The sequence below is a fragment of the Triticum aestivum genome, chromosome 7D, assembly GCF_018294505.1.
Source record: "Triticum aestivum cultivar Chinese Spring chromosome 7D, IWGSC CS RefSeq v2.1, whole genome shotgun sequence".
Taxonomy (NCBI): domain Eukaryota; kingdom Viridiplantae; phylum Streptophyta; class Magnoliopsida; order Poales; family Poaceae; genus Triticum; species Triticum aestivum.
In genome coordinates this window covers 615,838,050-615,892,675 of record NC_057814.1, presented here as the reverse complement: position 1 = coordinate 615,892,675, position 54,626 = coordinate 615,838,050, and the positions used below count along the sequence as shown (strand labels likewise).

The window sequence follows — 54,626 nt, the reverse complement described above, 5'->3', positions numbered from 1 at the left end:
CCTCTCGCTCGGGTGGGGCTGGCGCGGGCCGGCGCCCCCGGGCCGGAGCGTGGTGGCGGGCCGGACGCGACGTCGGGTGGCGGTGGCGCCTCGGCGACTTTGCTCCCCCGCGGCAAATGGCCTCGCGATCTGGTGCGTCGCGGTCGCCAGGGACGGCGGCGGCGTGACCGGATCGGTTCGCGGCGGCGCGGCCAGGGCCTTGATCGCTGGATTGCCGTCGGCACGGTAGCGGGTGCGACTCGTCGGCAGCTGGGCAGATCCGCCGGAATTCTACCCTTGTCTGGTCCTTGACAGCGCGGGCAACTCCGGGGAAAACCCTAGATCTTCTTGGGATCGAGCGATGGCGGCGCTTTTGCGTCGTATTCCCTCTTTAGGGCATCGTTTTGGAGTTTACTCCGGTTGAAGGGACCAGCGACGTCGGCGGCGCACGTCTGGTGGAGCAACTGCCGATGAAAATCGCGCCGACTACGGTCATGGCGGACGATGGCGGCGTCTTAGATGTCGTTCCCTTGTCGAGGCATCGTCGTTGCAGTCTGCGTCATCAGGCTCCGGATGCTCCGGGGGAAACCCTAGATCTGGGTATTCCGGATCAGATGATGATGGCGTTTTATCGCCAATCCTCCTGGGGGCATCATTTTGGAGCAAGTGATGGCTGGGGGGATGGTGGAGCGGTGCTTCATCTCACACATTGATGGCGGCGGTTATCGGCGGCATGGCGCTGTGGAGGCTCGGCGTCCGATGCGCGGGATGGACTCGCGCAGGAGGAGGTAGCTGTCTGGCGTCATGGTGACGTCGATGGCTGAGTGGTCTGGGTAGCAGGCCCAGCTAGCACCCCTTCATCGTATGGATAGGAGTAGCGGCAGATGTTGTCAAGATGGTGGATTCAGGCATATTGTTGTAATACTTTGTAAGCTCCTTGAGAATAATCTGGCCGTATGCATCTCCCAGATGGAGAGGCCGGGGGTCATCCTCCTTTTCTAAAAAAAAAACTAAATGGATTGCACCAACCTTCGTTTCTTGTTGGGGATGGCAGGGTTAACTGTGGTGGTCGTCCAAAGTTGCCGGCAGCCTACAATATGGTTTATCATGAGCCCTCAAAGACACCTAGCCAGCAAGTGTGAAGCATCTTCAGAAGCCCAAGGACAATAGGGGCGTGTTGGAGGACCAGATCAGATGCTGAGAAGCAGGTCGACCGCATCCCTCCGACTGTAAGCCGTAGGCAGACGCCGAGGAGAGTTCCCCCTCTGCGATCCATTTCCAGGAAAACAGAACCCGGGACGCATCATTCTAAGCCTTGGTAAACTGAACAATGGCAGTAGTCCAGGTAGGTGTCTGGTCCATCGTCCATCCAGCAATGCCTCAGCCAAGAGCTTCTTTCCGGTGCGGAATTGGAACAGTTCCGGTGCGCTGACACGCAAGCATAACCCATTTAACCACCGGTCAAGCCAGAACCTTAGCCTCGTGCATGCATCTGTATTATCCAGATAAGAAACTGTCACCAAAATACTACTCCCTCTGTCCCAAAATATAAGAACGTTTTTAACACTACACTAGTGTAAAAAACGTTCTTATATTATGGGACGGAGGGAGTAAGTTGCAGACAAGAAATGCATCAATACTATCCTAGATAGGAGGCCACGCAACATTTTCCAACAGCAGCATCACTAAATCATGCACTGAACTACAAATTAGCCTCCATACACAAAACTGAAAGATGCATCCACTGGCGTATATACCTGTTGCTATAAAGGGGAACAAGACTGGTACCGAACAATACCATAGCATTAATACCATAACAAGTGGTGTCTATCTTATCTGTGCGGCTGATTTCATTTCATTTTATTATTCATCTGCGAGGCAGCTTACTCGTGGAACATGTGATGGACGCACTGCTAAACCGGTTGTGTTTATGTAAAATCGCCTTAGGTTACTCTGAGTTTTAGTTCTTCTTTATTCGAGTTTGTGTGCCGCTGACTGAACATTTTCTGATGGTCATGCACCGATTGACTCATAAAGCCTTCAGGTATGTGAGAGTGTGAGGGATCTGGCTAGGAAACATGAGAGCAGTGCAACCCACAGTCCTGTTAATTATGGAATGTGTCTGGGATGGGTTCTGCATTCTTGCCCATTTTCTTCGATTCAAATTGCCTCTTGTTTGAACTAAAAATCCAGGAGGAAAATAATTATCAAATCAAAATTTCAAAAAGTAGAAAATAATAATCAAGTCACGTAGTAAAGCAAAATCACTAAATTTTAAATTTTTGAATTGGCAGGGGCCGCGCGAACGCGTACCCCCTCTACCATAAATTATGACATCCATTCTTCCACTTGGGAAGATGGTAGATCAACGCACTCACCAAGTGCATTGTGAGCCATTGATCTAGGCCACGGCCCTTCTTGATCAGCCGTCAACCCCGTCCAGGTAAGTATGTTGCAACGTCGCACCTAGCAGTCCTAATGTAGCCAGCCCTCCTCCTCTAATCTTCTTGTGGCGTCGATGTGGTACTAATAAACAAGACAAGAGGGATGCTGCTGCTGCAGCTTACGGGCTGCTGGGACGTGGGCCTGTTTCGTGTTGGACTTGTGGCTACTGATGGGCTCCTGAGGGCTAGGCCCAGTTCCCCGAATAGGAACTTGAAAAGAAAGAAAAACTTGCTCGTTGACTGGTGGTTGCTCTGCTGCCAATGATACTCAATAATTCGATCGTGTTCTTTTTTGTTTTCCTTTTTGTGAGGCAGAATTTGATCGGTGTTCGCATGGTGTATTGGCTAGTTGAGCTGGTTAACTTTTGTTAGATGCGTGTGCGTATGCATGCATGGCGTGGTCATGGGTTTGTGATTTGTTGTATAACTAGTTGAGCATGTGCACGTGCGTGCCAGACCATGTACAGACAAAAAAAAATGTACTGGTCGCTTTTTTAGGGTAACAATGATCGCTTTGTGCCATTGCGTGTGATTGTTTCCCATGAAGATGCACTGCCACTGATTGACTGATGAAACCTTCAATTATGTGAGAGTGTGAGTGATCTGGCTTAGATATTCGAGAACAGTGCAGCCCATTGTTATGGCCCGCCGAAGAAGATATGTTTTTCCTCGCCAAAAGAAGAAGATATGTTTTTCAGCCGAATCTCCTAGTTCGACATATATTCCCTTATTAATTGACCAGTGGAAAGATACTTCTCAAGTTACAACTCCATGATCGGCAGTGATATAAGCTGGTAACTTATTAATTTCTAATACCTCATTATTTGATCGACTAGATAATTATGTTGATCTCATTTGTATTGAGACACGTTCACATATGTGTGAAGGCGATATTTGAAGTTTGAATCATGCTATTAGCTTGGACATAGCACCTATGACCGCTAGTTAACTAGTCATAGTCCCCAAGGATTTGTTGGGAGAGGGGTATTTCAAGCCCTAGGGGTGCTGGATTACATGAGCCAATTTCCTTGAATTATCTTCCAGTCATAGTCCTCTTTCTACTGAAGTACTTTTTTAGTGGGCACGGATCGTAATATTGTAAATTAATAGTCGTTTACAATCAACTAATAATCCAGTTGTTTAGAACACATGGTATTTAAAAATTAACGATTACAATTAATCTATCATCCTCGGTCTTTGGATGATAGATGGCTGGAATTAGTTGAGGCAAGGCAACATCTTAGTTTCTTGGAACATCATAATTGCTGGAACATCATATTGTGGATACAGAAAACTTAAATTTCAGTTACCTAGACAACACCTTGATCCAGTGTTTCATTCCAAACATCAAACTATTCACGCCTTTTTACAAACATCTTGACAGTCTTTTGTTCCAAATGGTCCATAGAGGAATTTCGGGGATTGTCGTGGAATTAACACGTCAGATGTCCTAGGTGTAAGGACTTAGTCGTGAGGCCAGCGCATCTATGTAGTAGCTTGAGAGGGGTTGATTGGGATGAGAGACGCAGGGCGGATCAACGCACAAGACAAGGGTTTAGACAGCTTCGGGCCCCGGGAAATATCATCCGGTAACAACCCTACGTGCTGTTTGAGGCTAGGTCTCATTATGATCACGGGAGAGTTGCCGGCTCCGGCTCTCGGTGTTTAGCCCTAGAGATTGTTTCTTGTTGCCCGTCCCTCTTTGGGGTGCCCTGCCCCTCCTTATATAAGTTAGAGGGGCGGGTTACATGTGGAGTCCTAGTAGGACTAGGACTAGTCTATCTTCTCTTACAAGTTAATTACAAGTCCGGGTCTTGCTTCCTCGTAAAGGAAATATTCGTCATCCCTTTTTTCTTAAGCCGGCCCATCATCACATGAGCCGGCCTTCTGGGCCTTGGGCCTAGTCTTCTATCTGACCCGTCGTCGGGGCCATCCGTGAGTCATCTGACAGTGAGCCGCCAGACCCGTGAGTCGCCAGTCCTCCGGCGGGTCACGGTGAAGCGCCAAGTCCGGCCGGGTCATACTTCCGGCCGGGTCATACCGCGGGGTATATCCCCGACATTAGCCCCCAATTTAATTTGGATTTATCCATGTTAAACTAATCTGCAATATAAACATAAGAACAAATTTGACAGGTTGTGTTCCGGGTTAAATATTCTTTGTAAGCCGGCACATGATCATCCTTAAGTCCTTGTCATCTTCCTTCTTGATATGTATCCATAATCTCATAGCAAATCTCTTTAGCAGATATGTTCAAATTTTGCCAATGCAAAAAATCCAGATACTTCCTTTGAAAAATCCGGGTCAACAGGCCAGCTTCAGAGTCAATTTGCTGACATTGGTCTCTTGTTGAGAAATATTGTAAGAGATAATCCACTTGAGTCGGCTTTCAATGCTCTGTCTTGAAAAAAATATTGGTCTTCAAATATTCAACTTATATTCAGCCGGCTTAAAGATATAAAACTTGCCAGCTTATGAGTACCAAAATTGTCGGGTTATAAATAGATGACGCCAAGTCATAATTATCGCCGACGCCGGTTTATGATTTTTGCAGACACCAGGTCAATTTGATTTACTCAAAACTGAGAATTTGAAGATATTTCTCCCTTATATCCATATTACCTGTAGCCCCCAAGGGCCGGTTTAATCAGCATGAATAAGCCGGGACTTATCACCATGGCTTTAAATAAAATCCAGTTGTGTAGCCCCCATGAGTCGGCTATAGTCATAATAGTGTAGCCGGGTCATCCTAGAATTGTCTTGAATTGTTGCCAGGAGCAATTGGTAGCCCCCAAGGGCCGGCTCATTACGATGTGATGATTCGGGTCTTCAATGAAGTGAGCAAAAAATGACTTTGCATTAGCCCCCAAGTGCCATGGTGCATGCTGGCAGTGACATGGGACTTGCATATTTGATGTAATCTCAACTTGAATAATGTAGCCCCCAAGTGCCGGGTTGTAAGCCTGCAGCGACTCGGGACTATTCCTTTCATTGTAGAATAAATCATATCCATTGATAAAATAATAGCCATTGCGCCAAAGCGACTTTGAAAACCTCAATCATAATATTAGTTACTGATAACCATAATAAAAATCCAGCCATGCTGGCTATTAAACATTTGAATAACCCGGTTTGAAACCTCAATCATTCAATATCATAGTGAAAATCCAGCCAAGTTTGGCTATTTAAAGATTCAAATACCTTATCTGTTGACAAGTAAATCCGGAGTTTAAATACCCGGCGACTCTTGGCCGATGGCGATTTATTACGCCTCCATTGTAAGCCGGAAATTTTATAACCCGGCGGCTTATAGCCTTTGAGAAAACCAAGAATTGACAACCCTTTTGAGACACCAATTTCAATCTTTGATGATGGGCTTGAACTTAATCATTTATGTAAGTCATAGCCCTGTAAATCCTGCACAGAGTTTAAACAACATATGCCCTGGCGACTTAACGTTAAAAGCCAGGGCGGGTAACCACCCAAATGTAGTCTTATCCTACACAAGTAGATCACAAGATCCCTTGGCGGTTTACCGCAGGGCGGGTCATAATATCTCACATATAACCACTGTGATATTGATTTTGTACTGCCGGTTTACATGACCTGTGCAGTAAGGGTGATAACCCAATCCTTAGAAGCCAATGCTTCCACATAGATGATGATTGTCATAAGCTGGCGATTTACCATTGAAAATCAAGCCGGGTTAAATAACAACCACTCATATACACTTTAGATATGAAAAAGAGCTTCAAATAAAATCCAAAAATTGTTTGCAAAAAGAGACTTCAAAATTTTTGAGGCTTCTGATTCGAATACGATCAGAAAACCATCCCAAAGGGGTTAAGCTAAGATTCGAATACGATCATATAGCCCCCAGTGGCTTTGGCGTTGCCGATCAAGAGGGTACCGACAGCTATGTTCTCTTTGGTTCGAATACGACCTATGTTTGAACAGGAAGCCCCCAAATGACCTTGAGAGTTGTTTAACGACGCTGATTCGAATACGATCCACGTCGGTTCCCAAAGGGGGTTGAGCTATGGTTCAAATATGACCAAGAAACTCCCCAATGAGCTCGGCAGTGTGCCGATCAAAAGGGTATCGACAGCTATGTTCTCTTTGGTTCGAATACGACCTATGTTTGAACAGGAAGCCCCCTAGTGATCATGAGAATATTTAACGACTCTGATTCGAATACGATCAGGGTCACACCAAAAGGGTTAAGCTAAATTCAAATACGATCAGCTCCCAATGGTCATTAAAGCAGGGTACCTATATTTGAGTTGTGCTTTGTAACAGACTCTCTTTGGTCCCTTTAATTTTTCCTGAGAACTCGAACTTTGCGAGAGATAACCTCTTTTTGAACCGGAAATTTGTAAACCGGATATTAAGAGCTTCAAAGCTTTATAAGATATAAATTTACCTTGAGCCGGACGTTTGAACCGGATTTGAGAGCTTCAAAACTTTGCGGCAGAAAAATATCTCTTGAACCGGATTTTATACCGGCATCTTTATTTGAACCGGCAATTTTCTGACGACCTTTAAAGTTTCATCAATATGGTAGCAGCCTCCGGAACCGGGTTATCATTCCCTCCAACGACCCGGGGTTCCCGAGTCATGTCACTGTAGCCCCCGAGTCTCAAGATGACTCGAGGAGTTGGCTTGAGATTCTCCATATTTAACCGTGATATAAACCGGCATAACTTGTATATCATTGGTGTTGATAACACGATGTGAACCCACAGAAGGTTGAAGCGACTGCGGCGGGTTATAAATGATCCCATATGAGCCGTGTCAACAACTCGGCCAATGGCTCCTTCCAACTGGTTGTTCGAAGTTAACCAAACTGTAGTGGCGGCGACTCGTGCGCCTGCTCATTGAACCATCCAGTGCAGACGACGGCTGATAATATATGATAATTTGCCTCCAGTTTGTTGGAAGAAAACCGGGCTTCCCAAGTAGTGACTTGCTCATAATCAATAAACAACTCATCCAGACAAGTGCGGCCTGGTGTGTTGATGTAGATCAGGCCGCGAGAGATGGACGGTAAGGACGACCGTAACATCAGAGGCGGCACAGACAGATGAGTCGGCCGTGGCATTGTAAACCGGTGTGGACGGGTGAGTTGTCCTCCTTGTTGTAAGCCGGCGTGGTCGCGAGAGACGGCCACGGCGTGGTAAGCCGGCGCGGTCGCGAGAGACGGCCACGGCGTTGTAAGCCGGTGCGAGGGTCCGTTGAATAACGAAGACCACCTGTGCCAAAAGATGTTGGCGTGCCTCCATCTCCGCAGTATAATATCACTTTTTGTCATAAATAATTGCCCTGTATAAGCAATGTTGCAGACCAAGGCAAAGATAAACTATTCTTTGACAAAAATAATATGTGCTAAAAAATATATTTTAGATGGATATCACCTGATGTGTTTAGGCCGAAAATAATCCGCCATGAAGTTGATGATCACTAGGTGAAACTGGAATCCTTCACGGGTGAATCGGCCGCGGGAGCAGACAGATAAACCGGCCACGGTGTTTGTGAGCCGGTGCGGACGAGCAAGCTGTCCTCCGCGTTGTAAGCCGGCGTGGACGCGTGACCCGGCCGCGAGGGCGGACGGGCAAGTCGTCCGTGGCGTTGTAAGGCGGTGCGGACGGGCGAGTCGGCCGGCACGTTGATGTAAACCGGACCACGACACGCCTGTCCGTGAAGCCGCGCGACATAGCCGAACGTGTATCCGTGGTATAACACCACCCCTTTTTCTTTTAATAGTCGCCCTGCGTAAAAATATTACAAGCCAGAGTAATTGTTGTCGGATGAATTAATATGTACTGATAAAATACATAGGAAAAATAACACCTGGTATTTTTTGGACGGACGAGTTGGCCGCGGCGTTGTAAACCGGTGCAGACGGGGAGAGTCAGCATCAGTATTGTAAACCAGCTCGGACGGCCAAGTCAGCAGTATGTTGATGTAGACCGGACTGATGATTTGTTGGATGGATCGTGGATGCTGATTTTGGATAATGCTAGACACAGGCACGACGTGAAAACAGCATACGTACACGCCAATTTGATGGGACGTGAGAAGCACATTGGCTTGACGTCACATGGCTAGCCTGGCCGCTTCTTCTCTGTATTTCTTCTGATCAGTTTTCTGTTTTCATGGAGCTCTCGTATCGCCATCTTCTCTGTTTTCCATGCATGCGCCTGACCGGAACGTCCCATCCACGGATACACACCCGGGAGCTGAATTAGAGTGGCCGCGGCCAGAGGCGCACGAGTCATGTCGAGCGCGACGAGCAGCAAACATCAGGCGGCGGCAGCGGCTCAGATACAGAAGCATTGGAGGCTGACTCGTATACTGAGGAGGGCAGAGACTGAGGCCGGAGCACAGCCGTAGCGGCATGTTGCAGGAGCGACTTGGCACAGGGACTCGCGCCAAGGCAGAGGTGACGCAGCAGCAGGCGATCTGGCAGCTCGAGGCGCCGCAGCGGCCGAGGAAGGTTGGGAGCCGAGGGCGGCTCGGAGTGAGGCGGCAAAATCAAGGACGACTCTGAACCGGACCGCGACGACGGCGGCGTTTTGTCGTGCAAGGAAGTGGCAGGTCAAACGTAGGAGTCCGTGTCCATGGATAACTTGCTCTCGGGTCGTGACTGTTTCCAGGTCGACCCCAATTGAACAAATCGGGGTGTGGTCTTTCTTTTGATGATCGAAAAACTGAATCAATATTACCTGTAGTTTCACGTACTAGTACTAGTTGCTGACCTTGACCAAAGCAAAGATTAAAAACGAATCCGAACCTTTCAAGCCCCTTATACGAACAGCCGCCGAGGAGTCTTATTGCAGTAGTGTCGCCTTCATGAGAACAGTAGCATAATCAAAGTAATACTACTCTGAACCGTAACAACAGATCTCTTTATGAAACCACCTCGGGGTTGGATCCTTGCTTGCACACACGTTTGTTGATTGAACTGACATAGCGCACAGCGGATGCAGCATAATTCCTGCCAACCTCGGCGACAAGTGATTGTAGAAAAATTGATCTTAACTTTGGACTTCGACGGATCACGTTGTATCGGTGGCACACAACAGAAAACTCCAAACCATGGGATTCGCCGGCTTATGCCGAAGATTATCTCCTGTCAAATTTTCTTCATTCGGCCAATTGCGACCTTCTCGATCCATGTGAGAGATCCCTCCAAGAACTCATCACCACCGTGTGCGGGCCCCACGGTGGGCGCCAACTGTCGTGGAATTAACACGTCAGATGTCCTAGGTGTAAGGACGTCGTGAGGCTAGCGCATCTATGTAGTAGCTTGAGAGGGGTTGATTGGGGTGAGAGACGCAGGGCGGATCAACGCACAAGACAAGGGTTTAGACAGCTTCGGGCCCCGAGAAACATCATCCGGTAACAACCCTACATGCTGTTTGAGGCTAGGTCTCATTATGATCACGGGAGAGTCGCCGGCTCCGGCTCTCGGTGTTTAGCCCTAGAGATTGTTTCTTGTTGCCCGTCCCTCTTTGGGGTGCCCTGCCCCTCCTTATATAAGTTAGAGGGGCGGGTTACATGTGGAGTCCTAGTAGGACTAGGACTAGTCTATCTTCTCTTACAAGTTAATTACAAGTCCGGGTCTTGCTTCCTCATAAAGGAAATATTCGTCATCCCTTTTTTCTTAAGCCGGCCCATCATCACATGAGCCGGCCTTCTGAGCCTTGGGCCTAGTCTTCTATCTGACCCGTCGTCGGGGCCATCCGTGAGTCATCTGACAGTGAGCCGCCAGACCCGTGAGTCGCCAGTCCTCCGGCGGGTCACGGTGAAGCGCCAAGTCCGGCCGGGTCATACCGCGGGGTATATCCCCGACAGGGATGTTCAGCATGGCCCCACAAAAAGTCTACAAACCATGTCAACACCGGCCCGAACGAGGCCTAAGGAGAAGTATGAAATATTTAACCATGATAAAACAAGCAATGTGGATTTGACGGCGCGAGAATAATTCAAGGACAACATTTAAACCTCATACGCTTTTGAATTGTTCTCTTAGGTACACCTAACCTATATAAACCTACTCTGCAAACCTATTTTATGATATTTGTTTTGGACTTGTACGTTGTCAAAAAATCTTGATCACGATATTTAAAGATACTAAAAACAGATACAAAACATATAAACACACTATAGTGCATCTAAGTGGCACAAATTACAGCTTAGGTGAATGTGATTTGGCCAAGATTTAGATTATTCAATGAATATTTTTTGAAACAAATTTACAAAAACATGAAGAAAAAATGGAGTTCCACCATTCTACTTTTGTATGTGTACCGATAAGAGTTTGACATGTATATATAATGATCAATTTTGAGTTACAATATAAATATATGTGTGAAATGTTGTCACATATATGTAATAACTTGCCAAGATTGTAAGGTGTATCAACGGAAACATAAGGCTAGTGATAGTATAAAATAAGTAAAAATATTTAGTATAATACGCTCCTCCGCTTCCCACTTCCTCTCTTCGGCCACAACCTTTGACCTGCATTTCTTCTCCTCCAACTCATCTTGTCGCCTTCTCTTCTTTCGTTCTGCCTCCAAGGCTTTCTTGGTCTCAATCATCACAAACTCTTCTTTGTATGTGTCGCCGAATGCTCCTCTTTTATGTCTCTCTTTTGCATACTTGTTATCATCCGGTCTTTTGTTGGGATTTTCATCCTCCTTGTCAACATCTTTAATGGGTGTAATTAACCTTAATCTCTTTAGTGTAGTTTTTGAATTTCTCCTAATGCACTTCTTATTGTTGGAGTTTGTTTGTAGCAATGAAATAATATGAAAGGCTTATGACCAAACTTCTTGTTTTGTTGCTTGAAAAGATCTTGGATGATAGGCCCATACTCCGTTTCACACCGCTCGGTGGCGCATGGTTGACTTAGATCACAACCAGACCATCGGTTGCATTGACGTTGGATGGTACCCCAACGGTGTCGAAGAGAGCCTTGGGTGTGACTTGAAGTGACGTCCACGGTGTTGTTTGACGACTTCTTTTTTGGGTCAGAAGTTGCCATGGTGTTTGCACTGAAGTTGCCATGATATGTTTTGACTATTTTTCATTCTATGTTTAAAGTAAAATTTAACATGTTACAAAAGAAATGAATTTTGCCATGTACGAAAAGGTAAAATTGTCGTGATGTGTAGACTGCACTTGCCCTAATCTCATAAAAGCTACAAATTGACATGGTTTATAATTAAAAAAATCATCATCAATTACTAAAACAATGTCATGGTCAATAACTAAAAGTTGCCACGAACCGTAAACTATAATTGCCATGGTGAATTACTCAAATTTGCCGTGGTCCATGCACTAAATTTGCCATGGTTCATAGAAAAAAAATTACGATGGCCAAAGTACTAAAATTGTCATGGTCAAAATACTAAAATTGCCATGGTGGATTACGCAAATTTGCCATGACCCATGCACCAAATTTACCATCGTTCATACCAAAAAAAATAATTGTCATGGCCAAAAAACCAAAATTGCAATGGTCAAAATAATAAAATTGTCGTGATGAACTAGTAAACATTTTAGTGATCCATGAAGTACACATGTTTATTTGCCATCGCAAGAAAACATTTTAAATTGCCATGAAAAAATATATTTGCATTGGATAAAAAAGGGAAAAGAGTTTGACATGGGTGATAGGTGTGTATAGTAGATTTGCCATGGACAGAAAAAAGAGTCGCCGCGGGTGCAGCACCACACCGCCGACCTCTCCACCCGACCCACAACCCCTCTCCCCCTGCCACCACACGTCGAGACGCACCTGAGAATCTCCTCGACGAATTTGTGTCCCAGGAGCCCACCGTGGCGCGCATCACCCCCCCATATCTGCTCGGGATCCACGGGTCGTCGCCGTAGCTCACTAGGACCCTCGCCCGATGAGTGAAAAGTAGTTGAAATGCAATGGTAGCTTTAAAACTAGGAGAAAAGGTAGTTGAAACAACACATGGTAACTATAGTGTAAACACCATGGCAAATTTAGTGCTATAGACATGGTAACTTTTGCCCTGAAAAAAGTTTGTGAAGCATACCAATATGTGATCTAGTTTTGAAGATCTCATCGCGGTGAATTAAATGGTGAAAATAGAATTTTAATCAGTTTTTTTATTTAGGGAATACAATATTTTAAAGCTTGAAAGAACAAAAAGATTCCTGCTGACATCATCTCTTTCTTCTTTATATGCATGCATATGTGAACGGAAAGGGGAAACGTGTGGCATGAACCCTTAGAGCATCTACAACCGGGCATCCCAAACCCTCCTCAAACGTCCGGGCATGCCGCCCGATCACTGACCGGTCACGAAATTTCGACTCAGTTGGGCGTCTCAGATGGGCCTTAAACGCCCGGACTGACCGACACCCCTCATATCCAGCCCAAATATGGGGCGGATATGGGGGCGCATGGGCACGTCCGGACGCTCTCGCAACGTCGTATACGGCCCACCTGACCCCACATATATTCCTCCCCATCCGCTGGTCAGACCAAATCCTAGCCACTTGACTCCACTCCCCTCCGCCACCCAAGCTCGTCTCCGGCGGCGCCCGGCCGTCTCTGGCATGGCGGGCAGCGGATCCGAGTCATTCACCTCCAGATCCGTCGACCCCGAGCTCATCCCGGGAGGAGGCCCGTGCATGGCGGCGCCCAGACTCCTTCCATCGGGAATCCATTGTGTCCGCCCAAATGGCGCATGGATCCGACGCTAGGGCAGCTGTCGTAGCCTCACTAGAGGCGGTGCGGTCCGTGTGGCATTCGAACGTGGTGGTAGACACGCAACCACTCTGTTGGCGTCGAGGCCATGGACGCATCATGGGTGTTGTCCAACGCAAACATGCATGGCGCGGCGTGCCCACCGTGCGCGGCAGCGGGCACGGAAGGTGGTGGCAGCGCTCGCGCCGGTGGACGTTGGCCAGGTGGAGTCGCATTCTTCGGCGCCTCGTATGGTGCACCACTCCGGGCGCCGCAAACCACGTCATGATGGATGTCGCCGGCTCGTCCCAAGACAGATCCATCATCACTAGTAGAAAAAGGGTCGTTACTAAAGCCCCCCCTTTAGTCCCGGTTCTTACACGAACCGGGACTAAAGGCCCTCAACGTGGCCGCTGCCTGGAGGTCCACCTTTAGTCCCGGTTGGTAACACCAACCGGTACTAAAGGAAATTTTATGATTTTTTATGATTTTTTATGATTTTTTTATTTTCAAATTTCTGAATTATTTTAACCTTTAATCTCTAATCACCCCTCATCACTGCTCAATTAATCTCTAATCACCTCTCATCATTCCAAATCATCTAACTTCCCGAACGGTCACCCATCCTCTCACTACTCCAGCCTGAGCACGCTTAACTTCCGGGTTCTATTCTCCCTCGTTTCCAAGTTTGCACTTGTTGTTTTCCTGACAATAGTAAGATGTCAATCCTATTAACCCTCGGAAATTTAGCTTCAGCATGAAGTCACACATTTCACTGTTTGAGTTTGAAACTATTGTTCTAAAAAACAATAATTATTTAGTAACACTAATATTTCTTGAATAAGTAGTTTGACCATAGTTTGACCACAGTTTGACCAGATTTGACCAAAATTCAAAAAACTAAAATAATTATTTAGTAACACTAGTATTTCTTGAATAATTAGTATGACCATTGTTTGACCATAGTTTGACCACAGTTTGACCAGATTTGACCAAAATTCAAAAAAACTGAAATAATTATTTAGTAACACTAATATTCTTGAATAATTATTTAGTAACACTAATACTTCTTGAATAAGTAGTTTGACCAGATTTAACAAAAATTCAAAAAAAAAACAGAAATTTGAGCATAACTTTTTTTCCTTTTAGAATTTGAGGATTCTAAAAATTTGCAAACAGGCCGTAGGCCATCAAAATCGGATGCGGATTTTTGTGCTGAACATTTTGATATATTATACCTTTTTTCTGACATCGTATGCAAAAGTTATAGCCGTTTTACATTTTCCCTACACTTTTTGCAAAACATGTCCAAATTTAAGTTTTTTAAATTTTCCTAACTAGTACATGTAGTAACATAACTACATCTGGAAGGATTTTAATTTTTGAAGTTTTTATCATTTTCGTTTGCTTTTTCCAAAACTGAAAAGGCGATCGGGGGGGGGGGGGTAGAGTTTGAAAATGGGACCTTTACACTACTAGGAAAAGGGCTATAGATAATATGGACACTAATGGCGCACCACATGTATGGTGCGCCACTACTATATACTAATGGCGCAGCATGTGTTGGTACGTCATTAGTGTCCAAATACTAATGGCGCACCACATCCACGGTGCGTCACTACTAACAATTTTTTTAATTTTTTTTCAAAACAAGTAATGGCGCACCACACCCTCGGTGCGCCACTACTAACAAATTACTATTTTTTTTTCAAAAATTTGGTTTAAAAAAACTTTTTTCGGATTTTTTTTTCAAAATATGATACGTAATATGATCGGGAAGTTTGAAATATTTTTTCAAAATTTCATCACACTCATGAACATGAACAAAGTCCTAGACATCAACAAGGTTTAATAGGATTGATATGGTAGATATATCAACAAGTGCCTGTGAAGTGAGTGTTGGGGATCGTAGCAGAAATTTAAAATTTTCTACGTATCACCAAGATCAATCTATGGAGTCATCTAGCAACGAGAGAGAGGGGAGTGCATCTACATACCCTTGTAGATCGCGCGCGGAAGCGTTCAAGAGAACGGGGTTGATGGAGTCGTACTCGTCGTGATCCAAATCACCGATGATCCTAGCGCCGAACGGACGGCACCTCCGCGTTCAACACACGTACGGAGCGGGGACGTCTCCTCCTTCTTGATCCAGCAAGGGGGGAGGAGAAGTTGATGGAGATCCAGCAGCACGACGGCGTGGTGGTGGAAGTAGCGGGATCCCGGCAGGGCTTCGCCAAGCGCAAGCGGGGAGGAAGAGGTGTCACGGGAGGAAGGGAGGCGCCAGGGCTTGGAGTGCTGCTCCCATGCGCCTCCCCACTATATATAGGGGTGGAGGGGGCTGGTTTCTTGCCCTCCAAGTCCATTGGGGCGTTGGCAAAGGTGGGGGAAAGAAATCCCATCATTTTCCTTCCCCATCGATTGTTATCCCCCTTTTTTAGGGATCTTGATCTTATCCCTTCGGGATATGATCTTATTCCTTCTAAGGTGGGATTTTGGTGCGCCTTGACCAGGGGTGTGGGGCCTTGCCCCCACTACCCACGTTCATGTGGGTCCCCCCATGCAGGTGGGCCCCACTTCGGAACCTTCTAGAACCTTCCTGGTACAATACCGAAAAATCCCGAACATTTTCCGGTGGCCAAAATAGGACTTCCCATATATAAATCTTTACCTCCGGACCATTCCGGAACTCCTCGTGATGTCCGGGATCTCATCCGGGACTCCGAAAAACTTCCGGTTAACCGCATACTAATATCTCTACAACTCTAGCGTCACCGAACCTTAAGTGTGTAGACCCTACGGGCTCGGGAGACATGTAGGCATGACCGAGACATTTCTCCGGTCAATAACCAACAGCGGGATCTGGATACCCATGTTGGCTCCCACATGCTCCACAATGATCTCATCGGATGAATCACGATGTCGAGGATTCAATCAATCCCGTATACAATTCTCTTTGTCTATCGGTACGATACTTGCCCGAGATTCGATCGTCGGTATCCCGATACCTTGTTCAATCTCGTTACCGGCAAGTCTCTTTACTCGTTCCCGTAACACATCATCCCGTGTTCAACTACTTGAACACATTGAGCTCATTATGATGATGTCCTACCGAGTGGGCCCAGAGATACCTCTCCGTCACACGGAGTGACAAATCCCAGTCTCGATTCGTGCCAACACAACAGACACTTTCGGAGATACCCGTAGTGCACCTTTATAGCCACCTAGTTACGTTGTGACGTTTGGTACAGCCAAAGCATTCCTACGGTATCCGGGAGTTACACAATCTCATGGTCTAAGAAACTGATACTTGACATTAGAAAAGCTCTAGCAGACGAACTACACGATCTTGTGCTATGCTTAGGATTGGGTCTTGTCCATCACATCATTCTCCTAATGATGTGATCCCGTTATCAACGACATCCAATGTCCATGGTCAGGAAACCGTAACCATCTATTGATCAACGAGCTAGTCAACTAGAGGCTCACTAGGGACATGTTGTGGTCTATGTATTCACACATGTATTACGGTTTTTGGATAACACAATTATAGCATGAACAATAGACAATTATCATGAACAAGGAAATATAATAATAACCATTTTATTATTGCCTCTAGGGCAGATTTCCAACAGTCTCCCACTTGCACTAGAGTCAATAATCTAGTTCACATCGCCATGTGATTAACACTCATAGTCCACATCGCCATGTGACTACACCCAAAGAGTTTACTAGAGTCAATAATCTAGTTCACATCATCATGTGATTAAGACTCAATGAGTTCTAGGGTTTGATCATGTTCTGCTTGTGAGAGAGGTTTTAGTCAACGGGTCTGCAACATTCAGATCCGTGTGTACTTCGCAAATCTCTATTTCATATTGTAGATGTTGCTACTATGCTCCACTTGGAGCTATTCCAAATGGTTGCTCCATTATACGTATCCGGTTTGCTACTCAGAGTCATCCGGCTTGGTGTTAAAGCTTGCATCGACGTAACCCTTTACGCCGAATTCTTCATCACCTCCACAATCGAGAAAACATTTCCTTATTCCCAAGGACAATTTTGACCGCTGTCCAATGATCCACTCCTGGCTCATTCTTATACCTCCTTGCTAGACACGTGGCAAGGCACATCGCGGTACACACCATGGCATATCGTATAGAGCATATGGCTAAGGCATAGGGGACGACCTTCGTCCTTTCTCTTTCTTCTGCCGTGGTCGAGCTTTAAGTCTTAACTTCACACCTTACAACTCAGGCAAGAACTCCTTCTTTGACTGATCCATCTTGAACTCCTTCAAGATCATGTCAAGGTATGTGTTCTGTGAAAGTCTTATCACGCGTCTTGATCTATCTCTATAGATCTTGATACCCAATATGTAAGCAGTTTTACCAAGGTCTTCCTTTGAAAAACTCCATTCAAACAACCCTTTTTGTTTTCCAGAATTTCTACATCATTTCCGATCAACAATATGTCATCCACATATACTTATCAGAAATGTTGCAGTGCTCCCACTCACTTTCTTGTAAATACAAGTTTCTTGCAAACTTTGTATAAACCCAAAAACTTTGATCACCTCATCAAAGCGTATGTTCCAACTCCGAGATGCTTGCTCCAGTCCATAGAGGGATAGCTGGAGCTTGCATACCTTTTAGCATCCTTAGGATCGACAAAAACTTTCTGGTTGTATCACATACAGCCTGGTTGTATCACATACAGTCTTTCCTCACGGAAACCGTCAAGGAAACTTTTGTTTTGACATCCATCTGCCAGATTTCGTAAATGAAAATTCAGCAACCGCTAACATAATTCTAATAGACTTTAGCATCGCTATGATTGAGAGAGTCTCATCACAGTCAACTCCTTGAACTTGTCGGAAACTTCTTTGAGACGACAAGTCGAGCTTCATAAATGGTGACATTACCATCAGCGTCTGTCTTCTTCTTAAAGATCCATTTATTCTTAATGGCTTGCCGATCATTGGGCAAGTCCACCAAAGTCCATACTTTGTTCTCATACATGGATCCTATCTCGGATTTCATGGCTCCTAGCCATTTGTTGGAATCTGGGCCCACCATCGCTTCTCCATAGCTCATAGGTTCATCATTGTCCAACAACATGACCTTAAAGACAGGGTGACCACTCAGAAGTTGTATACACCCTTGTCGACCTACGAGGTTTGATAGTAACTTGATCTGAAGCTCCATGATCATCATCATTAGCTTTCTCTTAAACTGAGGCAAGTGCCACAGAAACATCTTTCTGTGCTGCGCTACTCTCTGATTGAAGTGAAGGTTCAACAACCTCATCAAGTTATATCTTCCTCCCACTCAATTCTTTCGAGAGAAACTCTTTCTCAACAAAGGACCTGTTCATAGCGACAAACAATTTGCCCTCAGATTTGAGATAGAAGGTATACCCAATCGTCTTGTTTGGGTATTCTATGAAGACACAATTTTCCGCTTTGGGTTCGAGCTTTTCTGGCCGAAGCCTATCGACATAAGCATCGTAGCCCCAAACCTTAAGAAACAACAACTTAGGTTTCTTGCCAAACCATAGTTCATACGGTGTCGTCTCCACGGACTTAGATGGTGCCCTATTTAAAGTGAATGTAGTTGTCTCTAATGCATAACCCCAAAACGATAGCGGTAGATCGGTAAGAGATATCATAGATCGCACCATAACCAATAGGGTGCGACTACGACGCTCGGACACACCATTACGCTATGGTGTTCCAGGTGGCGTCAACTGTGAAACGATTCCACCTTGTCTTTAGTGATTGCCAAACTCACAACTCAGATACTTTTCCCTTGATCAGATCGCAGGAACTTGATCTTCTTGTTATGATGATTCTCAACTTCACTCTGAAATTGCTTGAACTTTTCAAACGTTTCAGACTTATGCTTCATTAAGTAAATATACCCATATCTACTCAATTCATTGGTGAAGGTGAGAAAATAACGATATCCACCGCACGCGTCAACACTCATCGGATCGCACACATCAGCATGTATGATTTCCAACAAGTCACTTGCCCGTTCCATTGTTCCAGAAAACGGGGTTTTAGTCATCTTGCCAATGAGGCATGGCTCGCATGTGTCAAGTGATTCAAAATCAAGTGACTCCAAAACTCCATCGGCATGGAGGTTCTTCATGCGCTTTACACCAATATGACCTTAAGCGGCAGTGCCACAAAAGTGGTACTATCATTATCAACTCTACATCTTTTGGCATCAATGTTATGAACATGTGTATCACCACGATCGAGATTCAATAAACCATTCACATGGGGTGCATGACCATAGAAGGTGTTATTCATGTAAACAGAATAACCATTATTCTCTGACTTAAATGGATAACCGCATTGCAATAAACATGATCTAATCATGTTCATGCTCAACGCAGACACCAATGCAAACAACATTTATCTAGGTTCAACACTAATCTCGAAGGTAGAGGGAGCGTGCGATGGTGATCACATCAACCTTGGAAACACTTCCAACACGCATCGTCACCTCGCCCCTAGCTAGTCTCCGTTTATTCCGTAGCTTTTGTTTCGAGTTACCAATCTTAGCAACTGAACCGGTATCTAATACCCATGTGCTACTAGGAGTACTAGTAAGGTACACATCAATAACACATATATCAAATATACTTTTGTTGAAGTTGCCAGCCTTCTTATCTACCAAGTATTTGAGGCAGTTCGCTACCAGTGACAGTTCCCCTAATAGAAGCACTTCGTCTCGGGTTTGGGTTCTTGGGTTTCTTCATTGGAGCGGCAACTGGCTTGCCATTCATGAAGTTTCCCTACTTGCCCTTTCCCTTCTTTGAAACTAGTGGTCTTGTTAACCATCAACACTTGATGCTCCTTCTTCATTTCTACTTCCGCGGCCTACCGCGAACTGCTCCGGGATCATCTCCATCCCCTGCATGTTATAGTTCATCACGAAGTTCTAGTAGCTTGGTGATAGCGACTGGAGAACTTTGTCAATCAATCTCTTATCTGGAAGATTAACTCCCACTTGATTCAAGCGATTGAAGTACCCAGACATTCTGAGCACATGCTCACTGGCTGAGCTATTCTCCTCCATCTTGTAGGCAAAGATCTTGTCAGAGGTCTCAAACCTCTCAACATGGGCATGAGCCTGAAATACCAATTTCAGCTCTTGGAATATCTCATATGTTCCATGGCGTTCAAAACGCTTTTGGAGCCCCGACTCTAAGCCGTAAAGGATGGCGCACTAAACTATCAAGTAGTCATCAGAACGTGTCTGCCAGATGTTCACAACATCCACAGACGACGCTAGAGGGGTTGGCACACCGAGCGGTGCATCAAGGACAGAAGCCTTCTGTGTAGCAGTGAGGACAATCCTCAGACTACGGCCCTAGTCCACACAATTGCTCACAATAACTTTCAACTTAGTCTTTCTCTAGGAACGTATTAAAACAGGGAGCTTAAGCACGAGCTATTGATCTGCAACTTAATTTGCAAAGACAATTTAGATTATGTTCGTGACAATGAGTTCAATTAATCAAATTATTTAAAGAACTCCCACTTAGATAGACATCCCTCTAGTCATCTAAGTGATACATGATCCGAATCGACTAGGCCATCTCCGATCATCACGTGAGACGGACTAGTCATCAACGGTGAACATCTCCATGTTGATCGCATCTACTATACGACTCATGTTCGACCTTTCGATCTCTTGTGTTCCGAGGCCATGTCTGTACATGCTAGGCTCGTCAAGTCAACCTAAGTGTTTCGCATGTGTTCCGAGGCCATGTCTGTACATGCTAGGCTCGTCAACACCCGTTGTATGCGAACGTTAGAATCTATCACACCCGATCATCACGTGGTGCTTCGAAACAACGAACCTTCGCAACGGTGCACAGTTAGGGGGAACACATTTCTTGAAATTTTAGTGAGGGATCATCTTATTTATGCTACCGTCGTTCTAAGCAAATAAGATGTAAACATGACAGACATCACATGCAAATCATAAAGTGACATGATATGGCCAATATCATCTTGCGCCTTTTGATCTCCATCTTCGAGGCACGGCATGATCACCTTCGTCACCGGCATGACACCATGATCTCCATCATCGTGTCTTCATGAAGTTGTCTCGCCAACTATTACTTCTACTACTATGGCTAACGGTTAGCAATAAAGTAAAGTAATTACATGGCGTTTTCATTGACACGCAGGTCACACAATAAATTAAGACAACTCCTATGGCTCCTGCCGGTTGTCATACTCATCGACATGCAAGTCGTGATTCCTATTACAAGAACATGATCAATCTCATACATCACATATATCATTCATCACATCCTTTTGGCCATATCACATCACATAGCATACCATGCAAAAACAAGTTAGACGTCCTCTAATTGTTGTTGCATGTTTTACGTGGCTGCTATGGGTTTCTAGCAAGAACGTTTCTTACCTACGCAAAAGCCACAACGGTGATATGCCAATTGCTATTTACCCTTCATAAGGACCCTTATCATCGAATCCGATCCGACTAAAGTGGGAGAGACAGACACCCGCTAACCACCTTATACATCAAGTGCATGTCAGTCGGTGGAACCTGTCTCACGTAAGAGTACGTGTAAGGTCGGTCCGGGAAGCTTCATCCCACAATGCCGCCGAATCAAGATAAGACTAGTAACGGTAAGCAAATTGAACAAATCGTCGCCCACAACTACTTTGTGTTCTACTCGTGCATAGAATCTACGCATGAACCTAGCTCTGATACCACTGTTGGGGATCATAGCAGAAATTTAAAATTTTCTACGTATCACCAAGATCAATCTATGGAGTCATCTAGCAACGAGAAAGAGGGGAGTGCATCTACATACCCTTGTAGATCGCGCGCGGAAGCGTTCAAGAGAACGGGGTTGATGGAGTCGTACTCGTCGTGATCCAAATCACCGATGATCCTAGCGCCGAACGGACGGCACCTCCGCGTTCAACACACGTACGGAGCGGGGACGTCTCCTCCTTCTTGATCCAGCAAGGGGGAGGAGAAGTTGATGGAGATCCAGCAGCACGACGGCGTGGTGGTGGAAGTAGCGGGATCCCGGCAGGGCTTCCCCAAGCGCAAGCGGGGAGGAAGAGGTGTCACGGGAGGGAGGGAGGCGCCAGGGCTTCGGGTGCTGCTCCCATGCGCCTCCCCACTATATATAGGGGTGGAGGGGGCTGGTTTCTTGCCCTCCAAGTCCATTGGGGCGTTGGCAAAGGTGGGGGAAAGAAATCCCATCATTTCCCTTCCCCACCGATTGTTATCCCCCTTTTTAGGGATCTTGATCTTATCCCTTCGGGATATGATCTTATTCCTTCTAAGGTGGGATCTTGGTGCGCCTTGACCAGGGGTGTGGGGCCTTGCCCCCACTACCCACGTTCATGTGGGTCCCCCCATGCAGGTGGGCCCCACTTCGGATCCGTCTAGAACCTTCCCGGTACAATACCGAAAAATCCCGAACATTTTCCGGTGGCCAAAATAGGACTTCCCATATATAAATCTTTACCTCCGGACCATTCCGGAACTCCTCGTGACGTCCGGGATCTCATCCGGGACTCCGAACAACTTTCGGTTAACCGCATACTAATATCTCTACAACTCTAGCGTCACCGAACCTTAAGTGTGTAGACCCTACGGGTTCGGGAGACATGTAGACATGACCGAGACATTTCTCCGGTCAATAACCAACAGCGGGATCTGGATACCCATGTTGGCTCCCACATGCTCCACGATGATCTCATCGGATGAACCACGATGTCGAGGATTCAATCAATCCCGTATACAATTCTCTTTGTCTATCGGTACGATACTTGCCCGAGATTCGATCGTCGGTATCCCGATACCTTGTTCAATCTCGTTACCGGCAAGTCTCTTTACTCATTCCCATAACACATCATCCCGTGTTCAACTACTTGAACACATTGAGCTCATTATGATGATGTCCTACCGAGTGGGCCCAGAGATACCTCTCCGTCACACGGAGTGACAAATCCCAGTCTCGATTCGTGCCAACACAACAGACACTTTCGGAGATACCCGTAGTGCACCTTTATAGCCACCCAGTTACGTTGTGACGTTTGGTACAGCCAAAGCATTCCTACGGTATCCGGGAGTTACACAATCTCATGGTCTAAGAAACTGATACTTGACATTAGAAAAGCTCTAGCAGACGAACTACACGATCTTGTGCTATGCTTAGGATTGGGTCTTGTCCATCACATCATTCTCCTAATGATGTGATCCCGTTATCAACGACATCCAATGTCCATGGTCAGGAAACCGTAACCATCTATTGATCAACGAGCTAGTCAACTAGAGGCTCACTAGGGACATGTTGTGGTCTATGTATTCACACATGTATTACGGTTTCCGGATAACACAATTATAGCATGAACAATAGACAATTATCATGAACAAGGAAATATAATAATAACCATTTTATTATTGCCTCTAGGGCATATTTCCAACAGTGAGCTGGTGCTGGGGTTGGATAGAACTGCGAAGTTAAGCGTGCTTAGGCTGGAGTAGTGTGAGGATGGGTGACCTTCCGGAAAGTTTGACCACGGAGTGCGATTTGACTTGAGATTAAGCACTGTGGTGCGCCATTACTAAGTCAGATAGTAATGGCGCACCGTGGGATATACTAATGGCGCACCTGTGGTGCGCCATTAGTAAAAAATTCTAATGGCGTGATGCTAGTGGCGCACCTGTAGTGCGCCATTAGTAGCCAAAACAGGTGCGCCACTAGCAGGCCTTTTCCTAGTAGTGTTAGTACCGGTTCGTGCCATGAACCGGTACTAATGCCTCGAACCCCATTAGTACCGGTTGGTGCCACGAACCGGTACTAATGGGCATCGCACCCTTTAGTCCCGGTTCGTGGCACCAACCGGGACTAAAGGTCCCATTACTAAGTCAGATAGTAATGGCGCACCGTGGGATATACTAATGGCGCATCTGTGGTGCGCCATTCGTAAAAAATTCTAATGGCGTGATGCTAGTGGCGCACCTGTAGTGCGCAATTAGTAGCCAAAACAGGTGCGCCACTAGCAGGCCTTTTCCTAGTAGTGTTAGTACCGGTTCGTGCCATGAACCGGTACTAATGCCTCGAACCCCATTAGTACCGGTTGGTGGCTCGAACCGGGACTAAAGGTCTAACCTTTAGTACCGGTTGGTGCCACGAACCGGTACTAATGGGCATCGCACCCTTTAGTCCCGGTTCGTGGCACCAACCGGGACTAAAGGTCCCATTTGAACCGGGACTAATGGATGTATGGTGCCCTAGCCGCTCGAACCGGGACTAATGCTCACATTAGCCCCGGTTCATAATGCAACCGGGATTAATGCTCTTTTCTGGCCGAACCAAAGCCCTGTTTTCTACTAGTGCATCGATCTGATGTCCACCGGCACCCAACAGGTTTCGGGCTCCGGCGAGGAAGAGTAGGGCATGGGAGTCGACGACGCCTTGAGTCCCCTCAGCCGGCTCGTGTCCCATGCCCTACTCTACTTTGCCGGCGACCGGACCAATACTCCGGGGAGCGCAGCCGGCCGTCGGACATGGCCACGGCGAGTCGCCGACCGGACGAGCTCCGCTTAAAGATCGCTATGTTGCATGTTATGGATTTGAGGTTTCTAATTTGAGGTATTCAGATATGAATTGCATTACTTGAGGCTGGATCGGCCAGTGTCCGCAGATGCGCCCGGGCGCGGAGTGGACGTCCACGGGCGCGGAGTGGTTGTAGATTCTCTTAGGTGCCACACGTGTGGGTGCTGGTTTTGTTTCAATATTCATATGCTAATTGATCCAATGGTGATTAAGGCGTTTGGACCGAATGCCTTCGTGCGACACATGTGGCACTTATCATATTTATTTTTTTCCTAGATACAACACATTTATTAATCTATTATAATCTATTAAATTTCAAAACGAAATTGAAAGTCGGAGGAAATAGTTTGTTCTACGTCTCCATGATAGCGGCTGAAGTGGTCCTACATTTTTGTAAGCGAAATATGCTGATTTTTGGTAATATTCTTCTTCATCTATTCAAAGGATAGCGCTTGCCTGTTTGGAAATTTTTCACATTGGATGTGTCTTGAAGATTTCCTTTTGTGGTATGGCCTTTTTTGTTATGCTTTTATAACATATTGTAATTGAGAATTGTAACCAAAAATTTGCATTGGACAACGCGAAAAAAACCCTGACAAAAACATAATCGATCAAACTACTCATAGGCCACGTATCAAAGTTTGGCATGTCCCCTGTCTTTCAGACTGTGTTTAGTTGATGACTAACTTTGGCACGACTGTTCTTAGGCAAAGTGTGGCGAACAAAATGTTCACCACAAGATTTGGCAAGAATTCTAGTATTAATTAGCATGTGAACTATATAGTTCAGGAATTGTGGCAAAGCCACAACTATAACAATGAACCAAACACATGTCTGAGGTGTTATGGCATGAAAACCTTAGGCTACAAACCAAGAATTGCCCTCCAAACAACTCAAGAAACCATGAATGAAGTACAAATATTTTCCATTTTATTCCACTGTCAAATTTTCAACAGACTAATAAATAAGTTTGGAAAATACATATATCGGAATGTCAATATGATCTATCCGGCAGTTCCCAAAAGGGTACATAAGCATTACAGTGAGTCCGTTATTTTTTCCCACCAGTGTCAACAACATGAGCTACAAATCAGCACAGGAGGAAAAACACTGCATCCCAGAGACAAGTTTACCACCTTTCATGGACAATGCCTCCATATCAAACTGAGCAACCTACCATAACAGGATTCATATGGCATGAACATGTATTTTGAATGTTTGGGTGGGCATCTGCCCTGTGGCAAAAACCCTTGTGGGTGGGCTGGTGCTGGAGTTTTTGGTTGAATGATCACGAGCTTCTGCAAATGGGGCTGATGTAGAAACTGTAATAGGGAACGAAATATCAATTATGTTTCCAAAGGACCACCAGGAACTAGAACACACACTCCAAGCTCTAATCAAGCATAGAACTGTTTGTTCAAGAAAATACATTATCATCTCATGTACTTCTTGTTTCATAGAAACAAAAATTGCAAATATACATCAATAACGGAAAAAAATACATCTAAAAAAACTGGATCGATTTCCGTTCAAACAAAAACACGCAGGAAAAACCTAACTGATTGTCTGCAAAATCATAACGAAAAGAAAAAAAGTGACAGAAAGACTCAAATTTTAGGTTACTTCTCTATATACTTTGTGCGGAAACAACTCTGCAACTAATCCATGCCAATATCCAGCTCACATTTCTGGCGTATATTAGATCCTTCAAGCTAATCAACTTGGTGGTGTCTTCTTTGCTTCAAGATCCTTCACAATATTAGTAAGAGATCTTGCATCCCGAGCTTTAGCCAGTTTACCACGATCTTCAGACTGCAGAAAGTACAGATCATTTTAGTAATAACACATGTTCAGTCTATTCATTTGTTTCAAGGATATGTATTTATTTATGACAATATTTAAATGCAAATAAGAGGGCAGTGAAGAAAGATATGTTACACTTTGCAAATTGCAAGATCAAAAGCCTAACCTTCTCCAGCTCTAGAGCACGGTCGTTCAGCTGATCGGCCGTAAAACCTTTTTTGTGAATCACCTGAAGGACCTTAAGCAGGTGCTGCTGGAGACTCTCTGAACAGTGCTCCTCGAGGTTATGTTCAGGGAACGAAGAATCACAGCCGAAAGGGCACTTCATGGGCCTCATGGGGCAGACAGTAACGCAATGTCTATCCATATCACGCCTCAGAAGCCGTTTCTCGCAGTTCTGCTCACACTGAAGGATCTTGAAGAGACAAGCTGCATCATGATCCTGCATGCACCGGACAGAAACTTTCGCTCGGCATCCATCGTTCGGGCAAGTGACAGGCCTGAAGCTACACTGTGCCTTGTGATCAGCAAGACGTTCCTCGTTTTCATATTTCTCAGGGCAGTGGAACTTAGTTTTAATGTCCACATTCTTGAGGAGGACCTCGGCGATCCCTTCTCTCCTTTCTAGTGGCCAGAAGCGGGTCATATCCATTTCCTGGACAAAATCATCGATCTTATCTTCGCGGCTGTCGCTCAACAACCACCCAGAGACATGGCCAATGATGTTCCTTTTCGTGCGACTGAAATCATCCATGAAGATTGATATGACCTCATAAGGGTCATCTGGCATTTGATTGTCAGCGTTTTGTTCCACCTCCGATTCAATGAGAGTATCAGCTATGAACGTTTCACTTCTTTGTGTAATGTAGTCCACCATTTCTTGCCTGAGGTCAACAGCAACAACAGACGGGCTCCTGAACAGATCACCCGTCGTACCGTCGACACAGACCGCAGCCAAACCAGGGAGCAAGAATTGCGCTAGTTTGTGCATTGCTTCGGAATCACAATACGGGCACTGGAGAAGCTGACCTTCATCCCTCACTGGTCCAGGATTGGCAACTGGAAGATCCATTTCACCCTTAGATCCAACACCTGCAAACACATAACTTGGAATCACCATCAGTGACTTAAAGTTGATAAACAATGTTCGTCATTCTGATATGTGTTGCTGACCTTCATCCTTGGTTGGTCCAGGATCGGCAACTGGAGGGTCCATCTCAACCTGTGATCAAACACCTATAGATGCATGACAAGCAACATGGTCAGGACCAGGATCAACTAATCATGCATAATGGAACAGGGGCCTTGATCTCCCTGTTACTCTAAAAAGAAAAGAAAAGGGCGATGATCAACAAGAGGAGAAGCTTAAAATTCTAAGATGCATTTGACATTCTGATCTGGAGGCCCTGGCACCGCCCCTGGATGGTACTATGTCTACCCAGGAATTGCGAATAAACATCTAAAAAAAGAAGAGAAAAAAATGTGAACAAAACCCGGTCAGCTAGTATTGAAGTTGCAAAACGGGGGTATGGGATGGGATGGCGTCGACTGGGATTGATTGATCTTCGAAGGAAAACAGATTTAATTGTTCACAGCAGAGAAAACAAGAGAGCGAATCGAACGAACAGCGATCCAAGCAAGACAGGTTTCCTTACCAGCAAAGAGGGATTGGGTCCAGATGGATCGAGAGACTGCTTTGCTCTGGGTAAAACTGACAGCGATGAGGGGAATGACAGTGTTTAGAATGTTCCTATAATTAGCCAGCAAGGGACTGACCCCTCTATCTATTATTAAACTGACTGAGAGGGCGAAAAGAGGCAACGTTCAGAATGTTCTATAATTAGGAAACCAGTTATTAGCGCAGATAAATGCTACACCACTCACTCAGTTAATCAGTCAGCACAATAGCAAGAATAGAATGCACAAGCCCATCCCTGCTGAAGCCATGGACTCACATCTTCATGACAAGTTCATGCACGAGCCACTCTATTCGCCACACGGTAACAACATAGCAACTTTTCGTAGATACTACAAGGTATTGCAATGCAGACAAGTATACTGAAACAATGTGGTACTAAAACAAGAGCAGGATGTGCTGTAAAAAGAAAAAGAAAGAAGCAAGGGTGCCCTAGCTTGACAAACTACTAGAAGATGGGCTAAGACCGTGCCTATACTCAAATGCGGAAGGATCTGCCCCCAGTTGAGATGGAACTTTTTCAGGAACGGGGAATGGCGGTTTTCAGGAATCGCATGTTCAAGGTATGGTGAGTTGGGGACAACAGTTGAATACAAATCCGTGGACATCCTAGCTAGCAATGGGGGGATTAGAGTGCTCGGGAATACAAATCCCCGCATTGACCGTTGCTGGGTGTATGCAGAAACGCGATTTCAGAGGCCTAACCTGTGGAGGCGGCGGCGCGGGTCCGCGACGGCCGGGGGATCGGCGGGAGAGAAAGGGGTCCTGGGCGACGACGTTGACCTGGGGCTCACCGCTCCGACGTCGAGCCGAGGCTCGAGAGAGGAGTCGGGGGAGCGGGAGGGGGAGGCAAGGCGACGGCACGGTGGGCGAGCGGTGGACGGCGGAGGAGTCGAGCTGGACGGGAGAGGAACAGAGGTTCGCATATCTGCTTTCTTTGTTCTTCGGAGAGCTTTTCAAATTGTTGTTTTCATTAGGGAAAAACGCATTTCATTCTTATTTCGGTTTATGCAGCTGAGTTAGCTGGTGTATGTGCATAAAGACAGCGAATTCCAAAACATATTCTTTTTTATTTACATGTGCAATGAACTCAATATTACTGGTATGAGAGTAGTTTGATTTGGTTACGAGGTCAACGCCAAGAGAAACGACTCTGGAAGCCACTCCTAAAGCAACCCATCCAAACCCCTCACCACCAATGGAGGAGGCCACGGGGCGGCCGATGTTGTCGGCGGGGCTTATGGCTCGGTCGTGTTTTCTCTTCTTCCTTGTTTGCGTATTACGGGCCAGCTCAGTTTAGACGCGTGCTCCCTTAACCTATGGTAGCTCGGGCAAGCAAGGTTTGGTTTGTGTGTCCTAAAGCTATAGCGAGCGCTCCACCGCTCTATAGCAATGCCTCTCGTGTCCCAGCGACACCTCTTCCTGAACTTGGCATGTTGGGTCATTTCTGATCCTATCGGTCATGGCGGTGGTGGTGAGGCAGCCTCATTGTGTCCCTTCAATGTGAGGGCCTAGCCTCAAGGGGCTTGAAGGGGAAATCAGCAAGGAGGATATCGCCATCACCAACACCACGTACAAGGAGATGCCGGCGTCAACCATCTCCATCACCATCTTCACTGCCATCTCATCTCCATTCCATTGTAATACCGAACCCTAGAGGATTGCTTGATTTATCATTCATGTTTGTCACCGCCATTCATATAATGCTTGTTATCTTCATGTCTGAGTAATCCCCTTAGTTCTCAGGATTATGGGTAAACCCTAGTATGTATAGGTGTTGGACGCTTATAGAGATATGAGATCCTCTATTGAATGTTTGATTTGATAACCTCCGTTAATGTTGTGAAGGGCCCCTACTCAGCATATCCGCCATGTATGGCCATGGTGCATGTTAATGTCATTGTAAAGGTTGGGATATAGGGGTAAAGAGGTGAGAGTAATATCCTCTCGTCCCCGCCTTTGCAATTGACAGGGGATTGACGGAGAACCCTTACTGTGACCGTGTCCATGGGAAACCCTTACTTAGTAGTGAGAATCGAGCGGGGAAACTATGATAGTGGCGTGTGTGATGTGGAGAGTACACAAGTAATTCATATACTGTACCCGGCTCCGTCCAATTATAAACATGATGAGTGGCTCAAGTATCTAATCTAAAACTATGCAATCGCATATGTTAGGCTTAAGTCTTGACATTTATTTTATAGACAGATTCACCTTCAAGAACTAATATGAATAACCCATTCACAATCGGTGCAAAGAAACAAAATATATTAGTCAAATATATAAAAAAAACCCGTTGTCCTTGATACTGAATTCATAACCTTGTCTCATAGAGCATAAGGCAGATATAATGTTTCAATTTAAAGTTGAAGCTTCATAACAATTATCGAGTTTCATTACAAATCCTAAAGGTAAATTAAATTGCATGGTGTCGACAGCTAATGTAGAAATTGTTGCTCTATTCCTGACTGAAAGTGCAATCATGCCCTTAATCATACTTTGATTTTGATGAAGAAATACATACAGGGGACTAATTATGTTTGCTAAGTGTACACAGGACGTTCGTCCCTTTGGCATCATTGTATAGGGACCATGGACACATCAAAACGATATATGACTCAAGCATGACTATAATAAGAAAAGAAGCGTAGGCTTTTTCATTTAACCTTGAGTTATAGGGATTCTGCACTATTAAGAGGGGATCGAAGGGGTCCATTCAAGATTTGCTCAAGATATCTTCATGTCACTATCATCCTACACATACCCATCTTCATATATGTCCTGACCAGTACCTCACTTAATTGCACTCAGAAAAACCACTTAGCCAAAACCCAAGTCAAGATATTCATCTACATGGTCTCTCTGTCGGATCATTCAGGCATCGCCTAGATCATCCGGACTCTATCCCAGATCGTCTGGCTAGAGGACCAGGAGACACCGAAGGGTTGAGCTGAAGTCGGATCATACGGACAGGTAGTCGGATCGTCCAGGCGTTGCCTAGATCGTCCAGTTCCCAATCCGGATCATCCGACCGCAGCCCGGATGGAATGCCCGAATGACTAAACAGAGAGTGTGTTCATAGGGTTACACCCGGATGACTAAACAGATGGCATTTTCATCCGGTTACGTCCAGATCGTTCGGATGGCATCCCGGACATCAGGTCTGCCCTTTGCACAACCACCAGTTTCAAGTTGCACCTAGAGTCCCCCCGGACATCCGGACCTCTTTTCCGTGAGTTGTTCTTGTTGACCCACCCAGAACATTCGGATCCCTAACTGGACTGTCCGGCCAATGCCTGCATCATCCAGGTAGATATCCGGATCATCCGGGTAGGTCAGTTTGTGCACCAAACGGTCACTTTTCTTGGAACTACAAATACACCTCTCCCACTCTGGTAGATAGTTGACTACTACACTTACATTTTTGCCAAGAACACAAGTACTCCCTCTCATACTCTCCTAAACTAAATCTTAGGTCGAGACGATTTGTGAGAGTTCTTGAGAGTTGTTCCAATCAAAAGAAAGATCCACTCCCTACCCTTCTTGTGAACGAAGCAAATCATGATTTGAGAAGGTCTTGAGCTTTCCCCCCTAGATCTATTACTCTTGGAGGTTGGAGACTCCTAGGCGGTAGGAGTACTCCGAGGAGGAATCGTCATTACCCCCGGAAACTTTGTGAAGGTTTGGACACCACCTCAAATTCTACCGCTAGTGGTTGACAAACGCCTTTGTGGTGTTGTCTCAAGGGGAGAATAGGGTGAGCCTTCGTGGTAACATCTTCCCCTCCAACGGTGACTAGCTTCACTCAAAATACGTGAGCATCAGCATACATCCTTGTCTCCCGGAGTTGTGGTTATCCCTAACCATAAATCCCTACTTGTGGATATTTGTCTCCTAGTCTTTACTTACAATATATTGTGCTTACTGACCTTGCTTCTTGTTTTTGTTGTAGAATATATTTCTTAGCACTAGATCCACCTTTGCAATTGTTAGGCTCACTTTCATAGTCCGCATTATTGCCTAAAATTGCTAAGTAAGAATTGAAATTTGTAATTGTACCTATTCACCCCCTTCTAGGTCCATCTCAATCCTTTCACCGACGCATATGTTAACTTCTGCTCTTGGGACATTCCTAGTTCTTCTTATCTCCTGCATCGAGCTATAAATATGAACAACTGATCTGGTATATGATGTACCCAAGAGCTAGTAGAAACATCAACAAGATAAATGGTTGTAACATATACAATAAGTGTACCTAGAGAAGAAGAAGAAGTTGTATTTCCACTTTTCTTGCCGTGGGCCTCCGGCTACTTGATGCAATTCCTCTTCTAATGACTAGTTTCCTTGTAATAATAGCACATGGTCTTTGAATCCGGCCCCGACTTTAGCTCAACAGCTGGAGTGAGGATCACAGCCTTATCTTTGCCCTTTGATTTAGCTTTTTTCTTAGCACAAGAACTCTTCTTAAACTTTGTCAGCTTCTGCACCATCAACACTTGGATGTGCACCTTTCTTAATGTCCTGCTTTGCCATCTTAAAGCATTTCATGCAACTTAGTGAGTTTCTTATCCATGCCATGCATGTAGTAGTTCAAGATGAACGAGCCATATCTAGCCAAAAGTGAAGCCAAAATTGTATCTATGGCCAACTCAGGGCCTAAAGAGAAGCTAGGCCTTTCCAGAGTCTACATGTAACCAACAATTTTTCTCACATGTGGACTAAACGGATCACCTTTTTTAGCTTGCACTCTATCAAGGGCCTCTGGACGTTATCTCTCGGTCATTGCTTCTGTTTTGAACATACCCTTGAGACTCTCGATCATACCAAAAGCCTCTATTTTCAGGAACTGTTGTTGCAGGCCCGGCTCGAGGCATGCAAGAGTGAGGCAACTGATTTTAGTTAATTCATCAACAAGCCCCCCGCAGGCGTTCCAGACAGCAGCATTAGTATTTTCAGCATGTTCCTCTCAAAGTGGTTCCTCTAGAACATGTTCTTTTTTATCATGCCTGAGAACAACTCTTGGATTTCTATAACAGGTTTATATTTACCAAGGATTGATTTCAATGCAAAACTGGAAACTTGAGTAGGTGGTGCTATTGATCTACAACAGAAAAATGCAAAAACTCTAACAACCCGTTTGGCACCTCTCATTTCATTTGGTGGAAATGAAATGAAATGCAATGTATGCTGATATTTCATTTGGTTGAATCATGATCCCAAATCAAAATATCATGTTCAGGTGACACTTGAAATGATCTGTACATCCTATTTGCCTGCCACTCTGGCAAGAATTCAATAAACCCAGACAAGCATGGCTTAGAAAATGCAACAAACATCATCTTTTCAAAATTAAAATTTCATGCGAACATAAAACAAGTTGCATCACACAACCATAAGCAGCTCCATCAAGCAAAATCTACAAAATCAAATTACAACGTCATGAACAAGTCGCAACACACGATCATAAACAACTCCATAAAGTAAAATCCGCATAATGAATCAAATTACAATTGTCGGGAACAAGTTGCGGCACACAATCATAAGCAGATCCATAAAGCAAAATCCAAATAATCAAATTTCGACTGCCATTTTGCAATTTGTGGCTTGACTTGACTTGCATCAAAGTAAGACTTGATATTGGTTGAACTTGAGGCTCCTTTTTTGCCCTGCAAATATGATGAGAATCATGTATACAAACTATCAAATGTAAAGTTCAAGGAAGCAGCAAAAGTCGCATCAATGTTTTAGTTGCATTTATCATAGAAGGAAATAGTAATGCTAAGAATAACTTCAAATACTTAAGTTCATAAAGGGAATTTTAAATTGCATCAAATCCACCAGTAAAATTTGAAAAAAAAATCGTAGTACTTGACATGAAAAAAGGCCTGAACCTGAACATGAGCAAGAATCTAGTAGCTCCTGCTCTGTTTCATGTGTACAAGGGGTTTTACCCACACACAGAAGTAAAATTGCACGGGAAATTTACCCCTTTCATTCACGGGAAGAAACAAACATGGCGCCTCATTGTCCGAGTCCACGACTGAACCTATTAGTTCTTCCTTTTTTGCGAGATTAGTTCTTCCTGATTACTCCTGACCTGAAACAATCAAGTACTGGTGCACATTTACTAAACTGATCAACTACTGGTGCCAGTGTTAAGCTTTATTTAATTCTATAGATCCTTGTTGTAAGAGTCTTTGGACTAAAACCAGAACATATATATGATTCTACGATAATTAACTAAAGGACAGAGAGACTAGTATGCCTATTTTGGTCCTTCTACACAAGCTGAAGCTTGTTTTGCAGATACTACTTCTATTTCCTAGAGTATAAAGGCGTGCTATTGGAGTATGGTTACTTCTCTAGAAGAAATGAATATGTTTTGAGGTACGGAGAAAATACACACTCAAGGAACAATAGCAGAAATGACCATGTGTTTTTCTACATGAACCTGAAAGGTATACTACTCATAACTTTAAGCCTCGGAAAGAGGAACTTTACTGTTGCATGCATTGTTCACGGCATATCCATTTTGACTCATAATGATTACATGCATAAACATAGAAGATTGGCTACATTCAGAGAAAATTTTCTTAGATCAATAGTAGTTCTACTTCTACACTCATATATCTTCCAGTTTCCAACCAACATCTAACCGATCCCCTAAAAGTTAGTGGAGTAAAAGTTGAAGTAAAGTTAGTCGAGTAAAGTTTTACTCCACTAACGGTGGCTGCACATAGCCGATCCCCTATAGTTAGCGGAGTAAAATCAAATTTGTGGCCGTTTTGTATACTAGCCACACAAACACAATCTCTGCACAATACATATCTTAAAATCATTCAAATTAAAGCATGGACAGCAACAAGCGTCATAACATAAAGTTTCATCACCGCATTTTTCAAATTTAAACATGCGAAGTTCACCCAAAGGGCATCACTTGAAACACAATATTTGATTCAAAATCACCACAAACATAGCATGTATATGTTGTGGATCGAGCCAATCTTTGGCATGCACCACCACTCTCTCGGCCACCACCACTTAAACGACGTCCTCGGCATAGAAATCAACCTAGACATCCTCTCGGCCACCATCACCACCACCACCACCCTCACGGCCACCATCACCATCCTCTCGGTCACCTCCACCACCTCCTCCTCGGCCACCACCTCTTGGACCTACTCCTCGGCCTCCTCCGTGTCTTGGTTGCCGAACGATTCCAAAACGAGTCATAGTTGAGATCATCAAGACCAACGGTGGCCGAGGACCCCAATGATGCGAGGAGTTCGGCCGTGTTCATCTCCGCTCTACAATGTCAAAGCAAGCATTATAAACAATCACTATGATCACGAACAATCACTATCGAATACCAACGTGACGCGGGGTTTTATTTTTACCCTGTTGGCATTTCATCGAGTCCTTTTCTATAGAAATAGGCTTGGTCAAGTGCTTAAAAAAGAGGTGACCCGAATGACTTGGCAGCCGCATTTTTTGTTGCCGGTTGCGGCCGTCGCTCGCGCCAGAGCAGTCGCCGTAGGGGCAGCCGAGGTTGCCACACGAGGCATAGGCTTTGGACAAGGCGCCGACACCGTCTTCTTTATCTTCTTCTTGGCGGCCGCCTCGGCGTGCGCCGATGCCACCGTCGTCGGCTTTCGAGCCCGTTTGCCTTTGGTAGGTGCGGCAGGAGGGCGTGCATGTGATTGCCGGAGACACGGTGGCCACCCCGGACACCATTGGTGTGGTTGGAGGCAGAGCTTGGACCCTAGTGGTTCTTTGTCATCCCCAAGCTTTTTTCGGCACCGGCGGCGGCGCGTCGGTGGTTTTCGGAGGCGAAAAGCCGGCGCCGGTGGCCGGCGGGGTGAGTGAGGGGGGAGGGTTGGCTATCCATTCTGGTCGGCTCAGAGGTCGTCGGTAGAGGTGGCGGGGGCGGGAGGCAGCGCGGCGCGGGAGGGCGAGAGGGAGTTTTACTCGGCCACCGCACGATGGAGTATATTTAGGGAAGTCTTTGGGGGCATAGAGAGTTGGAGTAAAAAATTATACTCTGTTAACATTTTTAGGGGATCGGCTAGGTCCGTCGTAAGGGAGTAAACCCTTATGGCCGTATTGGGGATCGGTTAGAAATGCCCTTACAAAGCTAATTCTATTAGGTACTACTTGACATGACAAAATAGCCCGAAGCCCCGAACCTAAGCACCAGCAAGAATCTCGCAGCGGATTAAAAATGCAGGAGTAAAGTCGAGAACAAATCTTGCTCTGTTCCACGAACACTATAACAAAAGTCAAGAACTTCACCAACAAAAATAGTTGTACTACTACATGATAAATCTAGCACCCTTCGAGCTTTAAGTGAGGGATCTTATTTTATGGGGGGACGACGAAAAGTCATGTCTCAAAACAGAAGGGGTAGGCAAATGTAGGGAACTGAGAACCACCTGCTCTCTAATAAACCCAAATCATGTCAAGAAGTGAATGGATTAAACACCGCTTTACTAGTGACCTTGGGTGAAAAAAGAGGGGAGAGACAAAGGCAGGCGACAGTACTAGTGCCTACAAGTACATCAGCAGTTGGTACTAGCTATTGATGTATCTGACAACCACTCCTACAACCACACCTATAGAAAGACTGTGGGAAGGAGGAGATGAGGGCGTCGAGACTGAAATCGAGGAGAATGACAGCTGAGAGCAAGGGATTTGGGGTTCGGGAAAGCTTCCATCGTCTCGAATCGATGAATGAAATACTACGTCCCTCAGTCGCAACCAAACAAGTTGAACACATATATTCGCAAATGAAAACCAACTCAAATGATGGGTACCAAACAAGTTTTTCTTACATGTGTTCACCAAGAGTAATCCATATTGAACATTTTTGTAATAATACTCCCACTAAAATCAACAATCCTCCGTCAATACTTGATGATTCAAGATCCGAGGTCAACATGTCGATTACTGAGCTTTTGCATCACTGCTAGAAGACTAGATCACACGGTAAGCAACACTTGGTAATATCTCTATGTGACTTGTTTGTTGGGCACATCACATGTCTCGCGAACTCTTATGTCTCGAGGCCCAAAATTATTTTGGTAGCATTAACAAGTTAGCCAATGCTTCACACATAACTATCTGACACAAACCCGTCACGTCAAGGAGGAATAGCAGAACACTAATTTTATAATCGCACCACTAAATATACTTGACATGTGATTTTACGACAATTGGGGAGTCAACTTTACTAACATTCTTTGAAAGATCACCTTACTTAAAAAATCTTACCATGTAAAAGAAGGGTGCATATATATAAGGGATAAACTTTCACAAACAGTTTATACAAGTATGATACGGTATAGCCCCTTTTTGGCAACCGATGATAATCTTCATCTCTATGTACACGGCGGTCCCATGGTGATCTCCATCTCCATGTACGGTGTTATCCTGTGGTTATCTCCATCTCCACACCTCACGTGTCAACCACCAAGGTTTACATGAGATACTACACCAGAACATTGAAATTTCTTTGCTTCAAGATCCTTCACAATACTAGTTAGAGATCTAGCATCCCGAGCTTTAGCCAGTTTACCACGATCTTCAGACTGCAGAGATCATTTAGTAATAACATATGTTCAGTCTATTCATTTGTTTTAAAGATATACATACATATTGATGACAATGATTAAATACAAATAAGGGCATCTCCAACACCATGCTGCAAAACTCCCGAAAGCGTCGCACCAACGCATCTGGACCATTTTTGACATCCAACATGGTGTCCCATACATCCACGCGTCTGAAATCCCGCAAACCAGAAGCTAACCCGCGGGAGGTTTGCGGGAGTTTGGACGTCCGCCTAGCCAATCAAAGCCACCACGTACCCCACGTCTGCTGCTATTTGGTGGAAGGATAATACCTACGTGATTAAATCATTGTATAATCATGCTATTTGGCGGAAGACTGTGGCTATTGCTGGCTGTTTGGCGGGAGGATAATGTTAAATCATTGCATAATTTTAGCTATTTGGCGGAAAGTTGATCTCATTTGGCGGAAGACTACGGCCCATAGCTGTGCTGTTTAGCAGAAGGTTGATTTTAGCTATTTGGCGGAAGTTTGCATCTTTTTAAATGTAATAGAAGCGGACGTTTTGGGCATTGTGGTTGGATGGCACGCTTCTGTACCCGTGTCCATGGACGTGTCCACGGATGGATAGTGAGTCCGTTTTGCGACACTGTATTGGAGATGCCCTAAAAGAGCAGTGAAAACAGATATGTTGCAGCTTGCAAATTCCAAGATAAAAAAAGCCTAACCTTCTCCAGTCGTAGAGCAGTTTCCTTTAGCTCATCAGCTGTAAAATTATTCTTGTGAATCACCTGAAGGACCTTAAGCAAGTGTTGCTGGAGACTCTCTGAACAGTGCTCCTCGAGGTCGTGTTCACTGAACGAATCATCACACCCGAAAGGGCACTTCATGGGCCTCATGGGGCAGACAGTGACACAATGTCTATCCATATCACGCCGCAGAAGCCGTTTCTCACAGTTTTGCTCACACTGAAGGATCTTGAAAAGGCAAGTTGCATCATGATCCTGCATGCAACGAACAGAGACTTTTGTTCGGCATCCCTCGTTTGGGCAAGTGACAGGCCTGAAGCTACACTGTGCTTTGTGATCAGCAAGGCGTTCCTCATTTTCATATTTCTCAGGGCAGTGGAACTTGGTTTTAATGTCCACATTCCTGAGGAGGACCTCGGCTATCGCTTCTCTCCTCTCTAATGGCCAGAAGCGGGTCATCTCCATTTCTTGGACAAAGTCATCGATCTTATCATCACGGCTGTCACTTAGCAACCACCCAGAGACATGGCCAATGATATTCCTTTTCGTGCGACTGAAATCATCCATGAATATTGACACGATCTCATAAGGGTCATCCGACATTTCATTGTCAGCGTTTTGTTCCGCCTCAACATCGGCTATGAACGTTTCACTTCTTTGTGTAATGCTGTCCACCATTTCTTTTCTGAGGTCAACAGCAACATCAGATGGGCTCCTGAACAGATCACCAGTTGTACCGTCGACACAGACCGCAGCCAAACCAGGGAGCAAGAATTGTGCTAGTTTGTACACTGCTTCAGAATTGCAAAACGGGCACTGGAGAAGCTCACCTTCATCCCTCACCGGTCCAGGATCGGCAACTGGGAGATCCATTTCACCCTTAGATCCAACACCTGCAAACACATATATAAGTCATTCATTATAACCGATGTAGTCATAACTCAGAATCACCATGAGTGACTTAAAGTTGAGAAACAACGTTCTTGATTCTGATATGTGTGGCTGACCTTTATCCTTGGTTTGTCCAGGATCGGCAACTGGAGGAGGGTCCATTTCAACTTGTGATCAACTCATTATGCACAATGGACCAGGGGACATGATCTCCCTGCTACTATAAAAAAGGACCATGATCAACAACAGGAGAAACTTAAAATTCTAAGCTGCATTTGCCTGGCTCCGCCCCTGGATGGTAATATTTCCGGCAAGGAATTGTGAATAAACATCTCAAAAAAACAAATGAAGCAAAATTTGAGCAAAAACCGATCAGATGGTATCGAAATTGAAAAATGCAGGGCAAGGATGGGATGGCATCGACTGGGATTGATCTTCGAATAAAAAAAAGATTCAATTGTTCACAACATATAGAAGGAAGCAAAATGAACGAACAACGATCCAAGCAAGATAGGTTTCCTTACCAGCAAAGGGACCGGTCCAGATGGATCGTGTGACTGCTTTGCTCTGGGGAAAACTGAAGGAGAGGGAGGAAAAGGCAGAGTTTAGAATGTTTCTATAATTAGCCGGCCAGGGATTGACATTTCTATTATTAAACTGACGGAGATGGTAAAAAAGAGGCCACGCTTAGCATGTTCCTATGACTAGCGAGCCAGTTTATCATGTAAACTTCATTAGCTCAAATAAATGCTGCACCACTCACTCAGCACAATGCCAAGAATAGCAATGCACAAGCCCATCCCTGCTGAAGCCATGGACACACATCGTCATGATAACGATATATCAAAAATATTGTAGATACTACAAGGCATTGCAATGCATGTTGGCGTTTTTAGGCGCCATTTGGTAACAATGTGATATTATGCCAAGAGCACGATATGCTGTAAAGAGAAAAAACAAGAGTGCGCTAGCTTGACAAATTATAGAAGATGGGTTAAAACCGGGGGGATTGAATGATTTGCCCCACTTTACAATGGATTGGATGATTTGCCCCAGGGTTGTTTCAATGGCCAAAAACATCCTCAGTTGAGATGTAGCTTTTACGGAACACAAGACCCATGCCTAGACTCAAATTCGGAAGAAAACTCCCCAGTTGAGATGGAGCTTTTCAGGAACAGGGAACCACGGGCTTCAGGAATCACACGTTCAGGATATGAGGATTTGGGGACAAAAGTTGAAATCTGCAAATGGGGGATCAGAACGCTCGGGAATACAAATCTCCGTATCGATCCTTGCTGGGTGTATACAGTAACGCGGTTGCAGAGGCCGAACCTGTGCAGGCAGTGGCGGCGCGAGCCCGCGGCGACCGAGGAATCGACGGGAGAGAAAGGGGTCCTGGGCGACGATGTTGACCTGGGGCTCACCGCTCCGCCGTCGGGCCGAAACTGGAGAGGGGCGGCGGGGGTCCAGGCCAGGCGACGGCGCGGTGGGCTGCGGTGGACGGCGAGGAGTCGAGTTGGGACGGGAAAGAAAGGGGGCCTTCGCAGATCTTGTCTTCTTTGTTGTTCGCAGTGGTTTTACAATCGTTGTTTTCATTGAGGAGAAACGTATTTCATGCTTGACTGGGTTTATGCAGATGGGACCGCTAACACAGACGCAGATGCTTTTACATATACACATACATTCACCGGTATTAAGTATTAACGTACGCCCGCCCGCCAATCCTGTGAGCATCCCCGTGAGACTAAGCCCGAAAATAATTTTAAAATTGATAAAGTTGTCATAGATGTCCTTGTAGTCGAGGGAAACATATCTCCCACTAAACACACATTATCTGAAATCGTGAAATAAATCTAAAAAAATATGAGTGCCAGTGAGTTTAGGATTTTGACCTTATTAGACTGAGAATACCACTGTACTCTTCAGGGCATTTTCAATGATAGATGCTTACATAGATGCTTAGAAGGAAGAGAACAGAATGAAAGTCTCGGTTTTTCCCCGAAACCCTAAAACCTCTGGCGGCACTAGTGGCGATTAGGGTTTTGACCGTGGAACTTGTCTTCGCCCAGAGATTCGTCGACGGGGTTGAGGTTCTGCCCCCTGCAAGATGGCTGCCCCCGGCGCTGATGCGAGTGGGGGACGGAGGGTGCGGCCCCAGCAGAGCGCGCTTCAAGAAAGAAGCTAGAGGAAGCCCTAGGCAAACTTGACATATCAGAAGAAGAGGCGACTCCTCTGGTACTCGACAATCGTGTCGAGGGAGCACCGGCAAGGGGGTTATTGGCTGGTAAAATTCTTCATCACAACCAGTTCCATATCCAGACCATCACCAATGCCTTGCGGGCGGCGTGGGGTAACCCACGGGGACTGAAATTCAGATCTGTTGGATTTAACATGTTTGTGGCCGAGTTTGAAACCCAACGTGATCGAGATCGCGTGTGGGGTGGATCACCCTGGCACACCAATAATAATACAGTGGTTCTTGCTGAGTTCGATGACTGCATGAGACCGGATGAAGTCAAGTTTGTCAGGCTCCAAATCTGCGCTAGGGTTGTGAATTTACCCTACAATATGAGGGATGAATCTTGGTGGGCGCCAATTGCAAAGCAGATGGACAAAAACGCTCAGTCTATTAGTTTTGATCACACTGGTGGTTTCCTGCGAGCCAGGATCACAATTGAAGTTGAGAAGCCTTTGAGGAGGTGGATTGATTCTGCCAGGAGGAAGAAAGTGGACATGTATGATATTCAATATGAACAGGTTCCATACTTTTGTTTTTTCTGTGACAGGCTCGGGCACTCGGATCCTTATTGCCCAACGACGAGCTCACGAGATGATAAGGGAGAGCTCCCTTTTGGATCTAAGCTTCGCGCACTGGAGGATTATAGAAAGCCGGCGTCGTCGGAGAATTCTAGAGAACAATCGGGTGCTAGCAGTATACAGGCGACAAAGAACTCCAGTACCAAAAGAGATACTGGTGAGGAGGTGAATTCCCTAGTCAAGAACAAACAACAGCATAAACGCAAAGAGGCGCCGACCCAAATATACAAGCCTGTGGTTAAGACCACACTGCTGCTTACTGATGGTGGAACCGAAACTGGTGTTGATGGTAAGCTTCAGGCCAGAACTGATACAGCATCAACAAGCCATGATGAGGGCGAGGAACTTGCTAGAGAACCAAAGAAGAAGAAACCTACACCGGATAACTCGGCAGGGACCGCGTAGCGGTCCTGCCAGTCTCAATGAGTTGCATCAGCTGGAACTGTCGGGGGCTTGGCAACCCCGATGCAATTCGGGAGCTTCGCAGTATTGTGAAGTTGGAAGGACCCGCTCTTCTCTTTGTAATGGAAACGAAACTAAGAGCTAAAAGAGTAGAAGATTTGCAGAGTAATTTAGGCTTTGCTGCTTGTTTTGCAGTAGACGGTGCTGGCCTTAGTGGCGGCATTGGTCTGTTTTGGTCCCGAGATGTGTCTGTTGAACTTAAAAATTATAGTCAACGTCATATCAATATTTTGGTTACTAATAAACTTCTGAATTCTCCACCTTGGGGATTCATGGGTTTCTACGGAGCACCGCGTGCTGAAGATAGGCATCACAATTGGCATTTTTTGCGTTCTCTCCATTCTATTCCACATGGTGCATGGTTGTGCATGGGGGATTTCAATGAGACTCTATACTCAAATGAGCATATTAGTCGGGCTGCTCGTCCGGAGCGACAAATACAAGCTTTCAGAGAGGTTACAAATGATATTTCCTTCCAGGACCTGGGTATGTCAGGTACGGCTTATACATGGGATAACCGTCAATCTGGAATGGACAATGTAAAAGCATGGTTGGACCGAGCCTTTGCAAATGAAAATTTCCGACAACAGTTCCAACATATTAGGGTGAGGTATCTGTCTTCCTTCGGTGGAGTCGGACCACTACTTTGTTGTTGCGGAAATTAAAGAAACGCTAGTAACACGGCCAAGGGCCAAGAAGCAGTTCAGGTATGAAAATGACTGGCAAACTCATTCAGATTATGATCATCTCGTTTTTGAAACGTGACGAGGAATTCAGCGTGGCCCCTGGGCTACAAGGTATTGCTATGGCGTTGGGGGAACTACAAGCAACTCTAGAACCATGGGGATCCAAGGAGTTTGGGTGTTTGACGAGAAGGGTCAGACAACTTCAAACGAAACTGTCCATTGGTCGTGGTCCATCGGAAGAGGAACAAAGCACGGTCAAGAAACTAAAGGAGGCATTGCACCAGGAGGAGGTGTGGTATCGACAACGATCGCGTGTTCCTTGGCTTCGCGAAGGGGACCGTAACACATCGTATTTCCAGGCGCAAGCTAGACAATGAAAGAGAGTGAACAGAATTCAAGGTCTTAGACGATTTGATGGATCGGTCTGTGTGGATGAGAGTGAGGATAAGGAGGAAGTGCAGATGTTCTATCAGAACTTGTACCAATCCGAAGGTTTTCATGATGCGAGCGAGTTACTTGCTCATGTTCCGGTCAAGGTCTCACCTGATATGAACATGGAGCTCACAAAATCCTATACCGCTGAGGAGGTCAAAATTGCACTTTTTCAAATGGCTCCATCAAAGGCTCCTGGAGTGGATGGGTAGACTGCGGGGTTCTATCAACGGCATTGGGATCTCCTTGGTGGAGAAGTAACTAGTGCAGTTTTGGAGTTCCTAAATGGCGGGGAATTATCTTCGGGTTTGAACGATACCTCTATTACTCTCATTCCGAAGATAAAACATCCCCAGTCCATATCTCACTACCGTCCTATTGCATTATGCTCTATTTTGTACAAGATTGCGTCCAAAGCAATTACCAATCTTCTACGATGCATTATCGACGAGATTATCAGTGAGGAATAGAGCGCCTTTGTACCGGGGCATCTTAAACTAATAATGTGTTTGTGGCATACGAGAGTGTGCATACAATGAAGAGGAAAAAAAGGAAAGAAATATTCTTGTGCGGTCAAGTTAGACATGATGAAAGCTTATGACCGCGTCGAGTGGCATTACCTCGAAGCAATCTTGTCCAAACTGGGTTTCAGTATTGTCTTCGTCAGGTTGATCATGAAGTGTGTGTCTTCAGTTCGCTTTTTGGTGCGAGTTAACAGTGAGCTCTTGCCATTCTTTACCCCGTCCAGGGGGCTCCGTCAAGGCGATCCCGCTTCACCATATTTATTCCTAATATGTGCGGAAGGCTTCTCCTCCTTGTTGAAGTTTTATAATGGAGGTACCATAGGCAGAGGTTTGAGAGTAAGCTATAGATCACCTTGGGTCTCTTATCTGCTTTTTGCAGATGATAGTCTGATCTTCATTGATGCAAAAGATCAAAGTGCTCTTAGACTTAACGAGATACTGAGAATCTATGGAGATGCTTCAGGTCAGCGAGTTAATCGTGATAAAAGCTCTATTTTCTTCAATACTAACACTCCTGATCCGTTGAAGCAAGTTTTGAAGGCCTCTCTGAACATCCAAGTGGAGGCGTTCAGTGAAAAATACTTACGGCTACCGACAGCTGTGGGGCGTATCACGAGTGGCACATTTGATCATATGAGTGAAAGAACTCGTGGAAATATGCAAGGGTGGTCGGAAAAACTTCTTGCTTGTGCAGGGCGCGAGACTCTTCTGAAGTCAATAGCGCAGGCTATTCCTACCTACCCGATGAGTACCTTTCTGTTCACAAAAAAGGTTTGTAAGAGTCTGACTTCTCCTATGGCTAAGTACTTCTGGAGCAGCTCTCTTGACAAAAAGTCGATGCATTGGTTATCATGGAAGGAGATGACTAAACCAAAGTGCAAGGGTGGAATGGGTTTTCGAGACCTACATCAGTTTAATCTTGCAATGTTGGGCAAGCATGGATGGCGTTTCATGACTAATCCTAATTCCCTATGAGCATCACGAGGAGATGCTCTAAGGCCGCGGGCCAATTTTTTTTACATATGGACCGTCTGTTGAAGCTGCGTTTTTGGCCTCAGACGGTCGAAAAGTTAGTAATTTTACATTTGGACCATCTATTGGAGATGCTCTAAGCCTCCACTTCCATGCGCAACCCACCATGTGAGTGGTAGTGGGTGCATTTGCGTGGACACTATGGACCATCCGCAATAAGTTAGTGATTGAGTATGTTATTCCTCTACGTACAATTGACGAAATCTATAAACTGTGTGGCTTCTTGCAGTTTTGGAGACCGCTTATTAAGCGGCAAGCCCGAGACTCCATTGGCAGGATCATCTCTATGCTCCGGTTCGTCGCCCTGCGCCTTGCTCCACCAACCCGCCACCACTTTTTGAGCCGGATTAGTTTGATTGTTCTCAATTTCGCAGGAGTTGTTGTGATGTGATGTGCATCTAGCTAGACTCTATTATTTTGGACCTCTTGTATTCGTACCTGTTTTACTTTCTTTGAACCTAAACTTTTGTTTGAGCTTGGTGGTTGCTTTATAATATATAAACCGAGGGAAAACCCATTTTCGTCATGGTTCGTGGGCATGCCCGGCATGTCCTGGAACGAATAGGGTGCCGGATTTGGTAATCTTCCATGTAGATGTTCTTGAAGGTGTGCTCGGAAGGATCGCTGGAAGTGGTTTTATGAGGAGAGCCTCAGGAGGAACAGCGCGTGTTATTATTGATGTAAAAAATGTCTTGCAGCCACTTATTCGGGAAACACTTCCTATCATATTTCTGATAGAAAGAATTCTTCAGGCCACTCGTGTACCGTAGATACGTGTTTTATCACACGGCTGAGATGCGAATCTGAAAACCATTGCCCAGTTCCCAATCAGAACTATTTTAACGCCATAGGCCCACAGCCCCCTAATCCCTCGTCAGTTAAATCCCGCAACAATCTCGCCTGACATGATCTCGTTTCCATCTCGCATTCTCCCTCGTCGCCGAGCTCGCAACACCCTCGTCACGCCAGCTCTCTCCACCAGGACCTGCCCTGCGCAGCTGTACTGCCCCACTACGGCCGTGAAATCCACCTGGCCGGTGCGTCGTCCCGCCCGGCGGCAGTGTGCATCGCCAGCGGGGGTAGGCTCTCACCATGCGGCAGGTTTGTTCATCAAAGGATGTTGTATCTGTTCTCCATAGAGTAGCAACACACATATGACAACCGCCCAGGTGACCAGGTAGGTGACAAAGGGTGAAGCCATGTGAAGTATCTATGATGCGTTAGCTTGGAACATGGGGATATTTCCATTATTTGAAGCAGTGTCACCTGTAGACTTCTTCTCCATTTCTGTTGGATTTCGCTAACTCCATAACATGATTATGTACTCGGATTTCAGGGAGCAAAGAACTTTGTAAAAAGCAGCACGTCCGACCATTTGGCGACGGTGCGAGGGGACAATGTCCTTGCATCTTTTCTTGCAATTTGTGTCACGTCGGTGGATGGTGTTTGTTTCAAATAAATATATTTTTCCGTTTTGTTGGAAATGATTGTACATTCATATGAAAGCAAATCTCTAGTCTATGAAAAGAATAGTATCATAATGATTTGGAAGCAAAATATGAACCTCTGGGAAAGACTTCTGCATTGTGCTTAGAAGATGCTAAACATGGTCGATCGTGTGAATTCATTTTAGTTGTACCGAAGCAAAATCTGATTTCTTTGGATTCAGGTTCCAAATTCAATGGAAGCTAATACTCATTTGTTTGGATGCAAATTTCAAATTCTCTGGAAGCAAATTTCCCATTTATTTGGAAGCAATTACCAAATTCCTAGGAAACCAAGTTCCAATTTACTGTTACATTGGAGAAAGATTTAAACCATTCTAAGGACAAAATTCACATACCACAAACAAAATAAAAATGTCACATTGAACACAAATCTCACCAAATTGCTATCTTGTCGACGGAAATTTTTGTTTTCACCAAATGGTAGAAGAAAGATGAATTGTTCAAGTCCTAACATTGTCAATATTCGACAACTTTTTTTTTGAGGGAGTCAATATTCGACAACTTAATTGCTATGCTTCTACTGTTAGTAGAAGTTGTTTCTATATATCACAATATGTGCTTCCTATCATGAAGCAATCTCGTGGAAGAAATTTTCCTGGTAATAGTGTGCTTCAATTAAATTATATTTTGCTTCATAAAACTTGTTTCCAAGCTTCAATGGACGAATGCTTCGATCACGCCCCCCCCCCCCCCCCCCCCCCACCCACACACACACACACAGATGGACAGCAGAGTGAAGCAAAAATATGTGCTATGTAGGAAACATCGAACATAAGATATGAGAATATGGTACGTACGTACTAAGATATTGGCTACCGGAATGAAGCAAATATTAAGTCGTTGAAAACATATTATATGACCTGATGAAGCATCTTAATTTTCAGTCGACAATGGAAGCATTCTTCCTTCTTCTTTTTCGGAAAGGCAATGGAAGCAAATTTTCTAATCAACGGAAACATAGTTTTCGACTTCAGGTGCATTGTAATTGTATTGCTACAGTATACAAACAAGTATATTTTTGACCGCTTAGGGACACAAAATTTTGGAAACAAAATCGGAGCCTATAATTGCCTTGGAAGCAAAATTTTGGTATGTTAGATACAAATCCTGCTTCGTAAGAGCATCTCCAGCCGCGTCCCCAACAGGCCCCCCAGGCCACTTTTTCGGCGCCCGCGCAAAAAAAAAAACCGCCCCAGTCGCGCTCCTAGGACGCCGAAAAGCGCCGGTTCGGCCCTTTTTTCCGCCCGGCGGTCACAGGCCGAACCCGGCGCACTGGGGGGCGATCGGGGGCTCCGGCGCAAGGGAAAAGCGCGGCTGGCCCACACCGTCAGGTGAAAAGTCAAGATTTTCTTCCCCGACTCGCCTTCCACCCCCCGCGCCCTCGGCCGCCACTAGCTATATCCCGGCGCCGCCCGCCGCCCTTCATCGCTAGATAGCCATTCCCCGCCGGAAAAATAGCAGAGGTTCGCCGCGGCAGCCCCTCTAACAGTAGCTGGGCGTTTCCGGCCGCGGAGGTGCAGTTTAGCGGCGGGTGCACGCCCACCGGGCGCAAGGTGTTCGGCGATTTGCCTGCCTCGGCGATGGACTCGGATGACGAGGAAGCGCTCGCCGCGCTGCTGGAGGAGGAAGCCAAGGCCGACGTCCAGGAAGAAGAGCATCTCATGATGCTCGCCGCCCTCGCCCAGCTGCTGGCGAGCAATGAAAAGCCGCGGCGAGGTGGCTCGATGCCGGGGCGGGTGAAAGCAAAGAACCGGCATCGTCTCGAAGGCTACTGCATGCTCTACTCCAACTACTTCGCCGATGCTCCACTTCATGGCGACAAAACATTTCGGCGCCGTTATCGGATGAGCCGAAAGCTCTTCCTCAGGATTGTGAATTCCATCCGGGAGTTCGACAACTACTTCAAGTGCAAGATGGATTGCACCGGCAAACTTGGATTCACCTCGATCCAGAAGTGCACGACAGCGATGAGGATGCTTGCATACGGAGCTCCCGGTGATCCACTCGACGACTATGGGCGCATGGCCGAGTCCACCAGCATAGAGTGTTTCTACAAGTTCTGTCGGGCAGTAGTGGCAGTGTTTGGACCGCAATACTTGAGAACACCCAATGCGGAAGACACTGCTCGGATCCTAGCACAGAATGCAGCAAGAGGATTTCCTGGGATGCTTGGAAGCATCGACTGTATGCATTGGAAATGGAAGAATTGCCCATTTGCTTGGCAGGGGATGTACAAAGGCGCCAAAGGGGGTTGCAGTGTGGTACTTGAGGCGGTGGCCACACAGGACCTGTGGATTTGGCACTCCTTCTTTGGTATGCCAGGAACTCACAATGACATCAACGTGCTGCAGTGCTCTCCTGTCTTTGCCAAGCTTGTTGAAGGTCATTCTCCTCCGGTGAACTTCGAGATCAATGGGCGGCACTACAACAAGGGGTACTATCTAGCTGATGGCATCTATCCGAGATGGTCCACATTTGTGAAGACCATCTCAAACCCTGTGGCAGGAGGCAAGAAAGCCTGATTTGCGAAGATTCAGGAGGCTTGCAGGAAGGATGTCGAGCGGGCATTTGGTGTGCTCCAATCTTGATTTGCTGTTGTCCGGTACCCCGCTCAGACCTGGTCGAAAGATCAAATGTGGGAGATCATGACTTGCTGTGTCATCTTGCACAACATGATCATCGAAAGCGAGCAAGAAGACCCCGTGTTTGACACTGAACCATACTACAGGCAAGGCCCTCTAGCCGAAGTTGATCACCAGCTACCGGCAACCTGGACTGCCTATCTCAGTATGCATCAGGAGATCCGAGACCCACAGGTGCATCATCAGCTACAGCATGATCTGGTGGAGCACCTATGGAGGCTCAAGGGCGACGCCGGGCGCGACGTGTGATGAAATATGAGTTTTTATTTGTTGAACTATATAATTTGTATTGAACTATTTGTTGTTGTACTATTTTGTTGAACTATTTGATTTACTGTGATGAACTATGTGATAAAAAAATATTTATGTTCATAATTCTACGCCGAGCCACGGCGAACCACGCCGAATATGGGCCTATTCTCGCTTCGTTAGGAAACCAATTGATCATGTGGGCCCTTTATTCGCCGAAAGTGGGCCGAAAAGTGGGCCAATTTCGGTGCCTGGGCCGACCTGGCGGCGACGACTGGGCGCAAAACCGCCCCCAGCGCCGATTGTATCGCCGGCTCGCCCCAGGGGGCGATTTATATGCGTCCGGAGGGGGGGAGGGGGCAACGGCTGGAGATGCTCTAAGGAAACCAATTGATGGTGGGTAATTTCCTAGGAAACTAGAATTTCCCTAAACCCTAAGATTCATTCTGCTTCCTAAGATTATGGATTAGTTTCCTCAAATCACGTGATGCGTGGCAGTTATTAGTTTCCTCATATCAGGCAGCGAAATAAATTCCCTGGCGCAAGTCTCCAATACGGTGGAATCGGACGCTCGGCCGGCTTCAGATCGTACGGCAACGAAGTAGTCTGATGGATCGTTGGGATCATCCTAGTGCTTCCCCACTTATTTCTTCGTCTCCCAGTCAATTTGCCGTACCCTATATTTACGTTTTCAGTATTACTTTCCATAAATTTTCGGAATAGATAACGCCCGGAAATCAGATTTTTGACGTTCCAGGCCGAACGGGTACTGCGGGACGGCGGGGCTTGCCTGCGGCCGCTTGGTGCGACCATCCGTGCGACACAGCCATCGCACGGCTGTGCGTGCACCCCCTCCCGCTCCAGATTTTCTCATCCAAAAAAAAAACAAATACAGATCATAATACCTATTGGGTCTGTATTGATACACTCTTATCCACATTCCTCTTCTCCCTTGGTCTGAACTCAAGCTCGCGCCGAAGCTTTCCATGTCCCTCTGCTGCTCCTGCTCCTCCAGCCTCTAGGCTCGGTGCCCACCGACGCCGAGCGGATCTCGTCGCGCTGCCGTGCAGCTTCCACTCGGGCGAGCGCACCCGCGCATCTCACCTCATCCCGGCTCGGCTGGCCGCCGCCCGCGTGCGCCTGCTGGACCTCCCTCCCGGCTAGGCTGGCCGCCGACCTCCTGCGCCTGCTAGACCTCCCTCTGGCTAGGCTGGCCGCCGGCCTCGTGCGCCTCCTAGACCAGCATCTCCGTCTCGGCTGGCCGCCGCACTGGTGCACCTGCTGGAACTGGCCGTGCAGCAGCTCGGTCGGAACGGGATCCTCCGCGGCGCCGTCCTCGCTAATATGAGTCGCGGATCCTAGCGGTAGCATGTGGGACGGCCAAGCAAGAGGGCGGCGGCGTGTCCTTGGCAGGCTGGTCCTCGGGCTTGTGGAGGAGGGGGTCAAGAGGCGAGAAGAAGGAAGTCGAGGACAGTAGCATGAGCGCCATCTATTTGGTACTCGGAGAGGAAGAAGAAAGGGATTGCAGCTCATACATACAGCATTACCTCCGCTGAACAGAGGTAATTTCCACTTCTTCTTGTGGCATTCCATCTGATGCGTGTTAAATTCAGAGAAGGAAAGCTAATAGCAATTCCATTACTCTACTTTTATTCAGTTAAATTAAGATTCTTTGCATGCTAAATTCAGACCGATTGTCAATCTTTTCTCTGTTCGCTCTATGCCTCTTAACATGACATTCAGATAGATGGTTCTGTGTACATATATTTCGCAAAATTAAAATGTATCATTGGGATCCTTGTCATCGTAACTTAAACTGAGAGAAGGATAGCTTAGAGGCTCATATGAGCACGATGCTTATGGAAAATTCTTCATAGCTAATTCTATGAATTAGTACCATTGCAATAAAAAAATATCTGTGAACTAGTATATTTGATTGGGAAGATGTAGTAGCATTCAGTTGAGGGTACGTATAAGTTCTAATAAAAATTATTTGCAACTTGGAGGTAAAAAAACACATGAGATAAAACACGCGACAACAAAATAGATCATGCTGGCTTCGGTTGATTGAGGAAAGCTTGATTTTGTCCTGTCATCATACTAGAGGTAGAGGTTCCAATGGTGCTTTGCACTGAGGGATTCTGCGCCTAGTGTTGCTGCTGTAAATACATGTGATTTATCGGATGACCCTGGACAGAAAATTAGCAATTTCAGTTTCATTGAAGTTCAGAAATTGGAAAGTATGGAATGTTATACCACTTGAGTATTGTGTGGGTCTTGGGTCTGTGGTGGCATCAGGGTGGTGTGACCAACTGATGGCTGTGTTGTAGCATTTATAATAGATGTCGCCTTCGGTTGAAGAAGTAAGCCTTGATTTTGTCCTGTCATTGAACTATAGTTAGAGGCTCCTGAAAGCTGAATAAAACTGTTGCTTGTTGATGATTTGGTGCGGCATACAAGAGTATATAAGAGGGTACAAACCGACTTGGGGTAGGGGTACAAAACTGACTTGGACTAGAAGTCGTATACCATAATGACTACTCTAACATCCCCCCGCAGTATCAACGGCAGGCTCGACGACGTTGAGACTGAAACAAATATCTTGAAACGGCTTAGTAGGCAGTGCCTTGGTGAAAATGTCAGCAAACTGAGCCGTAGAAGGAACATGAAGTACCCGAACCTGACCAAGAGTAACCTTTTCACGAACAAAATGAATATCAATCTCAATATGCTTTGTGCGTCGGTGTTGAACTGGATTGCTGGTCATGTAGACTGCTGATATGTTGTCACAGTAGACAATAGTGGCCTGCTCAATAGGCCTGTGTAGCTCGGAGAGTAACTGCCGAATCCAGATTGTATCTGCAACGGCATGTGCCACAGCGCGATACTCAGCCTCGGCTGACGAACGTGAGACTGTAACCTGTCTTTTCGAAGACCAAGAAATCAAATTGTTACCAAGAAAAACACAAAAACCGGAAGTGGACCTTCGAGTGTCAGGACAACCAGCCCAGTCTGCATCAGAGTATGCGGTAAGCGAGTTTGGAGAAGAATTATTGAGGTGGAGACCATGATTGAGAGTTCCTTTTAAATACCGAAGAATGCGTTTAACATGATTATAGTGAGGAACCCGGGGATCATGCATATAGAGACATGCTTGTTGAACAGCAAAAGAGATTTCAGGACGAGTAATGGTGAGATATTGGAGAGCACCTGTTAGGCTACGATAGAGAGTAGGATCGGAAAAGGGTTCACCGGTAGCCGAAAGTTTAAAACTAGTATCGACAGGAGTGCGAGATGATTGACAGTCAAGCATACCAGCACGATTAAGAAGATCAAGAATATACTGGCGTTGGGAAAGAAAAAGGCTGGAGGAATCTCGAACAACAGCAATGCCTAAGAAATGATGAAGGAGTCCTAGGTCAGTCATAGAAAATTCAGATCTAAGAAGAGAGACAATATGATCTAAGAACTTTTGAGAGGAGGCGGTAAGAATGATATCATCTACATAGAGAAGTAAATAGGCAGTGTCAGAAGTTTGATGATACACAAAAAGAGAGGTGTCGGAGAGAGATGGAGTGAAGCCTATTGTTTGAATGAAGGAGGAGAAGCGTTGAAACCAAGCTCGTGGGGCCTGTTTAAGACCGTAGAGAGATTTCTGAAGAAGACATACATGAGTTGGAAAGGATGGATTTTCAAAACCCAGAGGTTGCTGGCAGTAGACAGTTTCTTGAAGGGAACCATGGAGGAAAGCATTTTTAACATCAAGTTGGTGAATGGGCCATGAAGAGGAGACAACAACACTAAGAACGGTGCGAATGGTGCTAGGTTTAACAACAGGAGAGAAGGTTTCTTCGTAATCAATTCCTTGTTGCTGAGAAAAGCCACGACAAACCCACCTGGCTTTATATCGTGAGAGGCTCCCATCGGAGTGGAACTTTTGGCAAAAAATCCATTTGCCAGAAACAATATTTGTATTGGGAGGACGAGGAACAAGTTGCCAGGTGTTGTTTTGAAGTAAAGCATTATATTCTTCTTGCATGGCAGCGGCCCAATTGGGATCAAGTAGAGCAGTTTTGTAATTCTTTGGAAGAGAAGTGAGAGATACGGAGGTATGAAGGTTTAGGCGGTCTTGGGGTTGATGAAATCCTGATTTGGCCCTAGTACGCATGCGATGATCATTAATCGGGGCTGCTGTAGGAATAGCACGAGGGGGTAAGGTGGGTACTGTTGAGTCCGGCGCAGCGGAAGAGTCAGACGAAGGAGTAGGGCTGGGTGGTGGAGTGGGAGCAGGGCTGGGTGGTGGAGTGGGAGTAGGGGCCGGGGGTGTTGGGGAGGGAGCAGGGGTCGGGGGTGTTGGGGATGTCTCGGGTGGGGTGAGTGTATGGTTGGGATTGGCTATGGTGGGTGTTAATGGTGGTGGTGATAAGTTGTGTTCGGCAGGTAGGGGAGTATATAGTTGGAAAGGACGGGGAGAGGGGGTGTTTGCGGAGCTAGGGGTGTTGGATGGTGTAGTAGTGCGTTGTGAGAAAGGAAAAATGTGCTCAGCAAACGTGACATGACGAGAGACATGAACGTGTCCGGTGTGAAGGTCGAGACAGCGATAGCCTTTGTGCTCGTCAGAGAAGTCGAGAAAAGCACATGGGATAGAGCGTGGTGACAATTTATTTGCAGAAGTGGCGTAGGCATTGGGAAAACAGAGACAGCCGAAAACACGTACCGCGGAGTAGTCGGGGTGGGAAAGAAAGAGGGAATAATAGGGAGTAGTGTTGGGTTTAGTTTTAG

The 54,626-nt window shown here is 45.7% G+C and overlaps 3 protein-coding genes and 1 non-coding gene across 10 annotated transcripts in view; 1 reads left to right on the top strand and 3 right to left on the bottom strand.

Annotated features, from left to right (window-relative positions):
* Positions 1–2,269: 2,269 nt before the first annotated feature.
* Positions 2,270–2,430, bottom strand: LOC123171845 (U1 spliceosomal RNA). The gene has a single exon (XR_006485438.1). It is a non-coding gene; the product is annotated as a U1 spliceosomal RNA (small nuclear RNA).
* A 23,779-nt stretch (positions 2,431–26,209) lies between these two features.
* On the bottom strand, positions 26,210–28,390 carry LOC123167341 (uncharacterized). Its single transcript, XM_044585186.1, has 4 exons — positions 28,245–28,390; positions 27,763–27,825; positions 26,756–27,681; positions 26,210–26,598 (listed from the first exon to the last, which is right to left on the bottom strand). Exons 2-4 carry the CDS (start codon positions 27,803–27,805, stop codon positions 26,503–26,505), a joined length of 1,065 nt encoding a protein of 354 aa, XP_044441121.1. The 5' UTR covers positions 27,806–27,825; positions 28,245–28,390; the 3' UTR covers positions 26,210–26,502.
* Positions 28,391–37,557: 9,167 nt separating this feature from the next.
* LOC123166578 (uncharacterized) lies at positions 37,558–41,046 on the bottom strand. 7 transcript variants are annotated; one of them, XM_044584391.1, is made up of 5 exons: positions 40,825–41,046; positions 40,017–40,069; positions 39,609–39,783; positions 38,581–39,494; positions 37,558–37,872 (listed from the first exon to the last, which is right to left on the bottom strand). In XM_044584391.1, the coding sequence occupies exons 3-5, from the start codon at positions 39,652–39,654 to the stop codon at positions 37,747–37,749; spliced, it is 1,086 nt and encodes a 361-aa protein (XP_044440326.1). In that variant the 5' UTR covers positions 39,655–39,783; positions 40,017–40,069; positions 40,825–41,046; the 3' UTR covers positions 37,558–37,746. The 7 variants fall into 7 exon arrangements, with proteins under 7 accessions (XP_044440326.1, XP_044440323.1, XP_044440327.1 ...); XM_044584388.1 differs by having other exon boundaries at positions 39,609–39,712; XM_044584392.1 differs by having other exon boundaries at positions 39,609–39,706.
* A 9,753-nt stretch (positions 41,047–50,799) lies between these two features.
* LOC123171437 (FBD-associated F-box protein At2g26860) overlaps positions 50,800–54,626 on the top strand; it is an 8,521-nt gene continuing 4,694 nt past the window's right edge. Inside the window, exon 1 of the mRNA XM_044588942.1 lies at positions 50,800–51,406. The gene's annotated coding sequence lies outside the window, so the exon portion shown is untranslated. The remainder of the gene's footprint in view (positions 51,407–54,626) is intronic.

Excerpts from the sequence above, each read along its gene's own strand:
- LOC123167341 (XM_044585186.1), bottom strand. The coding sequence starts at position 27,805 with ATGGACCCTCCAGTTGCCGATCCTGGACCAACCAAGGATGAAG. Across the intron at positions 27,682-27,762 it reads TGGACCAACCAAGGATGAAG|GTGTTGGATCTAAGGGTGAA; the intron begins GTCAGCAACACA and ends ATGTGTTTGCAG. Across the intron at positions 26,599-26,755 it reads GTGCTCTAGAGCTGGAGAAG|TCTGAAGATCGTGGTAAACT; the intron begins GTTAGGCTTTTG and ends TACTTTCTGCAG.
- LOC123166578 (XM_044584391.1), bottom strand. The coding sequence starts at position 39,654 with ATGGACCCTCCTCCAGTTGCCGATCCTGGACAAACCAAGGATAAAG. Across the intron at positions 39,495-39,608 it reads TGGACAAACCAAGGATAAAG|GTGTTGGATCTAAGGGTGAA; the intron begins GTCAGCCACACA and ends ATGTGTTTGCAG. Across the intron at positions 37,873-38,580 it reads CTGCTCTACGACTGGAGAAG|TCTGAAGATCGTGGTAAACT; the intron begins GTTAGGCTTTTT and ends TGATCTCTGCAG.